We start from the raw sequence: 71,667 nt of genomic DNA on the forward strand, positions 1-71,667 counted from the left end.
TCTTAAATATTTGCCAAAATATAAAGGGGTTATCCAAAATTATGGGGAGGACAAGAAGGTCAAAGAAATATGTCATTAGTTATATAATTTAGGGGTATCTCAAATATTTACCAACACTTAGAGGGGATGTCTAAATACACTAAAAAGTTTAGGGGGCCAAAAGAACTGAAAAATAAGTGGGGGCAACACTTTAGACAAAGGGAAAGGGGGCAAAAGAAATTGCATGTATTTTAAAACATGGAGGTAGGGGTGTCAATGGATAGTTGAAAATTCGAATTTGATTTGAATTCGAATTCCAAAAATAGGATATTATCCAAAAAATTTAGATATCGGATTTGAATTCAGATAGTTTTATATATTCAAATCCTTATCAGATATGAATTTAGATATTAACATATTAAATCTGATAATATCCAATTCAAAATAATATATAATAGGTTTTTTCTAAAAATGAAAAATCAGTTGGACAAAGAAAATTTGGTTATATATATATATATACAAATTATTCGAATTCTAATCGGATATTTTCATATTTGAATTCAGGTAGAGTTTTAGAACATCCATCGGATACAAATTCGAATTCAGATATTAGATAAAAAATTTGAATTTGAATTTGGATTCGGATATTGTTGTATCTAAACTGATAAGTAGTTGTTAACAACCTTACAGGGAGACAATACAAATAAGCTACAAGTACAGAGTATTAAAATGAGTTGATAAAGTTCGAGGGGGGGGGGGGGATGGGGCAACTACCCCTGGCTCCGCTCCTAATGTCCAACGATCTTCGATCATTTATGATGATCTTTGATTATGAATGACAAATGGATAATGATATTATCTTAATTTTGAACATTTAGACTTTTTTTTTTCCAATGTTTTATTAAAAAATAATGAAAAACGAAGTTGAGATTCTAATTTATTTATGACTACATTGTAACTTTTGATTTGCAACAATGATTATATGCAATTTGGGTATTTCGAGGAGATTTAACAAGTATCAAACCGGAATAAATGAAAGAAAAAAAAAAACGAAAAAAAAAAAAAAACTATTTCACATTATAGTGTAAAATTCACCACTTAGTGTTGAGTTCACCACTTTTTATTGTCTAGATCAACGTTTAATAATTATTGAGTTTGAAGTTTTTTCTTTTAATGAACTTACTGTCAAACTTGACAATAATTAAATGTTGAACTAGACAATAAAAAGTGGTGAACTCGACATTAAGTTGTAAGTTCGACAATAAAAAGTGGTGAACTTGACACCGTAAATGAGATCGAGATTTTTATTTTTTATTTTTAAATAAATTTGATACCTACCAAATCCTCTCGAAATACTCAATATGCATAAATAATACTTGCAAATAAAAAAATTATAACATAATTATAAATAAATAAAATAGAATCTCAACTTCGTTTCTCGTTTTTTTATAAATCATCGAAATAAATATAAAAAATACATCTAAATGTTCAAAATTAAGAGAATATCATTCTCCATTCGTCATTCATGACCAATGATCATTGAAAATGATCACAATTGCCATTGAAAAACCTAACTATGTGAAGAAGATGAGAAAGGGATATTTCTAAGACACTATAAACGTGAGCTTAGGTCTAAGAAAATAAAATTTTACTAAATGGACTATTGAGAGTCCGCCAAAAACTTAGGGATTATTTTGAAAAAAGTTCATCCACCAAGGTCTTATAAGTAATTTTCCCAACAAAATTATCCATTTCTTGTGCCTTGTAAAAATGAACTTTTACATTTAAATCAAGAATAATGATTTTTTGATGCCCCTTCTCATACACCCCTTGGCGTGGCATGTGCTAGAACCATATATTTCCTTAGGATACATAACTACACAAATCTATGGAGATGTATAGTTATGAATCCCGAGGGAAATATGTGGTTCTAGCCCATACCACATCAAGGGGCATATGGGGGTGTCAGAAAATCACAACTCTTAAAAAGTGTTTTAAAAATCGGACCAGACTAATAATTAGACTAGGGTCAATATGTATATTTAAGTATTTTGGTTCAATTTGCAAAGAACTGATATATGATTTAGAATTGTCAATTTTTTTTATTATGAACCGAAATTACTTATTGACTTTTTACTAAGCGCTATTGAGCTAAAATGGATTACCGCAATGGCAATCCAACACCACAACCCTTTAGATTTCATGAAAAATTTAAGATATAAAATGAAATTTCAAAATTTTTTTTTCTTTTGGGATTGCTTCGGACAATTATAGAACTTTCAAATTAACATTAAAATTCAACACTATAAAATTACCATTTTTTTTAATTCATAGAATTTTGTCCTCTACAACCTTTCAGATCAATGATCCGTAGTAAGAGTTGAAATCTTACTAAAGTAGTAAGACTAGTCAAACTCCCCTTCTCTTGCCCTTCCATAATCTTTGATCTTAAAGAGGCAAACTAGGCAAGCCAAAGTCCCCTAAAACCCTAACCTTCAACTAACCTGTTGATTACTTCAATACCATTTTGGTTACTTGGTTTGAGTTTCAAGGTTTGAAAACTCTTGTAAGAGCCAATTTAAAAGTTATAAGAAAAGTTACAAGAGTAGAGAATCAGAATTGATGGGTGTAGAAGTAAATAACAAAGAATTTGACTTTCCTAAATCTTATATTTTAATTAATTAATTAATTAATTTTTCATATTATATATAAAGAGAGAAATTGATTCGACTGAATTATACCCCGATTGAGTCTTGACCCAACTAGTCGAGTAAAATTTCAATCCAATTTTTAAAACATTGCTCTTAAATCAAGTTAAAGATATCAATAAACAAATACTGATATTTTGACACACGCCCCTGACATGGCACATGTTAAAATCATAACTTATTTTTCTCGAGATATACAATTGCACATATTTATGGGGATGTACAGTTGTGTATTTATAAGGAAAAATCTACGTCTCTAACCCATGTCACGTCAACGAGCATGGGCTAGAGAGGGCGTTAGAAGATCACTGGCTCATCAATAGAGGGTCAAAATCACATAATGGATAGGTTTTAAAATGAATAATATCAAAATTATTTTAAAAACATATATACTTATAAATAAATAAAAATTCATGTACTTATTAATAAAATTTGAATAAAAAAAATTAAACAAATTCCAATTTTGATTTCTCCATTAGTAAAATTAATATAAAATGAGAACTAACGGTCTTTCTCAAACTGAAACTGTAGTCAAATCCCAACCACACAGTTATTAAAAAAAAAAGTAAAAATAAATAAATCATTTGGTGTGTAATAAAAAAAAATGGAATGCCAATAGAAGTTTTATATTTTTAATATTCCGGAAATCTCTGGAAAGAATCTGTCTCTCATCTTTCAGAAGTATGTTTGACGAAAAGCGTCCAACATTGTTTGAAATAGCTAGTGTAGCTAGAAGAGTGGCGAAGTCTCTAGGTGGGGTGGGGGGGTCAACTCTTCCACTCTCGAAATTTCTCGCTCTGCTTTCTCGTCCAAACCAAACCATCCACGCCATGTCCGAATCTATTTTCCCACTTTAGTTCCTTCTATCAACCTCTCGAACGTTCGAATTAATCCTCTCAACACAACTATAAATCTCACCTCTCCAACCAACACAACCCATCTCATAACAATCAAACACAGTTCAAGCAATCTAACTTTCCAAATTCTCTCAAATCTCATTCTGCTCTGTTTTAATCTCAAATCCAAGCTTTCATCAATGGCTGCCAAGACAGAAGGAAAAGCAATCGGTATCGATTTGGGCACAACTTACAGTTGTGTTGGCGTTTGGCAGAACGATCGTGTCGAAATCATCGCTAACGATCAAGGCAATCGAACCACTCCATCTTATGTAGCGTTCACAGATACAGAGAGACTAATAGGTGACGCAGCGAAGAACCAAGTCGCCATGAATCCAGCCAACACTGTTTTCGACGCAAAACGTCTAATTGGTCGAAGATTCTCAGACCCATCTGTTCAAAGCGACATGAAGCTCTGGCCTTTCAAGGTTGTTGCAGGCCCTGGCGACAAACCCATGATCGTTGTTACATATAAAGGAGAACAGAAGCAATTCTCAGCTGAAGAGATCTCTTCAATGGTGTTAACGAAGATGAAAGAGATTGCAGAAGCTTATTTAGGCCAAACTGTGAAGAATGCCGTTATTACTGTTCCAGCTTACTTCAATGATTCGCAACGACAAGCGACGAAGGATGCTGGAGTGATTTCTGGGCTTAATGTGATGAGAATGATTAATGAACCTACTGCAGCTGCAATCGCTTACGGGTTGGATAAGAAGGCGTCGAGATCGGGCGAACAAAATGTTCTGATCTTCGATCTCGGTGGAGGAACTTTTGATGTTTCTTTGTTGACGATCGAAGAAGGGATCTTTGAAGTTAAAGCCACGGCGGGAGACACACATCTTGGTGGAGAGGATTTCGATAATCGACTCGTGAATCATTTTGTTGCAGAGTTCAAGAGAAAGCATAAGAAAGATATTAGTGGGAATGCGAGAGCTTTGAGGCGATTAAGGACGGCTTGCGAGCGGGCGAAGAGGACTCTGTCTTCTACAACTCAGACTACAATCGAAATCGATTCTCTTTATGAAGGAATCGATTTCTATTCGACAATTACTCGAGCCCGTTTCGAAGAAATGAACATGGATTTGTTCAGGAAGTGTATGGAGCCAGTGGAGAAGTGTCTTCGAGATTCGAAAATCGATAAAAGTAGAGTTCATGAAGTGGTTCTTGTTGGTGGGTCTACAAGAATCCCAAAAGTTCAGCAACTTTTGCAAGATTTCTTCAATGGGAAGGAGCTTTGTAAGAGTATAAACCCCGATGAGGCCGTCGCGTATGGTGCAGCAGTTCAAGCTGCAATTCTAAGTGGAGAAGGTAACCAGAAGGTTCAAGATCTGTTATTGCTCGACGTAACGCCTCTGAGTCTTGGACTTGAAACTGCTGGTGGTGTGATGACCACTTTGATTCCAAGAAACACAACAATCCCAACTAAAAAAGAGCAAATTTTCTCTACTTATGCCGACAACCAACCTGGGGTTTTGATTCAAGTTTACGAAGGCGAGAGGGCTCAAACCAAAGATAATAATCTTTTGGGCAAATTCGAGCTCGCTGGAATTCCTCCGGCACCAAGGGGTGTGCCTCAAATCAATGTGTGTTTCGACATTGATGCTAATGGAATTTTGAATGTGTCGGCTGAAGATAAGACCGCGGGTGTGAAGAATAAGATAACAATAACGAACGACAAGGGAAGATTGACGAAAGAAGATATTGAGAAGATGGTGAAAGATGCCGAGAAGTATAAGGCAGAGGATGAGGAGGTGAAGAAGAAGGTGGAAGCCAAGAATTCCTTGGAGAATTACGCATATAGTATGAGAAATACAGTGAGGGATGACAAGTTTTCGGGAAAATTGGATCCGAATGACAAGCAAAAGATTGAGAAGGCCGTCGATGATGCAATTAATTGGTTGGAAGGGAATCAATTGGCTGAAGTGGATGAACTTGAAGATAAGTTGAAGGAATTGGAGGGGTTGTGTAATCCGATTATCGCGAAAATGTATCAAGGGAGTGATGGTGGAATGGGTGGTGGTGGTGGTGCTGAGATGCCAGGAAGTGGGTTTGGTAGGGCTAGCCAAGGTGGGGCTGGTGGTGCAGGAGCTGGGCCTAAGATTGAAGAAGTTGATTAAGGAAATTAAGTTTAGGTTTCTTGTTAATTGGGTGATTTTTCTGTGTATGGGGTGGGTCTGTGTGGCTTGTGGATCTTGGTCTTGTGTAGTCTTGGCCTTTTACCCATTTTATGGGCTCTCAGCTGTGTAATATGTCCTGTTAAGTTTGTACTATCGTTTCTTCTTTTAGTAATAAATAAAAAAAATATATAGCTTTTAAGTTTTATATTAGATGTTTATGTCATACATCTTTGTTTATTTTGAGCAATGAGATTGAAGATGAGTTGGATCTCATTAAAAATTTGGTAGGCTCCGATATCGATAATGTATTTTTTATAAGCCATGGTACTCATGTGGACCTAATTTTTCGTAAGACTCTTCACGCTCATTTACTAAAATTCTTAAAAGCCATCGATCGAATTTCAATAGGTACCTGTGGAACATTACAAACCTAATTCGATATGTATTGACATATTAAACACAAGGATTTACACAATTTTTTTTGTCTAGTAAGTATATATCGAATAAAATTTTTTCATGTAAAATTTTAATTTGGTATATTAGTATTGAATTTTTGTGTATAGGATCGATGTGTGCCTATCAAATCTTATAATAATCATTTAATAATGGTGTATCAATCCAAAGCTTTCCCACACATTTTTACTCATATGGATGATTTCAACTCGATCCATACTTGAGTGTTAAGATAAAAATTAAATATAAGATATAAGATTAAAGAAGGAGAAGACCATTATTGAAACTTATTTTTTTTTAGATTCAAAGAAGAATGAGAGAGAGAGAGAGAGAATTGGTTAGGATCTCATTCAAAGATGGACAAGACGGTGGGTGTAAAGATGAATATGATAAGCGTGTAGGTGTAGTGTTTTTTACTTTTCCTCTCCTTCGAAGATTTCACTTAAGTGGGTGCCGAAAGCGTATAAGGTGGGCGCCAAACTCACTGCGTGTAGTCATGATAGATGGGACTAGGGAAGTCATTTAACTCGTAGGAGTACAGGATCCTGACTCAAATGTGGGGTGGATAAGATCTTTTAGACAAGAAAATAAGCACTGAAACAATCTTTTGAAGAGTACAGAGAGACTCATCTCATCTCCCATGAACTCATCTGTAAACACTTCTACGCTCTTCTCTATCGTACGCCTTAGTTATATTATCTGAAGCTGAGCTAAAAACAAAGGGTTTGTTGAGCGCTTAACCTGCGCACCCCTCCATGGCTGGGATTACCAGTAATTTTCCCTTCAAACCAATCTTATCTCGAAGAACAATACCACAATCACCTTCTCCTCTCCATCTGTTCTCACTTGAATCTGATTTCAGCGGAGTTCGTCTCAGTAACCCTAATTTACTCAAAATCGACTCCAGCCACTCAGCTTCCGCTACTTCGCTGAGTTCCATTACAGCTCGGTTCGGTGGATATCGTCCGAGTCCTGGCAAGTCGAGGAAGCCGAGAGAAACTCGGAAGATCGAAGTCGAAGCCGATCCGGCTCTCGATATTTCGAGCATTAGGTATTGGAATTTTCCTTGAAATTTATGAGTTACTGATTCAAGTTCAACTAATTTTGATTGAAATATTTGAATCAAATAATTGCTATTTTACTGATTTGAATTAGGTCAACTTCTGTGAGACTTATAGATGCACAACAAAATATGGTTAGTTTCATTTTTCAACTTTTCTGCTTAATTTATATATATGTCTCGATCTGGCAGTTTGAAATTGACATTTTTTTCATGTAAAAATATCATTTTTCTTTGAGCAATAATGGTGATTGAGAGGTCCTCACCGATCATTGGTAACTGATTTTGTAAACTTATGCAGATTGGGGTGGTGTCTAAGAGTGAAGCTATTCAAAAGGCAGAAGACGCTGGACTTGATCTTGTATGTTTTATTTAGTTATTTATGGAGTCTTTAAACTGTAAGAAAGCAGTTTAATGTAATAGATTTGCATATTTAGTGAATGCTTGGCTTTGATTTAATTCAACAACTTATTTTACATTTTGTAATTTCTGTGTACTTGGTTCTGACCTCCAAACAAACTACATTTGTAAGATTTTTGTAGTGGTTAGGGTAAATCTGCCCTTTTTCGAAGAATGGGTTCTCTTGTGATGACATGCCTAGCTATTATTGCATAGACAAAGGGAATTTGGTTGTGATGACATATCTAATTTTAGTCTTTTTTTTTATAAACTTATTTAGTCTAATTTGCAAACATACGGCCTTTCAATTACAATATTCTATAAATAATGCATGTGACACAACAAAGGTTGGGTAACCTTGCACCAACATGAATTAATATGCAAATTGAAATCTTTAAATGGTGAGGGAAGACTAAAAAAACATGGATCAAGGGAGTAAGGAAAGATGTGAAGGCACATCTTTTAAAGGATAATAAAGTTCTAGAAAGAATTTAATGAAGAAACAAGATTTGCACTGCAGATCCCAAATAGCTCAGATAAGGCAATGATGATGGTGATTTTCTTTGTCAGGAAAAATATCCTTGGCTTTGCAATTTTAGTCTTTAGGGATAAAACTTGATTTTTTGGTCTGGAATACTCATTTCTAATAATTGGCTACACCTTATTCTGCAGGTGATATTATCTCCAGACGCAGACCCTCCAGTTGTCAAGATAATAGATTACAAGTATGATATTTTCTTTTTCTTATAGCAGCATGGCTATGCTTCTTGTTCTGAAAATGCTGATTTAACTTTAAAATGCACATTTATTTCATGTCACGTTTCAAACAAACAAATAAACAACATACAGTTCCAAGTGTTTTTCAGTTTTAAATAGATTACTGAAGTGATAAACGTAGTTGATGACAGTCCAAAAAGTCATCTTTTATAATTTGCTGTCGCATTAAGTCTCCTGTTTGTCATTTACAAGTGTTTTTTTAAATCAATAATGGGAAAAATAATTAAGGTAAAAAGAAAGAAGATACCTGGCTGAAGGTGTTTGCTTGCTAAGTTGGTTAAACAAATCCTTCCTAGAGGTGTACCCCCTTTGGCGAGATCTTTTTTATTTTTACGAACAAGCGATTTAGTGGTAAATAATTAGTAGGTGAAAGTGGGTTTTCAACCCAGGTTGTGGTATCAACACTCACAAACTTTAACTAACTTAGCTTTAGGGGGTGGGGAGGGCAACAATATCCATACACCTGGCCAACTGCGGCTTGTTTGAATACGTGCAAAAGTCCTTTGGAACCTTTCTTTTTATCCAATGTTCATTATTTGGGATTACGAGATCAACCCCAACAAACAAAGCTTATAAATTCAAGGTTTCAGAAGTTCTGGGGTTTTGAAGAAGAGATAAGGTTTTGGATTTTTTTGAGTCTCTCCCCAAGCGGATCGAAGTACGTGTGGAATAATCTCCCCTCATTGACTTGAAAGATGCTCCCCGTCCCTGATGGGATCAGATTACAAATGAATAATTTTTTATGATTGCTGTGCACTAGATGGCTAAATTTGGGAAAGCTCTAGGTAATACATTTTGCGTAGGCTTTTCTTGTTTCTAAAAATTTATCATCACCTAAATTAGTCTATCGTCTAAGAATATCAATTTGTTATCACCTTGGTTCCTGCTAGTATGTTCATAAATCCAAGAGAATTTACACCATTCACAGGGTGAATGGCTCATAGGGCTTATTGGATGGTTTACATTTAATGCACGTCAGTTGTTTCTTGTACTTTTGAATATTTATAAATTATTAATATCAATGGGATCAATAATATGTTTGTCCTTGGGACTTGTATTTTGAATTCATATCCACTGAAGGAGTGAAGTATTTGATGTCTAGTTCTCCTACTCTTGCAGCAAATACAAGTATGAGCAGCAAAAGAAGAAGAGAGAACAGCAGAAGAAAAGTGCTGGTGAATGTCTCTTCCCTTTGATATTTTTGGTATATGCAATTGCACTTGTTTGGGTGTTTAAGTTTTATCTGTGCCATGAGCATGGCTTATATGTGCTTTCGGTTATGCAGCCAATCGTGTGGATATGAAGGAGCTCAAAATGGGGTATGATTTTGTGCTGTTCTGGTCCTAAATACATTTGACTTCTTATATTATTCTGTTCCTGTACCATTTTCCTAGATTTCCTCACTTTATCATTGGCTTTGGTGGTCAGACTCAAGTTCAAATCTTAAATGTCATATATTATATTTTGGAAAAGCTCGAGCACCTCCTTTAATAATATTATTTTTAAATTGGAAGAACATTACTAAGTGACATGAGTACTTGAATAAGGTGTTATTTGACATGGAATGGGTAGCTAAAGGACATTCATGTTCATACTTGTTCAAGCTAGTATGAACAATGTGATTCTCTTGAATAAAAGTTACACTTCAACAAACTTCATCCGTTGCACTTCAACTCACTTCATCTGTGACCGGCCAACACCATTAAGACTGACTTTTCTCCTGTTAGTATTTTCATTCTTTACATCTACACCAGATCGGTTATTGTATACCTTGTCGATGGCATGATCCTCTTTAAAACAGATACGTGTTAGATATCCAAAATCTGACCTGATCCATTTCAGACCTAGTTTTGTAATCGAAATTACTCCGTTTTCACCCTGGCACATGTTCAACTATGATATATAAGAGCATTCTTATCGAATAAAAAAATATATATAAGAACATTCTTATAATCTTGAAACTGTTTTAAATATTGTCCATCCCCCCCCCATTTGATTATATTTGAAATACTAGCTCTTTAGGTAGTGGGAGCCAGTATGATAAGCTACAGATTTTTTTATCGCAACAGACTCTTTTTGGCCCTGGATAGGTGATTGATTCATTGTATTGGAAGAAGTCATGGTTTTGGTTTCTAAGCTCTAGGTTACCTCGAGAAGAATCGAGGTCTTACATGTTACACTGGACTAAAGTAACTCACTCGTGTGCTACTATCAAGATGTCATTCACCTAGGCTGATCAACTAATTTTAATCTCTGCACTCCAATTTGTGTCTTATCATTCAATTTTTTCAGTACTAGAAATTTTTTTTCTTTAATGATTTCTGTTCATTACTTTGATAGGTACAACATCGATTCACATGATTATACTGTGCGGTTAAAAGCTGCCCAGAAGTTCCTGAAAGATGGAGACAAGGTTGCTTTACGCTATAAATTTATGTATGGTCCTATTTTACTTTGATTGTTACCAGATTGAGACCTTCAAGTCAAATTATGCAGGTGAAGGTAGTAGTGCAGTTGAAAGGCCGAGAAAATGAGTTCAGGAATATTGCTATTGAGCTCATCAAACGATTTCAGAATGACATAGGGGAGGTACAGATAGATTGCTTTTCTCATGAGTCAAATATAGGCATCATGTTATAAGGTTTGATCATTAGAATTGTTGTTTCTATCATCACATGTATTTATGGGGGTATATATTGGAAGTTATATCCGTCATATAGATTCCAAGTTCCCAAGTATGTGGATGCTGAGATGGATGAGTGGAAAGACAAGGAAATATAAAATTTGAAACGAACACGTTCAAGAAAATGTAGTGGTAGTAGTTCTAATAGGTGATAAAGCAAGAAAAGTCAATTGATGAGATACTAGGCTTTTTTGCAAAATTTGTTTCTCGATCACAATCCACATTCTTCATTTCTTTTATAGTTTCAGTCCTCTATGTACATTCTCTTCCAGATTCTTGCATCCTCTTGTCATATACTAAGGCCATCTGAACTCTTTTAATTCATGATGATGAGATAAATGAGGTTTTGGTTCCCTTGGTGAATCCCTGGAAAATATTGAATAGAAACAAATCATGAGCATTTGAGTTACAACAGATGATTCCCCTAGAGATACACATACACTCTTGTATACTACTTATAGTTTTATGTTTCATATAGCCAACCAAAGAAATTGGCATCAAGTGTAGACCATTGTGGTAACTTTCTTATTGATTTCTCGTTGTCTTTTTCCAGCTCGGAACAGAGGAGAACAAAAATTTCAGAGAAAGGAACATTTTCATTGTTATGAATCCAAACAAAGCAGTTCTGCAAAAAGCTCAAGAACCGCCAAAGAAAATGGAGAAGGCAGAGGTTAACACTGAAGTCTCAGCTGGTATCTGATGAGAGCATAATAGTTGTTACTTAAATATAGTGACATTTTTGAGATCAAACACTGAGTGGGTAGTCGTCGATGATATTCAAGTCGGATTGAGATCAAGTAATGTGTATAGTTTGTATTGTAAACCATTTGCCTCTTGATTACAATGTACTTCATAATATTGTTGTAGTTAGTATCGGCAGAATGCTTCTCCCATTTGTTAGGTTACTCTTTTGCCTAGTTATAGTTTATTTATTTTTTAAATATTTATCTGCTTTCAAAGAATGATCTAATTGCTTGCTTTTGAGGGGGCATTCGACAAGGTTGCTTTTGCAGATTCTCCTTATCGTGGCTGAGGTCTTTCCCACTCATTTTCGACTGGGGAGGGATTGGACTTCATCACACAATAGATTGTGGGAATATGTTTATCTCGTCGCAAGTCCCAACCTTGAGGCAATATGTTTACTTACAAATCTCTCTCCACATGAGGGCGGGGATAAATTACCATTAATATAATATTCATTGGTGGTAACTCAATATAGTAATCAATTGAAATTAAGACCCTGGCATTGACATTCATCTTGTTTTTCTGTAATTTTTTTTTTTAGCCAACTTTCAACGAGATTCTATCAAGGGCCAGAGATTGGCTCAAATTCCACATCAATTGCTACTTTGATCTTTTAACAAAGATTCCTTCTAGATCAACAATCTCAACTTGTAAACGTGGTAATTTTTACTCACGTATAATATTTGACTATAAAAATTGATGAAATACCAGGGATTGGTCCCCCTATTTCTCAGTCATACACGACCTTTAAAGGGAGAGGAAGAGGTTCTATGATAAATGACATCATGGATGGATCCGACCATTGAAATCATCTACATGCATCATCTCAAAAACCAAACCAAACCAAACTCAGTCCCTACTTCACATCTAAAGCAAGTTAAAGGGGTGAGGCCAAAGAGTGCTTTGATAATATGGACAACGCTTGAAATGGAGCCACTCCTGCCTTTCGCTGTATAGCAATACTGTAAAGCTTCTCTTGAAAGCCGAGCAGGTTGCCATTCGCTGCTCCTAATTGTGATTCTCACACACATGCACGCACGACACTGATCCTCTTCTCAACTGGATGGCTGCACTGCATATCATCCCTTTCATCTAAATTGGTCCTTGCAATGTCCAGTCAATATCAAGCTTTCCAGTACCCCTTACCTTGTTAGATACCCATTTTTACTGTTAATTTGCATTACAGTAAAAGGTAAATTTTTAGTGAATAAAACCATCCCTTGATTATCAAAAAGATCATCCATCACTCTTTTAGGTAATATCAATAAGAACAGTAATCATCCTGGAAAAATAGCATCGCATAAATATTCAGTTGCTGTATTTCATCAATAAAAACTTCTTCTGTGTCAGACACAAAATACTGAATACTAATATGTTACTATCTTGCCTTGTCATCAAATATGTTTGAATTTCTTTTTTTTCTTCTTTTGTTTTCCATCACTATTCCTTCAAATTTATGTATCAATGAAACATATTGGTTCAGCATCACTAGATAATGAACTGCGAGGTCCATCCATGCTTCTGCTGGACAATGAGATAGCACTTATCACCTCAGTTTCATCGAGGCAAATGATGTTGCCACGTCCATGGCCTCCTTTACATGTGATGCATCTGTTCCCTGAAATTAAATATGATGTGGCTCAAATTTAATCATTTTGATTTCTTTTCAATTATCTTTCAAACATCTGTATTGGTAACCATGTTAAACTTCTACTAACCTGGCCTTGGGCGAGACCACCTTTTCCTCTACCACACTTCCCTTTCAGAGGCCCCAGAGCTGCTGTCAACCACTCTGACACCTCTAAGTCCTTGCCCTTATCTCCTTTCTGGGGTACCCCAGCATACACCACGGCCTTGTTTGTGGTTTCATCAGTGCTGAATACCATAATTGATATTCCCTGTCCAATCCATCAGGAAAGTCAGCTTAGTGTGTATACCCATGTGCTTGGGCGTAAACAAGCTTTGTTTTGTGTGCGTATTATGCAGACATAACTCATGCATGGTTGCACCCACGTGGAGGAGTGCACAAATCAATTGTTTGTGTTGGGAGGTGGTTATGGTTCTCATAAACACTCTTGTTGTTGAGATTTATTTGTACTCCCTATGTTTTTTGGGGATTTAGTTCTGATTTATAGGGCGGGCTACTAGTCCATAGTAGCTAGCTTTTTGTAATAAGTGGACAAAGCACTCCAAATTTTATCCACGATCACCTTTGAAAGGAAAATTACAGTCAGATAAGGGGAAAACCAGAAGCTGTTACCAACCTTTTGTTCCACGACTTTCAGGACTGCTTCACGAACTGCTGTTGTGTCCAGACCAACATCAACACGAGAGATGCAAAAGGCTTTTCCATCTGAAGTAGAAATTTCTGCCATCTCAGTTGCAGCCTTGATAGCTTTCTGAATATTTTCTTCAGCTATCTTCTTTTGCGCCTTTCTAACTTGATCCTGATAAATAAAATAAATTCTTTTAACCCATGGGTTGACTAGAGAATTTGGCCAACAAAAGGAGAAATAAGTCCCATATGGCTTGTTGGATCAAGAAACACTACCTGAAGTTGGGAGATCCTTCCTCTCAAATCTGCTTTCATAGCTGCTGGAATAGTTGCCGAGTCCACACGACTTCTCAGAGAAGCTACTTTCTGACGTGGAGAAATAATATAATTCAAAATTTGATTCTCAGATTCGGAGAAAGCATAATTAAGTGTGCAAAAAGCAAACAATCAAATGTTGGGCGTGCTGTGACTTGAATCAAGCCAAATGGACTAGAGGCAGAGAAATGAGATAATCTGGACTCCAGAGTATATACATAACTTTAACACTCAAAACACCTAAATAATAGCCAGGCAATGCATTGGTTCTTGATTAACCTTTCTATTACAGGTCACCTCAAGGTAGGGCTTGGGTCCCAACTTGCATTTTTGTTTTTTTGTTTTTTTGATAAGTATAATATATTGAAATAGAAATAAAAAAGATACAAGGAGGCCAAGAAAGCCTCGCAAAGAGCAACAAAAAGAAAACTACAATGTCAATGATTACATAAAGAGTTCCATCTAAACACAAAATCATCAAAAGTAATTCCCATGAATTCTATGTTCTGCTTGGACCAAAGATATAAAAGACCTAAGATCTCTAAGAAACTTGCATGAGAGCTAGTAGTCTTACTGTTGAACACCCTGTTATTTCTCTCGTTCCAAATCCCCCAAGCAATAGCCGCTGGAAGCATATCCCACAAGAACCGTTTTCTGGTGTGAAAAACATTACTAGTTCATTCTTCTAAGAACAAAGAGAACTTCTAAGGGAAGACCCAATTAATACGGAAAAGCCCAAGGAAGATTGACCAAATATTGTAAGAAAAGGAACAATGAATTAAAATATGATCCACCGACTCCCCTTCCCTCATACAAAGAGGGTAACAATTAGGAGTGATCCAGCCCCAAACAATCAAATTATCCAACGTAAGAATCCTACCACGAGACGCTAACTAAAGAAAAAAAGAAATTTTAGAGGGAATTGACCTGGACCAAATGATGGGTCCCGAGAGGGAACGCTCAGCAAGAGGAGTGAGCCACTTATGAAAGACCTGACAGAGAATTTCTTATCCTTAGCCTTCATCCATTCCCACTTATCCTGTTCACTATCGTTAAGATGGAATGTATTCAGGAGATCAAGGAAAGATGCCACCTCGGTTAGCTCCCAATCATAAAAGTTTCTCCTGAACCCCAAATCCCAAGTAGGACTGAACTCACTGCGAATCAAACATTACTAAATTGAGCAGTTCTTCTTCATAGAATAGGCGTACAAAGATGGGAATTGAGTAGCCAGAGGCAAAGAGTCGCACCATCTATCTTCCCAAAATTTGATTTTGTCCCCTAAGCCCGCTTTGTACCTAATCCCTTTCTCAAAATCCTCGCTCACTTTAAGCACCCCTTTCCATACACTACACCCATACTCATATTTAGCCTCTCCGCTATACCAGCCTAGCCTCCTCTCACTGTACTTAGCCTTAATAATCTTCCTCCACAAATTGCCCCTCTCCTCGCCAAACCTTCAAAGCCATTTGCCTAGGAGTGCTCTATTAGCTAATCTAAGCCCCCTTATGCCCAACCCCCCGTCCTTCTTAGGCTTGCAAATCACTTTGCATTTTCTTCTACCTAGACTGGGCAGCACAATTTCTTTGTTAAATCTAGGCATAATTTTCACCGTGGAATGGTCAATAGAATCTTTGGCTTGTCAATGTCACAAAAAAAATACCAATAACTTGTGCCCTTGATGCACATTCACAATTCTCCTTCACTAACCCCACAAATTTTCACAGGAATCCCCATAGATTTGCTCCACTGCTTAGCATATAGCAACTATTTAAAAAACACACTAATGACATAATAACTGAAACTTGCAGTAATTGAAATCTGAACATTGTGTAAGTAGTATGCAAACAAGTCGTATAGAATAAAAAAATTGACTTGCCGGACTAGGTTACCCAAGAACAAGTAGAAAAAAAAAAGTTTCAGTAGTTACCTTCTCCAAAAGGCTTCCTTCAGCTGTGGATGCATCACTGATTTCCTTATCAAGTGAGCATGCCAATTCCATTGCCTGAAAAGCGAAATCAGTTGTAACAGCAGTTATTCTCCGAATTCCCTTGGCAATTCCCTCTTCAGATAAAAGAGCGAAGGCTTTAGCTTCTCGTGTATTTGATATATGGGTCCCTGGATAATTACACAAGATCAACTCTCAAAATAAATTAACAGGAAGGCTCTAAAAACAGGCACACAAAAGTTTGACAATGAAATCAACCTCCACAAAGTTCTGTTGAGATTGAAAACCATTCTTTATTGCCTGGATCAGCCAGGAGATCCTCCACTTTCCTACCAATTGCCACAACCCTAACTGGGTCAGGGTAGACCTACATCAGCACACACACATAAATAAATGGAGATATCTCACTATTAATCAAATAGTGCATGATAAAGAGTGGCATGAAAAATCTGACTTTAAAATTTGGATGTAAGAAGAAAGCAGCTTACTTCTCCAAAGACAGCTCGTAAACCAACTATCCGCTTGGCATCAGCAAGGGTTGCCTCTCTTCCAAATACATCTAGTTCATCTTTGATCTGCTTGTTTACGATGGTCTCAATTTTCCTCAAGTCATCAGGATGAATGGGCTTGCCTGTTGAAATTACAAAGGGATTTCAAAAAAGGATAGTGTTCAATTGAATTAACTCATAAGAATAAATATTACCATGAGAGAAATCAAATCGTAATTTTTCAGGAAGAACAATGGAGCCCTTCTGGTCAACGTGATCACCAAGTACATCCTGCATTCAGGTTACATGATATTTAAGAGAGCCAGATGCATAGATATGTTATCATGTAAATCTGTGTTAACAACTAAAGCATGCGGCATACCCTGAGAGCATAGTTTAGCATGTGGGTGCAAGTATGGTTTGGAGCAATGAGAGTACGCCTGTCATAGTCAACCTGCTCATGTCATCAATGATAAACAACAGTGAACAAACAATACAAGAGTGAAAAAGACAAAAAGGGGCAGAGGAGAATCATTTGTCATACTTTGCAAATTGCTTTGTCACCCACACAGATTCTGCCACCCTCTCCAATGATAGAACCAACATGAAGAACAAACCCTCCATAAATTTGAACGTTACAAACTTGAAATGATCCAAAGGAGCCTTCAAGTGATCCAGTATCAAATATCTGAGAACAAATGAACTTAGTCAAACAAAGAGAAAGTGCATGTATTCTATCAAGAAGGCACCAATGTGAAATCTGTTTGGATGATGTAGAATTAGATGGATAAATATGCAAATTAAACAAAAATCCACCACATGGTTTATTGGAGCTCTCTATCACATGCTAGCAGAAGACACCTATGTAGATGCTGTTTATTGCTTGCCAATATTCCACTCCATAAAGCATACATAGCCGACATCATTGCCATCTTATAAAAATTTCCCACGACTAGTGATTGTATATTGCAAATTACATGCACCGTCTCTTGGAAAAATTATGTGAACATAGTCAAGAAGCGCAATGCACAATGCTTTCACAAATAATCTACTAGGTAACACAATATTACTAGTTCATGATGAAATAAAAAAACAAATGATTGTCCACCCATTACCATCATTGATTGTAAGACAACGGATGACCTCACTTGGAATGCCTAGAGCCAGTTCAAACCCAACATAAGCCTGGACAGACTAGGTCAGGTAGTCTAAAATATGGACAATCCAATCTGTTGGTTTGTCCAATGATCTCAACTCTCCACTTAATTGTTGATTATATTAAAGAATTTAATCTGAAGGATTTTGTTTATAATTGAAGAGTTCCCATCCATGGTAAAGAAGTTTATAGTTTAATCATTCCCTTCCCCCACCCACGACAACTATTTATTTATTTATTTTTATTTTTTGGGATTTATTTTCCCATACAGGTAACAATTCCTTTTCCCATATGTATATATATATATATATATGAGATTTAAGTGGTGCATCACAGACTTCGAGTTTACACAAATAACTTGGCATCTCGAGCTCTGACAGAGAAATTAAGTATGCATAAAGCTCAAGTGAGATTGATTTTAATGGTTTACCATATTTGAACGTAAGTCTCCAGGGCACAAGCTTCTTTCTACAAAAGATCATTTGAATCCAGAAAAATCATCACAGTAACCAAGTAAATCATTTGCTTTGAATACAGTACCTGACCACCTTGTTCGGCATAGAAGCTTGTGGTTTCCAGAACAATACCAACTTCGTCATCACCAGCAGCAGCACTTTCCAAGAACTCAGTTCCAGTGTAGATGGCTTTTATTACACTTTCATGATCCTGGAACAATAAAAAATTGAAGAATATGACAAATAAATCTTACCATGAAGATTAGAAACAAATTATGCAAGTCAAAGAAAACTACTTAATCGCACAAAGGAAACAATATCGTGGCAACGGAAAAATAATCAACGATATAGGATTATTATAATTTATCTATAAAAAAAAGGGTCATAATTTACAACTACTTTTGTTGTTTAGGGAAGAAAAACTTATTATCCATTCAGCTAAGTTTTCTTCATAGATTTTAGTACTAATTCTATCACACATCAAAGATCAACCCCATTTAGTATTTCTAGCACATAATTCTGCAAATACAATCTATTAATCTTTATCTCTACTAACCTGGAACCATATAAACTTGCTGCTATCATCTGTTGCAGCCACTCCCTTCTTGTGCAGTTCTGAGGTGGCATCAGCATCCATGACAATAGCACCACCACCTTGCTGCAAGAAATAATATAAGCAGAAAAGCGCCAGAAAGATGCTTGGACATAACAACTTAAGAATGGAAAGGGAATCAGTTGTGTATCTCATGCTTATCGAACGTGATATTGAACCCTATTTAAAATCAGACCATAAAACTACAAACCAGAAATTCTAATTATAGGAACTCAATGTTTCACCACTGAGTGCACAACTACACAGCAACTAATCATCAAAATACAAATGATATATTATTGAATATAAATGGCATGCAGGCTCTATTTTCCTTTCCTTTATTCCTTTTTTTCTTTTTCTTTAATCCTTCCCCCCTTCTCAAGGCATGCGCAGCAGCCTGATTAGGTAATACAAGGTTTGTCTTCAACATTTCTATTGGTACGATGAATACGAACAAAAAGAGAATAAACGAACAAAGCAGGTCATTAAAATTTGAATACCTTATTCTGAGCATTTCTAGATCTTTTCCTTGCTTCATCCATGGCAATATTGAAACCCTCCACATCAACTGTAAGTCCTCTTTCTTCTGCCATCAGCTGCAAGAAATAAAAAAGATACAACGGTTAGACTTACATCCTAACCAGTCACAGATAGGAAAATATGGAAAGGATAAAACCATAAACCACTCTACAAACCTGAGTGAGATCCAATGGAAACCCATAAGTGTCCCACAAGACAAATGCATCCTGCAAGCAAAGATATTCATACAGTCAAGCGCGAGACCCAAGACCTAATGCTAATTAGTTAGAAAGCTCCAAACTAAGCTACCCAAAAAGCTGGGAATTTGACTCTGAAAAATAAAGGCCTCGTTCTAAAATGAGTACATACACTTAATAGTTTTAAGTCTCAATCTCCAGGTATGTCTCAGTCAAAATGTCTACATCAAGACATTATGATACAAACTGTGATGATGATGATAAAAGTGATGAAACTCCAACGTACTTGACTTGATGACATACCTCCCATTGTATGGTTAAAGGACAGGTCATGGACAACTCAGAATTCACATGTGATCCAGTCCTCACAACAGATTGCCCAAATCAGAAATGGAATAATATGCATAGGATTGATTGGACAGTCCGATCAATCAGGTCGACTAAGCAACCCCTAACTGTACATAATCATATGGTGATTGATTCAATTGTAGTCAACCTAGAATTTGAATCAAACTAGTCCAAGTTCAATTATCTTAATGAAAACTAATAGATATTTTTTTTTTTGAAAAGTAACATCGAGTATTTTATAAATTAAAAGAAAAGTGAAGTGCGATGCTTGAGGAGATCATTGCAAAACACTACAGAAAGTTAGCTCTCAGGCTTACACACTAAACCTCTCCGAAATAGGAAGTCTTCAAAGAAGAAGCCTTTGAATCCTACAAATAAATTGCACCAAAGATATATAAAACCCGTAATGATAAGAGTAATATCATGCAATGCTTGCTCCTTCCCATCGAAAGTACGAGAGTTTCTCTCCTTCAAAAGGCTCAGGACACTGCAAAATGAAGTAAATGACATAGAATCCTAGCTTTCCCTTGAAAAGCCTGACATTGCCAACTTACGAAACATGAAAGGATTGAGAAGGGAAAATAGTGTGAAATATGGAATAGGGATATGAAATGTGTTCACACAGCATATGCGATACCACGATGAATTAAGGTATGGAAGACAGACTCTCCGGCTGATTTACACGTGAAGCAGGGTTTTACTAATAACATACCCCAAACAATAAGGTTGTCGACAGTTAATAATTTTAGCTGCTGCCACCCAAATGAGAAACCGAACCTTGGAAGGTATTTTCTGTTTCCCTTATTACTGTTTTTTTATAGGTATAGGGTTAGCAGTTAGCAAATGAAGTTGGATTCAAGGGGGTTTGAACTTAGGATGCGGGAAAAAAACTCGACAAATCTTACCACTTAGCTAAGTTGGTTCTTCTTCTCTTATTTTACTGTAATCCACAAATCAGACGTAATTCAGAATTAATCTAAGTTTTCCTTTATTTTATAATTTTGATAGCCAAAATTTTATTGAGAAGGGGACACGGAGTTCACAAAAGAGAATACAAGAGAAGAAAACAAAACAGAGAACAAGAAACCAAACGAAATCCCCATCTAAACAAAAAGTCCTAAAACCGAAACCCCCTAAACTCTTAAAATGCTTACACCAATAAAATAACAAACCCACAATGCTAAAGATGATTTCATGGGTAATAAGCTTGATCCCTTAAAAAATACGCACATTCCTTTCTTTCCACAATCCCCAGAAAATAGCTGGAGGAACAAAATTCCAAAGAATCCTCTTTAATGACAAAGTGTGTGGACCTCCTTCTATCAAAAAGCAAAAGAACAGAGCGAGGGGAACACCAGGAGACATTAAATAAGGATAAAAAATGAGACCAAACCTGATGAACCACTAAGCAATGAATAAAGGGATGGTTAACGGATTCGCCATTAGAATAAATAGATATGATAATAATACCTATCAAAAAGAAAGTTTTCCTTTAATCACAAGGCATAGAATAAATAGATATGATAATAATGTTTTCATAAGAATATTAGCTTTTTATTATCCTTGCAGCCTGTTATGGTTCTATAAGACATGAATGCTTTGGATTGGAAGTATAAAAACATGTCTTTGGAGTTTATACAGGTTTCTTCCAGGGATTCCACCACTTGAGAGCTTAGACCCGGCCTTCTTTAATGGTGCTTTGGAATCTGTTGTAAATTGAAGCCCAGAGTCTGGGATTTCCCTTCGCTTTCTTATACATTTCAGCTGAAGTTCTATCTCCTTTCAGCTACAAATTCTCAAATGACAGCCAAATCTAAATTTCATAATGTTCTGTTGTTCATCTTAGGTTTTTCTGTTTCTCTAATAATTTGGTTATAGGGTATTGAATGAGAGGAAGACATATCATGTGGGGAAGAAACAGGGATCTAAAGCAGTTTATTTCTGTGAGACACAGAATCTGAGAAGGAAAACAGGGAACAGCTAATGGGTTTGGTTCTTTCATATAGGATCACACGACTAAGCCAAGGCAGCTTGGGATCATTTGACTCAGGATCGTCATTCCTGAGCCAATCCAGGAAACCAATACTTTAAACCATGCCTCCCACACTCAAACTGACACCAACCTGCTACAGTAACAGCAATAAAATTAATCCCTACCAATAATGAAAGCAGACCCTTTGTGACATTAACATTTTGGATTTTTCCAAAATGCCCCTATACTATAAGTTAATGATAATACTATTATCTAAGGTACTGTTGTAATATATGGAGGGCAACTTCATAACAATCCCTGAAGTTCCCCATAATTTACAATACTGTCAAGCAACTTTATTGCAACCTATTATATAATCTGTGTGTCTCTTCTTTCCTATCTCTTAAAAAATGGTAGTTTTTTCTATGTTCGGATTTTTCAAAATGCCACAACTTCCAATCACTGTGGATAAAAAATAAAACCCCTGCTGGGGAAAATAAAATGAAAGGAAGCTACAGAAAAGTAAAAGAGAAAAACGAGATAAAGAAAAAGAATGAAGCTGTCAGTCAAGTAATCTCTGGACTATATTATTTAAATAAATTGTGAGTGAAAATAAACACCCCTTACAAGACATATTTGCCTCTACACTCTTAGTAGAGTGGGTTTCATACACGTGGCAGGCAGTCTCAACAATCAAAGGGGCCGCATTTTTTACACATGCACTCATCCCATGCGTTGAATTTCATCCTAATAGCCCTCCATCACGCAGTAAAAAGAGGTAAAGTGTTCTCACACGTTTGATAAGGAGAAATATATACGGTTTTGTAATATGCAAGGCACATATAGCATTTACTTTATATGTCTAGCCCAGGAGAATGTCGAAATGCCGAGCACCTTAGCGTTTAGGCAAAGCACAGTTCTTTTCCTAGAGTCTGCTTAGTTCCTATTTAGGTGATAAGAGTCCCAGCTAGGTGAAACACATGCATAGGCAAGGCTTGGAGTTTATTATGTGGAAGTCAGGACTGTACAACAACTTCACACGTAGTTCCTGACACGAACATGAGAGCGTAGCATTGCTTCATAGCGAATCCATATCGCAACTAAACCTAACTATGAAATAATTGAAAAACTAAGAAAAGCTAGAGAAAATAAAGGCAACATCAAGGCATATGGTTACAATTAGAAAAAAAAAATACATTAAAAATGCACTTGCCTGACCACTCAATATTTTCCCCTTAAGATCCTGAGCAGCCTTCTTAAACTTCTCAATTCCCTGGAAACAGATAAATGGTCAGTCAAGTTTCATTCATTCTCAAAAGCTATGTTACCTTGAAATGCCAAGGATACAACATAGACAAAGCATTTACATCACACTGCCATGACACTCATTACGAAACATCTGGGTAAAATAGTTCTATAAAACAAAAAATGATATAAAATAGGTTTTTAGACAGAAAGAAACACGAGAAAAAGGGATGTTAAAAAATTGAAGATGCAACCACCTTAAGTAATGTCTTTCCAAAACTCGTTTCTTCTGCTGCAATGGTGTCTCTGATTTTCACTTCATGTTGCTTCAGTTCTGGAAAGACATCTCCCATCACTTTCACCACAACACTTACAAGCCTAGACAACAATCATTAGATATAAATTATGTAAGAAAATAAAGAACAATAGCCATAAGTATGACCATTAGAATGTTCGTCTTTCCTCAATAATTCTATAAACCAAGAATTAAATCCATATTGATACACTTTCACCATATAAGCATGAGGAAAATCGTTCAAGGTTTCAACTAATAGGGATGATACAGTATTGAATTCTTTCCTTATCAATAGGCTTCTACAGAAAATATTTGGGGGGGGGGGGGGGGGGGTAACAGATCAAAATGTTATAGGTTATGTAGATACTGTACCAGCTGAGAAATGCATTTAAGTAGTAATGAATATGCATAAGTGCACGACATAACTGAGAGACTAAGAGTCGGGATTACAACTTTCATAAAGCTAGCAAAGATGCATGCATACTTATTCACCATCAGAGTTATACAAACAGTAGATGCACATGCGTGAAAAAGAAGAAGTTAGAAGTATATCTACTCATCCCTCATATTGGCCAATACATAATACAATATGGTTATGATGGAAAATAAAACACAATTCTAATATCAACGAAACTCTGTTTGGTCAAGACAAACACAGTTTTAACTTCTAACTCCTATTATCCAAGTTACGTTAGTGTAGTTACTAGACTATGACTCCAGAGTACACTTCAATGCTAGTTTTAACATATTTTTGGTCTTTTTTTTTTGGAAAAGTTATTCTTGGTCCTCTATGTACCAACTTTCCAAAAAATTGATGTGTTTCCATGCATTTCCATTGGTGTTTCCACCCTATGTATCATTTCGTCAAAGACCAATACAATGCTCAATACCAATGCTTTAAGTATAAACCTTACAGGCATACTTATACAATTAGCAACGACTTAAAGGAAACGTAAATCAAATCAAGGAAAAGCAGAACCACCATCCAATTCCCATGGATTACATATAAACACAGTTATCATGCCTACCCATTGAAGAAACCCTCTTCAGCTTTTAGGACTTCACTTCCATAACGAATAGCTCGCCTAAGAATACGCCGTAGAACATATTCTCGACCCTCGTTGCCTACATATCAAATTGGACATAGTCAAGAGTTCAAATTGAATGACAATTTCAACGAGGCAATGCAGTAGAACGGAGGTAGTAAAGATATACAAAAGCAAAAGATGAATACTAATGCCTTCATTGTAGTAAGAAAATCATACATGTAGCAAATTTTTTATATAAACTTATAAATGGCAAAATCATGTTACCTGTGAATGCATTCTTAAAACAACTTATCAAGATGACTAGGCATGCTAGTTTTGCTTGGCATATTTAGGGGGACAGTTTCATGAAGGCCAGAAGATATGGGACCAACTACAATTTGGGCCAGATGAAAGCCCGTCAATTTATTTGACCCAGCTCTGGACCAATTACAACTTGATCTTCAATGTACCACACGAAAATCCTACAATTTTGCAATTCTTTCAAGTGATCTTCCCCCCCCCCCCCCCCCCCAAAAAAAATCAAAATTTCTAATTATTCCATCCAATGAGTGAGATTGCGCTTGTTTCCTCTTCTTGGTGGCATGAGTTCTGCTGATCAAATCTTAACTTCCAAGAAAGGGAATGATTTCTGATATTAAATAATGCCAGCAGAAACTATAAACCACAAGAACTCACAATCAGAAAGAAGATGAAGATCTTAGGTAGAAAATACCCAGATTATTAGAACCAAGGAAGAGAGACAAGTTCTATCTCCAAGAAGTCGAGATGCATTCATAAGGAAAAACTTATTATTCCTTTTAATACAAAAAAATAAAATAAAATAAAATATTAGTTTTAATGCCTCAGTCCTATGGCTATGTAGGCATGCGCCTAAATCAATGCTGTTCCAAGGAGTTGCCAATAAAAAATGTTGAAGGCTCTCACAAAATATTTAATATATTGAAACATAATAACAAAACAACAAAGCCCATCAAAAAGTCTGGTCACCCAATGGACTACATACAAAAAATCTCCCTAGTTAAGTGGCTTCCCAAGAGCAAGTTGAAGAACTTATAAATCCCCAATGGAGCACAAATGCAAACCTCCACCTCATTAGTTGAGGTCACAGACCTCAAATAGAGAAAAAACACACAAGAAAGCAATTGAACAAGCTATAAGACATTTTCAATCCTAAAAAAGTTTACCTGGACAAGACCCATCAGCAATGGCAAATGAAAGAGTTCTTATATGATCAGCCACAACCCTATAGGCCATGTCAACTTTGTCAACATCATCAGCTCCAACCTTTCCTGAGTATGGTTGAGCTCCTGTAGCCTACAAACAAATTGAGAAACAAAATTTTAGAAGACTGTCCTACCAAAACTTAATTGGTCCATTGTTAATTGAATAAATAAGCATTTCACACACCATGCATTATTGCCATTATAGTTCATAACCTTGTAACCTTCACTAGAAAAAAGACTCATAAATCATTGACCCTATAATGAAAACCATTAGCTACCTCAAATCCAAATGTCTTCATTTTGAACTTCAACGCAAGATATACTATGAGACTCCAAAAGATCCATCTTTGATAACTTCGTATACAATTTTATCAATTGATAAAGAAGTTGGAAGATGGTCTTCAATCCCTTGAGATTTCAGAGGATCTGTCTGACAACTTTGTATTCAAATGGGATGCTATTGTTAGTAGGTCCTCCTTCATCCTATTATTTTCACCTTTGGGTTTGGATTAAGGAGACACTATGACACTGGCTCTTTGTTGTATTATTTGGCTTTTTTGTCCCCATTGCAATAATATCTTGTTTTACCAATGAAAAGGGAGAAATCACAAAATCAACCAATCCATATAACAATCATATCATAAAATAATCGTTTGAAATATGAAAAATGTCCACTCAGAAATTTTACACATAAGGCAAGTTTGTATCCTTGGAACTTGGAAGCCAATCTTTATCCAACAGTATGCCCATTTTTATATTTAGTGTAACTGAAAAGGTCTAGGAGTGAGTACCAGCTGATTCAGACATTAGTAAGACTAAAACAGTATAGAAACAAGTTTACTGCATTATGACCGTACTTGTTGGATAGCATGAAAAATGGGCATGAACACATCGGTATCATAGTTGCTCATTTTGTTCTGAAGAATTGAAGTCAAGCGTTCAAAACCCATCCCAGTGTCAACATGTTTTGCAGGAAGAGATTTCAGAGAGCCATCACTATCCCTATTGAACTGCAGAAGAGAAGCCAGATATACGTTAATGATAATAAAAATAGTGAGATTCCATGACAAACCAGGAAAAAGAGGGGACGATAAAATAAACTATCAATAAAGAACCAAGATAAAACTTGTGATGTTATACCTGAATAAATACAAGATTCCATATCTCAATGCATGTGGGATCATCGTTGTTGACCAACAAAGAGGCATCCCGACCACCAATTCTATCAAAATGTATTTCAGTGCAAGGCCCACAAGGACCAGTATCACCCATCTCCCAAAAGTTGTCCTACTCAATAGTTCAAAGCACAAGAAATAGGACATGCATTATTCGTTTATCAAATCAAGTAAATTTATTAATAACGGGATAATAGAGGTTGAAACTACAACAGGCAAACAAATAAATGAAGACAATATATTGTACCATGACAAGAGAACAACTAATAGTATTGTATGAAATGAGAAAATTATGAAGTAGAAACAACCAGGCAGTATTCGGTATTGGGGTATAGTATTGTGTAGATATGGGTATGCTGGTCATATTGAAATATCTAGGTGTCATAGATTACACAGAGATGGGGTAAATAAATGTCAAATATTCAACCACAAGAAGTACTCATACATTAAAAGTTCTGTAATGCCCAATTTAAAAAACTATAAAATAAAAATACTAGGAAAAATTACTTTACAGCCAAACGGTAGTACACGCCCAGGAGGCAAAAAATTTAGCCATATATCCCTAGCTTCATTATCTGCAGCAAGGCCCAATCTCTCGTCGCCACCAAAATAAGTAGCATAAATCCGGTCTGCTGGTAGTTTATACACCTGTAAACCAATAAGCACAAGCACAAATTCAATAATTAAATGATCAGTTCATCAGGAAAGCAAATTCATAAAAGCTCAAGAATAATAAAGATGGGTAAGCTCTAAAATAAAACACAAACTGAAGCTCAAGCAGTAAATTTTGTACAATCAGGTCAATGTATTATATTTCAGCAAAGATACTGATAAAACATAAACTAGCAAACAGAAAGTGAAAAAGAAATTCCATCATATAATTCCCGTTCTTATTTATGAGTAGTTCTCTTTTACCAAAAAATAAAAATGAAACAGGAAATTTTGAACTTAAAGCCTCAATTAGGTGGCATCTACAAACCTGTGTGAGAAGCTCCCATCCCCATGTGATGGCTTCCTTTTTGAAATAATCTCCAAATGACCAGTTTCCAAGCATCTCAAAGAAGGTATGATGGTAGGTATCTTTCCCCACATCATCAAGATCATTGTGTTTCCCACCAGCTCGAATGCACTTTTGAGTGTTGCAGGCACGAGTTAGTTTACTTAAGGGAGTGCTAGGATCAGCAGTTCCTAAAAAAATGGGCTTGAACTGGTTCATGCCTGTGTACATAGAACATGTCATTCTGAATTTCGGCCATATAATGATATAGCAAGGCATTCAATAGAAAGGAGATTATGAAGCCGTGGATGATCAAGCTGCATACACAAGAATAAGAATAGTGCATATATATTTTTTGATAGGTAAATGCAGATTTCATTTATAGTGGTCGAGGTGACCAAGGACAATGAAGGCTATGTTTTTGTTGAGGTATGGCCACCATTGCATTCAACATTAAGGTATTTGGAAGCTAGAGAACTAGGGTGTTTCGCAAAGTGGTCTCATGGTAAATTTCTTAGACAAGTGTAAGGGCCAAGACAATTTCAAAACTAAAAAAAAAAAAAAAAAACCAAGAAGAAGAAGAACAGGATTTATGTAAAATTGTGAATAGCTATTTTATTTTATTTTTTTGTGTGCAAGAGGGTCTTCTTTGGAACAGGAAAAGAAGATGGTCTTCCCAAAAGAAAGGTCATCCATTTTCCCCCATTTCAAAGTACTCAGCCAGTGTATAGCTTGCCAGTACCAGTTTGAAGCTTGGACAAGAAAGGAAGACTTCATGAAACTTTTGTCAAATCCTTTCACATGAGTGGTAATTTGCTTTGTCCAATCTCACACTAGTGTGGTCGTGGAAGCAAAGTGCATTGGCTTGGGGTCCCTTCCATGCAATGACACCAGTTGGGTGAGAAGTAGATGAGGGTCTAGAACTTGGCTGGATGATTACATTTAAGAGGCTAGTCTAGAAAGTGTTTGTTTTAACCTCTAAAAATACAGGGACTTTGTCAATCAGGGAGATATAGTTGGTGGGATACAATGAGAAAAAGGGAGATAAAATAGCATCACAATGCAAATGAAAGAAACCACACAAAAAATTGGTGCTATCTAATGAGAGTCTGACAACGCAAACCAGGTCAATGGTTTGGGATGTTTGCATTAAAAGATAGATAAGGACCACAAATAAAAGATGCCCAAGGATAAGGAGGAGGAATCTAGAAAGGAAAAAATATCAATATCTTTCAAATTTAGATCAATAAAGGAATATGAAAATTTAAAAGCATTGAATACGATGATATAAGATAAATGGCCTACTTTGTTAAAAGAGAACCAAAAGAGGTTGGAGATAGAAGGGGAAGGTAATTCAAATCAGGAAACTTGGTAGGAATATGATGACATTCAGAATTGCATCAAGGAAAAGGGGATCTAGCACAAGTTATTGCATTCGTATGGATATGTGTGTTAGAAACTAACATGGGTACGTCTGATATGGTGAACCCTAAAATAGGATACATGGATTCATAGAGAAATTAGAAAAATCAGAACAGATTTTTTTTTTTTTTTTTGAAGGCATTGTCATAAAAGCTTTTATAAAGATTTTTTTTTCATGATAAAATCTTTTCAAAATAATGACAATCCAAGATAGCCTACATAATGTTTCCTCTAAATTTGCAGTTATCTTTATAATGGAAATTTTAAAGGAAAATACAAAAAAAGTACTATGCTTACGAACTCCTCGATTCTAGCAAAAAAATAATAAAAGGGACGAAAAGCTATTCAAGTGTTTAAGTTACACACCATGGTTCAAGCTTCAAACAATTAGACTTGTACATAAGGTACACCTAAATATACTATTTTTAAATATTTCCAGATTTTCCTTGAAGAATTTCAATGTAGATCTCCCAAATATTGACAAATTAAGGAATTTCTTTGTCAAAACCAAGCTGGATACAGATTAAAGCTAATGAAATTGAGACTGATAAAAAATATATCAAAGTTTGAAATCTTAAGCTATTGTTCCTCTAGTTTTTAGACACATTTTCAAAATTTTCAAGAAATAAAACAATAGTTGATCAAGATGAAACACAAAAACGAAATGGAAACAAGTAACCTCCAGAAACAAAAAGTAAGATTCAATCAAATTTTTTTTTTTTTTTGAAAAGTGAGATTCAACCAAAATTACTCAAAAAAATCAAAACTTACACATTATAACATAACATTTAAGAAGAATACAGATGCAACAGCACATCAAAATAACCAAATTCACCAAATAAAATTAATAGCACGAGATCACTCAGATTCAAACCGATTACAAAACAAAATCAGAATCTAGACTGAATAACGAGAGAGAGTGAGAGAGAATCAAACCAGCATTGGCGAAGAGAAGAGTTGGATCGTTGACTGGGACAACAGGACTGGAAATCCAGTTGATATGATTCTTCCCCTCAAAGAAACTGAAGAAAGTGTCCCTAACTCTCTTCGCAGGCCACTCCATCTGAGATTCGATTACAGTCATGGTGGCTGAAGTGGTGGCGGCAGCAACGGTAGTTGTGAGGGTGCGAGAAGATGTAGCAGAAGAAAGAGAAAATAGACTTTTATGGGAACAAACCCTAACCCTAGCCCTAGAGAGAAGATCGTTGGAGAGCAGAACTAGCAAACCAGAAGAGGAACCACTAATGCTACGCCGCCATCTCCAATACCCCATCCATATAACCCCCGCTCTCGTACCCGCTTTTTTATTAAAAAAACCGGTAGGTTTTTATCTCCTCGCCGATTTCTTAGCCGAATTACCAAATCCTCGCCCGTTTTATATTTTTATTGTTATTTTTGTGATTAAATTTCTAAGGACATCGAATTTTCTCATTTTGATGAAGTGTCAGTGCTAAACCACTATGGAGTGTGATCAAATAAATAAAGGAGGTTGTTAAGATGATGTTGGATGAATTCAAAATTGCCATGTGTCCTTGTAATATGAAAAACGCTAATGATTTTCTAATTCAAAACTTTTCACTCGATTTGTACTTGATTGACTTGGCAATGACACATAATCATTGTTCATTTTTCTTGTGTATCCCGAGAAAAAAGATCTACGATTTTGTGCTCGTCGCATACACGATGAGTGAAAATTTTCGAGTCAGAAAATCACAACTCTATGAAAAATTATTTTGAAGAGAAAAAATAAAATAGAAAATGTTGTTGGGGTTGATCAAGTATTAAGGTGTACCGGTTTGGGCTGGGATGGATGAGCCCTAATCCAACATGAAGAGGTGGGTTGTATCGTATACCAACCCTAAAAACCCATATTCCTAATTCTACTTATTCTAGAGTCGGTCCTAACAGGATTAGGTTGGATTTCAATATGATCTTCATATTTTAAATTCATGCACCTTTTGAAATTATTTGGGATAATTTAATGCTACTTGCTATTAAAATAGGGTTCTAACCTTCATCATAATTGAAAAATATTAATTAGTTATTTTATGATGTACAAATTCATAAATCTAACTATATATAACATAAATACATGCAATATATTAGCAGTTGTGATAGGCATTATTAGGCTTATCTTTGCCTGGATTTAATAGGTTGAATATTTTTTTAGTGCAGTCTTACTTTTGTAGGTTAAAAATTAAGGTCATAAATCTTATTTTTTGGGAGTAAATTGGGCTAGGTTTAGTGGGCTAGTGGACCAACACGACAATCCTAAGTCAAGTATCATGAATTTTACAAAAGAAAAAGAAAAAAAAAAAAACAACAACAATAGAGCTCAAAATCGTCACTATCATTATCTGTGCATTATTTCAAATTTTAGGCTTAGCGAGGGTTAAGCATAGGGTTCCAAACCCTACTTTTAAAAAGCTGTACTGGCTCTTAAAATGGTTCAGCAACCCCAACCTCTCAAATAAGTTAGATATGATTTAGAAAGGATGCTTAAAATTTATATGAGTACCATTCATAAATTAATAAGTTAATATAGTTTAGATAATATATTTATTATGAGTGGATAACAAAGGACTATTTTTTAAAAGGATAATGATGGAATAACATTAAAATATATATCAATTGTACATTTTGATGCAGTGGTGCACATATAACCATAAATGCTTTTCGTTGAGATACGATTGAAAAGCATTTGTGGTTATGTGTGCATCACTACATCAAAATATCATAATTGATGTGTATTTCAATGTTATTCCAATACGATTTTTTTTAAAAAAGCACAACTTGATAACTTGTTTAATATATATTATTATAAATGTGGGTACAAATTAAAGATATCTACTCAACTTAGACTACACATGTGCCACTTCAAATTATATACACAAGTCATGGGAAGGATCTTGCATAATCCAAAAATAGCTCTGTTTTTGTTTTTTTTTGGAGAAGATTTTATCAATCACATAAACACAGGATTACAAAAAATGGACAGTCCACGATTTTTCAACTCATAAATAAGGGATTATAAATTTTGGAATGGGCTGATTTTTGTGAGGATGATCTCATCATTGTAGAGACCATCTTCACCAAAAATCAGTCCATTCTAAAACTTCTAATCCATGTGGGATGAAACATGTTGGGTCAATAGTTGGCACCTGGATGGAACCCTATCTATATTTTGACATAATTTTTTTTATTGAAAAACACTTTCCCTGGTTGGTAAGGAAAATTTCCATACCACACCACATTGTGGCATCCGAAAATATGATCCGAGGCCACAAGGAGCTCTACAAGACAAAAGTTTAAGAAAGATTAAATTTTAATCTTAAAATTTTAATTTTAAAATTGAGAGTTCGGCAGCCTTCATTTTAAACACTTGGATGAAGCCCAAAAAGATTTTTTTCTTTTTCTTGTTTTGAACATTTTTTATTTTATTTAATCTGAGTTTTTCGATGAAATCTAGACTCTAGAAGGCTGTGTTGACTTGCCAATTTGTAAGATTAAAAATGTTACCAAATTAGTAAGGATAGTGTTTTTCATTTTATAATGATGATTCCAACTATGTTACGTGGATCGCACGCACACAGTTTCATTCGGCGATTTCTAAAAGAATAAACGTACAAAAAAGAGCCTTTCCGAGAACCCAGGAATAAAACATTTTGATTCCTCAAGGGTTACATTCTAGTGTGACATCACAGACCACATCCCCTGCTAAGAAGCAGATTTAAACCCATAGTAGCTGAGGTGGCAAGACTTCATTCCCATGTGCCACATGACAATTAGGTGTGAGGTTGACAATGCGTAGACAACATCTTCTATTATTCAAGGGTCCATATTCACCACATCAGCATTGACATGGCAAAAAACCCCCACCTTAACAGGAAATGAAGTCTGGGCCTCCAGAAGCTTTCTTCAAGATCATCCCTGGAAGGGAACCGCATTAGTTGACCATAAAGCAAACAAAATTCATAGGTGGAAAGAACAAAGCTTGACTAAGATTAAGCTCATTCATACTAAGATTGAATCAGTCCAAGTCAGGTCAACGAAACAATTAAACTAAGCTAAACCGTTCTCGATCATAAAAATGTTGGAATCAATATTTAAAATGAAATACCTTTCAAGTAGAAGCTGTTAACCCATTCAAACAAATAATTTTTTTTCTTCTTTATTTAATATAATATTTTCTTGCTTCGATGACCAATCAAGGTCTCAAAAAATTGTTGCCCATCATCATATTTACCTTCCAATTGTAATGGGGTTTCTCCTATTGAATTTCAAACTGTATAATTCTAAAGGTCGAGGGCCTGTCACAAGATAGTCCCAATCAAATAGGGGTGGGGCAGCAATTTAGCTCACCAATAGTCCCCGCAAGAACAAACGCCATCTTTAAAATGATGGAACCTATTAGCATCCCTAACAACAATCACTCTCTTCGTAATCTTGGATATAAATTTTGTTGCATTATGGCAATCCAAACAAACTCTAAGATTCTTAATGATCCTGATCTCGGTCCCTGGCTCGGAGCTAATAAGACCAAATGCAATTGCCAACTTCTCACTATGAACCTTCACCATTTGTTCCTTTTCTTCCTCCTCCACGTCGTGCAGTGCCATATCTGTCTCCGTCTGAAATCCCGCTTCCCTCATCTTCGATGTCAGTTTCTCCAACATTGCGTAGATGGCAATTGATTGAGAGTGGGAACTATCGCCCGACGTAAACACATGTAGGATCTCACCAATCTCAATTAGGGTGCACCCGGGTGTCTTTACTAACTTTTTCTTCTTAACCGCTTGTCGTATTACTGCCGCTTTAGGGTAGTTTTGATCGGCAGAGTATATATTCGAGAGTAAGACATGGTACCCAACATTCTCTGGGTCTAACTTGAACAGGTTATCGGAAGCCAATGCTGCCATGTTTGTGTTTTTGTAGATCATACAAGCACCGAGCAATGTACCCCACACAGCAGGACCCGGCTCGACAGGCATTGTCTTTATAAACTCCAAGGCCTTCTCGAGGTTCCCCGATCGACCAAGAAGGTCGACCATGCAGGCGTAATGCTCGGGTCCTGGATCAATCCCATGATCACGAGTCATCGATTGAAAAATCTCATTTCCCTCATTTACCAAGCCCGCGTGGCTACAAGCATACAAGACTGAAAGAAATGTAACCCAGTGGGGGTAATCCTGGCATTTAACATCTCGATAAAAAGCCTCAGCGCTTCTTGCCCCAGGCCATGGAGACCGTAACCAGAAATCATGGCATTCCAAGAGACCACATTCTTCTCTTGCATACTATCAAATAAGTGTTTCGCTTCCTCGATATTCCCACATTTCGCATACATGTCAATCAGAGCTGTTGAGACGTAAATATTAGATTGGAAACTCTCTCGGATTACCAACTCGTGAACCCATTTTCCAAGAGTGAGAGCTCCAAGTTGAGCACAAGCCGAAAGAATGCTTGTTATTGTGACAGGATTTGGTAACACTTCCAACTTCTGCATTTGTTGGAAAAGAGAGATCGCCATTTCGGTTAACCCATTTTGAGCATAGCCAGAGATCATGGCGTTCCAAGATGCCAAGCTTTTCTCTGGAGCTTCATCAAAAAGTTGTCTAGCAGACCTGATCTCATTTAATCGACCATAAACAGTAGTGAGAGCAGTAGAAACCGAAGAATTTAAATCAATCCCGGATTTTATCGCAAACCCATGAATGGAACGAGAGAGGTACATATGTCCAAAGGGAGAAAACACGGGAATCAAACCTACAATCGTGCTCGAATTAACTTCACCACCCGAAGCAACCAAATCCCTAAAAAGGCTCACTGAGCATTCAGTCTCGCCATTGAACGAATACCCAGAGATCATGGCGTTCCAAGAAATCAAATCAGGTCTACGGATCTCTCCAAAAAGGAATCTTGCAGTAGAGACATCATTGCATTTAGAATACAAAGAAACCAAACCAGTGAGGACAAACCCATGAACATGGAAACCAGTCTTAATTGCAAGACAATGTATCTTCATCCCGGTTGTCAATTCTTGTAACTCGGCCACCGCCGGAAGAACCGCAGCCAATGTAGTTGAATCAAATCGTGTTCCCTTCATACCCATATCCTCAAAAGCTCGTATCGATTCACCAAAACAAGAATTCCTAAGTAACCCAGATATCATGGTGTTCCAAGAAACCGTATCCGGGTCAGGAAGTTTTTCGAACACCTTACATGCAATCTGAACTTGCGAAAATTTGAGGTAGAAATCAACAACAGCAGAACCCACGAACAAATCGGATTCGAAACCATCGATGATTGAATGGGCGTGGAGGAGACGACCGGGTTTGATGGAATCAAGCGAAGAAGACGAAGAAATTGCGAAGGCGAAGGTGAAGTTATCGGGTTTAAGAGAGGTGTTGCGGCGGAGATGAGAGTAGAGAGAGATGGCAGAAGAAGGGGAATTGTTGAGAGAGAGACCTCGGATGAAGACATTGAAGAGGAAGAGATCGGGTTTGGAGATTGTGGAGAAGAGGAGACGAGCTTGGTTGATGGAACCAAAATCAAAGAGTTTGTGAGTGAGTTTAGTGACAGTTATGAGATCGTTATGGAGACCGTTGAGGATGATTTGAGTGTGGGTTTGGTAGAGTTGGTGAGGAGTAGTGGAGTTGGAGATGAGGTTGAGGAAGAGAGAACGATTTGATTGTGACAATGAAGAAGAAGAACATAGGTTTCTGCAGATCATCTGTTAATGGAAGGAGAGGTTCAGTGAAATAAATGGCTGCAACTGCAACTATGGTTCCAGAGATATCGAATTTAACGAATAAGGCGTGGAGATTGAAAATGATACGGTGGTTCCGCCGTTCCATAAAAATTATCAGACAGAACATTTGTAAAAAAAAAAAAAAAACACATTACTAAGTAAGATTTTAAATCTTAATAAGTGTTTTTGAGTTGAAATGGATTACTACATGGGCAATCCAACACCACAGCAACCCTCTAGATTTCAAGATTTCATGGAAAACCCTGATTCAAATAAATAAATAAATAAAAACAGATTTTTTGATTTGGATCAAAGGTTTTGAAAGAACTTTCAAGCAACTCTTGGAATTAAAATTAAAATTCAATGGTGAAAAATAACATTTTTCTACTATTTATTTTTTCTAAGTTCTAGAATTGTATCATCTACAGCCCTATGGCCAAAGATCATGTTTTTCGATGCTACACAGTGAGATCAACGTTCCTTAGTAAGATTTAAATTTTTTTACAAAGTTAGTAAGATTAACTCCCGAATTTAAAATTAAAATTTGATGGTGAAAAGTAATATTTTTTATTATTTATTTTTTCAAAGTTCTTAGAATTGTATCCTCTACAACCCTATGGCAAAGTATCATGTTTTTCGATGCTACACAGTGAGATCAATGACCCTTAGTAAGATTTAATTTTTTTACTAAGTTAGTAAGATTAACTTCCAAATTTCAGATTAAAATACAACAGGTGAAAAGTAACATTTTTTAAGATTCATAGAATTGTATCCTTACAACCCTATGGCAAAGTATCATGTTTTTCGATGTTACAAGGTGAGAAAAACGATCTTTAGTAAGATTTAAATTTTTTACTAAGTTAATAAGATTAACAACTATATTGATTTAAAATTTTTACTAAGTTAGTAAGATAAACGACTATATTGTAGAAATTAAGGAAATGCACGATTGCATGGATTTCGTTTTCTCTTTGGAGGGGAAAATTATTTTTCTACATCGAAAATTTCTTTGAAAGTAGATAATCTGTGAAAATACCTTCTGGAATCATTAACCTTATGGGCCACGGCCCAGTTCAAGTCGCCAAGTAAGTTCTGTTTAGTAATTTTTTGAAAATAATTATCTACATTTCTTAATTTTTTTTTCTTTCATACCTCTCTCTCTCTTAATTCTTTTATGTTTTTAAAAAGATTCACCCCTTCTATTTTGTTGGTGAATCTTAAACCATAGCACCTTTTCTCTTAGAGTCCACCAAACCTCATCATTCCATCCTAGTAATTATTTTTTTTTTTCCTTAGATATTTCAGAATGTCTGTTACAACACACATAACCAAAACATAATGTGGATTTGACCTAATCTTATAAAAATTTAGCCAGATAGTGAGAAATTTTTCCTTGGAAATATGAAAAATTCGTGGACATTCTAATAATGCTCGGGGCACGTTTTGAACTTGAATTTTTTTAAACTTGCTCCCAGATGCATGTTTTCAAGCAAACAGTGGATGCAATGTTGGCATTAGCAAAACACACAAGAGCACACATTCTGCACATTTGATTTCTGCTTCCATTTTCCACCTTTTTTGCATTTTCTTTTCAATCGAGTGATACAAAAAATTACATGGGAAAAGGATAGAGCTCAAAACTCTTCTCCAAAAGAAAGAAAGAAAAAAATATATAAAATAGAATGAAATTGAATTTAAAAAAAAAAAAGAAGAGAAAAACTGCCTACCACAGTTAAAAAATTAACACTTACTGGAGCCAAGTAGGCATGTAATTTTCTCTGCCAAAGGTGAGGGAAGTAAGTTGTTAGCCGAGCGACACACCAGTTGTTCAATTGCTGAGATTGGTTGCCCCCACTATCTTGAAGTTTGTTTCAGTTGTATTAGATGTGTTCTAAGGCTGTTTTCCTCTACCTGTTAACACCAAAATCAATCCAGGTTAACAAGTACTTAAAACACGTGTGCTTGTGTATGTGAGCAGGGAAATATGTATTCTTAAATTCCAAGCATTTATTGTAATATTTAAATTGAATTAAAATGAAAAAAGATAATGTAAAAGATGCATTGGAAACAAGTCTCTGTAATGAAGCTATATTTTAGAACATTGGTCATATCAGAAGATTAAAATAGTTGTATAATAATAATAATTTCTTATTTATCATTGTTCAATGTTCAACATCGATTGGTTTTTCAAGAGTAAAGCTCAGTGGAAGAAAAGATGAACTTGGTTGTAGTCTACTTCGTAGGAGGCATGACTTTCACTAAAGAAGCATCTATTTGATTGATTAGGAACACATCTTACGTACCTGAATATGGGATGGGATGCAGGACAACCTAGATTCATTCGATTGTAAGGCTGTTCTACGTTGGCATGGGTGGTGGAAAGATTGGGATTTCAGAAACCTGTTTTCTCATATATATATATATATATATATATATAAAGACCCAAATAATTACAAAATTTTCGTTGGAACCCTTGACTGTTGGCTTGATTTGTGTTCAGCATTAATATGGTTACATGGAGCTAGACATTCTTCCACTAAAAAAGGCTCTCTCTAAATACTAATGTATTTCGTGTCATAGTCTCAACAATGGCATATTAATGTTAACTTTTCCTTTTAGTTCAACTACTGGGTGTCCCTAAATCTGAAAAGTGATGGCTGAATTGGATCCATATTTGTAAGTTTTTGTGCACAAACAAGTGTCCAAGTATCTATTGTTTTTTACCCGCATCGCAGATGTTGAAGCCAACAGATCCCTACACTCGTCAAGCAATGCTCTCTCTTGTGCTGTTACTTCAGCAAGTCCAGATACCAGACAATTCATCACTTCTACCTGTGATAATAAAAGGTTGACTTTCTATGTTAGAAATCCAGAGTATTACTCGTCAAGACAAAATTGCTGCAATATTCAAATAAGCTCATTCAAACTACCTATCAGATCAAATCATCAAGTCTTAGCTTGCAGTTTGGAGTGTGTGCGAGCAAGGGGGCATCACAAGTACCAATAATTGGTATTGTACGGCAGATACATTAAATCAGCAAATGCGGTAATACTCTCTAAGCCTTGCGAAAGAAAATGAACATAGCATGCATGATTCTCCCTCCTTTATCAGTACTTTAAAAGCTAACAGCAAAGTTACTAGACGATGCATAGATTATAAATCCTAAATTTTCACTAAAATTATAAATGTTGCGCACTCATACTTATTTGTTTGTCAGTAACCATGTAGCAGATCAATTTGTAGCTAAAGCAAAGGTCATTCTATTTCTAATGTGGGATTTTACAAAATATTTCAAAAGGAGAGCCAAAACATGTTTTCTCATAAAACAAACTCCAACCCAGTAGGATTGCTCCATTCCACATTTATCTCCTATTCTAATAATGCCCCCTACCCCCCCACCCCTTTTCTCTATAATACTTCTCCAACTTTACTATCTTATCTCTTTTACCCCTTTAACCTCAATGAGGATTGAGGGTGCCAGTGCTGTAGACACGGTCAAACTCTAGTTATACAACAAAATAGCTCACCTAGTAACATTTTTTTTCCATTTTAAAATTTAGGCCTCAGGGGGAACCTGAGTGACAGGGAGATGGATTCAATTACTTCATTGACAGATTGCATTTTGGTGGTTCATATTTCTCCAGGTAAGAGGAAACGTGTATTTGGAGGAATTGAGATGGAAGTTTACTCTTAAAGCTTTATATCCTTCACTATCTTCAGCTCAGCTTGTACCTGGTGAGCAAAAATCCCATCCAAAGTAGCTATTTTCACTTGGACAACTGCCCTTGAGAAATACTAACCCTCGATCAGTTAATCAAGTGAGGGAAGATCATTGTCAACTTTTGCATTGTGTAAAGAAAACAGTGAGAACAGTAATCATATGCTTCTTCATTGCCCAAGGCAAGTGCATTTGGTCCCATTTGTTTTCGCTATTTAGTTTTCTTTTTATGGATGTTTCTCTGTTTCTTCCTCTTTTAGTCTTGGTCCTCTTATGCTCCTAATGCTAAAGGTGGAATACTATGGAGTTTATTACCTTTTGAAAACGCCTTTGAAGGTAAGGAAAAAGATGTGCATGATGTCATCTCGGTTTTCAACAGGTCCTCTCAATCTCCGTTATGAGACAGTGCTTGTTTTGGTGTTTCTATTATTAATGAAATCTTTTATCTGTAAAAAAATTCAATAGGATTGAAGGAAAAAACCACACAAAACCCGCCAACATACTGGCGACACAGTTAGCTGTTCATTTGAGGTTATATTGTACAAACATGTCAGCATTGTTCAAGACAAAATCCAAGGATTTCATCTTGACTTCAAGAGATCTTAATCTTTCAAACTTATAATTAAAATACGGGTCTTGTCAACATGTGCCCTAAGGGCACATGTTAAGGTGCAATACATACACCTTGGAAATAAGCATTGGGGGGTATTTCTGGTATAAAAAAAATCTTTTGAGGGCATTTTTGGTAGGAAATTCAATTTCCAATGTGCACTTATAGCACTCAAATGTGTGCCCTTAGAACACATGTTAACTAAACCCTTAAAATATTAATCCGTAATTATAATTTTGTGAAGATTCATGGTGTATCAATCAAATTCCTCTGAAACATCAAACTGATTGCTTCTCTTTCTCTTTATTTATTCCTACAAATCCTTTGTGCTGACATATTCATAATGTTATTTTGTACGCTTAGCAAAAAAATACTGTTATTTCATACATATAAAAAGAATGTAGTTGGATATTCTTACAATACTTTACTTTTTGTTAATTATATATAATTGAATACATTTGTATCATATAAATGATATATTAATAATTGCTGAAATCAGATTAAATTAGGTTTTTGTTTGGAAAAAAGAGTGCCAGCTTGTGTAGGACACGCGAGGGTGAAACGGTGTTTGAAACTTTCAGAAAATGATGTATCCTTGGTTCAGAACAAGAAACACATTTTCTGAAGTGAATCCTAGAACATGATGAAGACATGCAGAAATAATAGTTTTGACAATCAAATATATGTCATATTGCAAATCTGCCAATTGTACCAATAAAAAAAAACATCTGACATAACTCTTACCCTTAACTGTTAAAAAGTATGAACAGTGTGAGAGTACATTTTTGTTTTGATTGGTAAGACACATAATATAATATAGCAAAGCTTAAAATATCACTCTTACATGCAAGGACACTTACAACAAAATACCTAAGAAAGTAGGAACAGGAACTTTGTGAATAATAAACATTGTTAATAACAAAATTAACCCTCGCTATCCAAAGGTGAAAGTCTAAATATATAAGCATTCTAAATCAAATGAGAACCATGGGCAAGTACAGAAGATTCTGTATAAATTACTAGAACAAGCAAGAACACATAAAACAGAAAGAACTAAATATTGGGAACCAAAATCAATTAAGCGACAACAATGTAAATCACAACATTAATCTTTAATATCCAAGGCTAACGTCTATATTATACACAAGTAAACAAGCTCAAAATGGAACCAGAAGCAGAAAGAAACACTATATACTTTTAACACTTCATAATGGCTACATGAAAGTTGGGTAAACAACAAAATACCGTCTATCTCACCTTTGATAGTAAAGAACGTATGGAGGAACCTATTGCTTGCATCACATAAACGGCTGAACAAACGGCATTCTTCAATGTGTGGGTATCTGCCTGTAAAAGTGTAGATCTAATAATTGGTGCCAAATATTTCTCAATAGAAAATTAATGTTTGACGAATTTATCAGAACACAAGCTTACCCTTGCCCCTGCACTAACCGGAACACGGAGAGTGCAAGCCTCCAAAGCTTCAGTAGCCCCAGATAAGGAACTAGAATGCTCTCTTTCCAGTAAAGCCCAGTCATCAAGGTAGGCCATCTGAATAATCATTATAATATGCAAGTATTTAGAATATAACATCATATAATTTAAAACTAGTTCTAAAGATAATGACACATGAGGGCAACATTGAAAGATAATGACAAGCAAGTAAAACTAGTTCTAAAGATAATGACACATGAGGGCAACATTGAAACACAAGACCTAAGATCCCATACATGTATTTTTTCACGACATTAAACTTATTAAACTGATTTATGCGAGAAATTTGGGGCTTCCAAAGCTCACACTTTTAGGAAGGTCAGATATGTTTTCACATGAATTTACGTATTCCATTATGTATTTGAAGGGGAGATTCTCCAAATCTGAAGAGTTATGCTAAACATGTTTCTTCTCCACTGTGGTGGCTCAGTCAAATAATTTCTGAAATGTTTGATCTACTTTGTATGAGAATGAACATAAAATTTATCATGTGCATATAGAGATAAGTCCAGTAGGCAACATGGTTTAGGCAGGAGAAGTTTTTATATTGGTGATGTTTTGTCATAACCAGTTATTGAGGGGAACTTCCTTTTTTCTCTTTTCTGTTTCTTTTTGTCTCTTTAAGAATTCTGATCTAAAATCATAAGTTAGAAGCAACCAAATAGATACAAGTATAGAAGAAAGGAGGTTACACAATAACTAGGCCCTCATAAGTTGAAACTTTTAGAAACTACCTTTGACAAGAAATTCTTTTGTGGACATTGAAATTATCATTGTGAAGGAAAGACCTTACTTGTTCATTCAGAACTGAGTTCAACTTCATCTCTTCCCTCACTTGTCGGAGGTTGATCCTTTTCATGATGATAGAATCCCGCAGTTTAGAAGTAGTGTTCCACACATTGCACAAAATTCTCTGCTTCATGAAATCAAAGTTCGAAATAATTAGTGTTGAGTGATGTTATTGTGGGAACTGTCAGCAGATTCTAAATCCTTGACCACTACAAATAATAAAGGATATCTATGTAACATGAATTACAGACTAAGAAAAGCGATTTGACTTCAAGAGACATTTGTATATATATCTTATTAACAGCACAATAGAAAAGGCATTTTCAAATCTCTGTCATGACATGTAATTAACTAGTAAATGGATGTTGTATTTCTAATTTCAAGAAATCTGAAGCATATATAAACCTAGGAAGTAAATTGACCTTGTAACAAGAGAAGGATGATTAGAAATGTGCATTTTTTTTCTTTAAGCATTCTAAATACGAGAAATGACAATCATAATGTGTTAGTCCTTACAAGAACAAACTTATCTATCACACTAAAGGTTCCAAGTAAGTTTCTCGCAAAGATAAAAAAGAAGTCAATTCATCCAACCTTAGGCTAATACTTTTTAGTTGAAGAAATTGAAAAAAAAAATAAATCCACTACAAATGTCAGTAGGAAGTATAATTAATTTACTACAAAGAGAACAAATTACTGACAACTAAAAATTAAGAGAGTGAGAAATTTACTTAATTTGCATCCTTGGGGATCATATACAAACTAGACAACTTTGAGAGACAGGTTTTTTGGCAGTCAATAGTTTCCAGTCTTTTAAGAAACCTAGATAATCTGTTTGCAACCCAATACCTCCATCACACTTTTCATTTAAGGTGATTTTGGTACGTAAAAATGCAATCCTAGATGCTCCATTTTCTGTTAAAGAAAACCAGATACTCTGTTTACAACCCAATACCGACATCACAACTTTCATTTATGGTGACCTTGGTCCGTGAAAATGCAACCCTAGATGCTCCATTTTATGTTAAGGCCAAACCTAAATCTGTACTCAAGGTATATTTTGTCCCTACATTGATAAGGGATGTAGAGATTCTGGAGAAGAACAGAGCTTCAGTGGTCCATACCAACCTGAATATGTGGAGATAACTTTATATGTAATAGGTTTACAAAAATTAATACCTATCATTGTGTGACACTCATTTATGTTCTCAACAACTAAACTTGTAGAATTTCCTTCAGTGACATCATAGAGAACATTGAGACCTCTTTGTAATTGACTGAATAGGAAATGGTTGCTTAATGCAGAATAAGCGTTCTAACTTACCACCATAAAAACAAAGGCAAAGGAAGCATTGACAGCAATTAGGTGACCAATGATCCTCAGGATGAGTTTGTTAAATGGAAGATGCATTGTATCACTAAAATAGTTGCCTTACAGGAAAGAAAATGATTAGGAGATAAGTGCAACTGAATTGATGCATAGAACCACAAAGGATAACCTGAAGTTTGATGCAAATAACCCTACCTCTGCTGTAATTTTCTGGATGGATAATGCAGTTTCTGAACGGGCATTAGTATAGCGCCATTGCAAGTATCTATTGTAGAGTAGCCGCAACTGATGAGCATCTTCTATGTGGTTTGCACCCTTCTTTCCTTTTCTAACATCCGTAATAAAGTTAAGAACGGAAGATGAACCGTTTGATCGACTTGTCATGGAGCTTACTGAGGGAAAAGGATTGGATTGCCTTGTCCGGGACGGACTGAGCATACCTCGAGGAGGAGTGGGCGCTATCAATGGGGCTTTGCTTGGTGATGGAGGACGAGGAGACCCAGGGATAGGCAAAGACTGAAATTTATTCGTGCGAATTGTTGATGAAGTTTTTTCTGATGAATTTAAAGAAATGCCAGCACTAGATGATACAGGCTTGTTTGATCTAGATGAAATCTCGTACTCCACCATTCGGTTTGCTACCTCACTATGAGATTTTCGTAGGCCTCCTCTACCCATTCCATCAGATATGGGTAGTCTTCTTGAAGGAGAAACACCTCTAGCCTTCTCTGTAAGATCTATGCTCGTTGTTAAAGAATCGACCGACAATTTCCCACCTGTTCTACTGGGCCATCGATGCTGATCCACCACCCGGGCATGTGAATTGTCGATAGGTTTGGAATTCTCCAACTGATCAGAACCATTCCTTCCTCTAAGTGGAGTCCTCTTTCTCTCTGGTGTCACTTTTCTCTGAACAATAGGCGTTTCCGCCTGCCTGAGTGCTACATTGGCTGAAGGCTTCAAGGCATAATCAGATGAGGAATGGGTAACTGGTTTTTCCTTTTTACTAATAGGAAGTGAGTAGGTATCAGACTGGAAAGAAACACAGAGACTCCGCATCGTCGTGGGCCACAAACCCTCCGATGTCCGGTTACCCAATAACCGTCTCGAAGAGATTTGCATCTCTGCTGATGTATCGTGAACGGGTGTCGAAGGTCTTGCCGGGGAAGGTGGCGTAGAGGGTTGTCTCCTCTCGGCGGATTGGGATCTTTTAGGGAACAAAAGCGAGGATGTTGAAGGTCTTGTGACATTCGGAGATGTGGACCGTCTAGAGACGGTAGGTGTGGCTAGAGAAGGGGATGGGATTGGAGCCTTATACCTTGATGGAACTTCTCTTATTGTTCGAGGCCTGCGAGCGACTGCGTTGTTCTTCTCAGATGGAACCAGTGCATGTCTCATTCTCACAGTCTCCTCTGCAGCCCACTTCATTGGTGTCTGGTCTGCTCCACACATATCCATCTTCACCATCCAAATCAAACCACATTGAGAGGTTCTTCACATAATTCAATACCAATGACAGGCTTTCATGTACCCCATCTAAGGGAATCACAATAAATCTGTCACAAAAGCAGAATCAAAAGTGAGTAATTTACAGAGAGGAGAAAAAAAAAAAAAAGGTAAAAGAAGAAACCATAAAGAATATAACAGAAAAAAAAAATTAAAAAAAAAATTTCCCATTTTTACAGACACCCAGATCTGTTAAAGACTGGCATTCATCTATACAACCCACCACTGAAAAACGGTTTTCTTCATTAATCACCAGGAACCCAAATACAAGCAGATCCGGCCATGGAGATGAGCCTAGTGAATTGGAACACACGGCGCAGGATAACATCTGGCGTCTTGGATTATAGAAATAAGTAGAGAGAGGAACAATGTGCATTAAACAGTCATCCTTGGTTGATAGTGAGAGAGAGAGAGAGGTCGTTGTGTGTGAGTGAGTGTGTAGGGGTGGGGATGGGGTGTAGGATAAGAGATGGGTAGGATGCGTAGGATAAGATGTTCTTTCTTCCCCTTTTTCTTTACTCACCTTTTGTCCCTCTCACGGGAGTGCCATGGTCGGCCGGGCTGGAAATGCTTACTCTCGCCCTCTTGTCTACGTTTACTCTCCTTTTTAAGGAAAGAGAATTGAATGAAAGTGAAATCAAGAACACAGTTACACTGCTCCCTCCCTCTCTCTCTCTCTCTCTAACAATGAGGGGGTAAACTGTTATAAAATCTGAGAACAAACCAACGGTTTTTCTTCAGATCGACCTTGGCTGAAGAAGATGAATTTAACTGTTTTTCGAGTGCGGTTAAATGCCTAATGCAGTTTATTATTTCTTGTTTTTTCGACTGGAAGTGTGTGTGAAATGATGTCACTGTCGATGTCACTTCAGCATTTTCCTTATTTTAATATATTGATTGCACTTCAAAACAGAACCTTAGAGGGTTTAAAGCCTACTCATCTTCCTATAGCTTTAGCTTTGTATTTTTCACTCAGTGCTCTACTTTTTTCATGTTTTCTCATTGATTTTGTCAGTGTTGGGTCCAATTTGAGATAAAGATACTGAGTCTCTAATCTCCTTTTCTATTTTCTTTAGAAATTAATATGAACATGTGTTTGGACCATTGCAATTATCTATGTCGGCTCAAAATGTTGACATGGATTTTAATGAGCTATTAAACTTGGGTTAGGATCCGAAGACAACATTCTAGGTAATGTGTTTTGTCTTTATATGGGTAAAAAATTTCAGAATGGACTGATTTTTTTGTGAGAATGATTTTTTGGAGAGGGGATAATATTTGCAAAAAATCAATCCATTCTGAAATTGTTAATCCTAATTTACAAGTTAAATGAATCGTGAATCGTTCATTTTAATCATTAGTTTGTGACCACTTTTCATAGGATCAGAAGTTTTAGAATCAACTAATTTTTTGTGAGGATGAGTTTTAAAATCAACTCATTCCAATGAGTCTAGATGTTGTCTATGGATCCCGACCCATTAAACCTTACACTAGCTTTAAAATCACTAACAACAATTCTTCCTCAAAGGTTGTTTGGTGAACCGCAACTAGGCCTTATGGATAACTCTTTGGGGACAGTTCGTTTGATTTCAACCTTTTTACCCTTCAATTCATGAAAGGTTTTGAGCAACGTAGTTTTTTAATTATTTTTGGAGTACAATTATCCAAATGGAGTGCAAAAAAAAAATAATTTAAATGATGGAGTGCAATTGATAATGGGTGGTGTGCAACTAGTTGGTCCCAAAATTTATAATCATAGCTTGTATAATTTTAAGTGATTTAGACATGACCCTCGACCTGTTGGTGAATAATTGAATTAACCCCATATTGACCTTGGTTGTCTTTAATAAAGTAATGATAAATGACCTAAGTGCCATTGTCAAAAACCCCCAAATTTTCATCCCAAAATTAGTCATCTTCAACGTTGAGATTAATCTACTTCAAAAAATATCTATCAATTCTCTTTAGCCTTGAGATTATTACACTTCAACTTTCAAACCTTAAGAAATTGACCCACAAAAGACCTAAATCATGGAGTATGTTTTTATATTTTGCATTGAAAACTATTGTAATACATATATGATCAAATGCATGAAATAGAATTTTTAAAATAAAAGATAAATAGGATTTTGAATCGAGAAAATCAATGGCTTTTTCCAAAGGATTAACTTGAGGTTTAAAATAATGGATAGACGATGTGGTTAAGTTGATTAAAAGTAATTTTTCATGGAACTTGAAAAGCTTGACTGATTTAATGGGGAAAAAAATCAAAGGTATTTAGGTCATTTTTGTTAATAAATAAGAGAAGACCAAAGTCAAAGGAGTACAATACATCTTATTTTCAAGGTCTTTAAAGAGAGAGAGAACCGTGCTACACTGACTTTCTACAATTAAAATTAAACAGAAAAACAAGTATTTTCGATGTACGATTTCATAGATCACTGAAGCTTATGCTACCTTCCTAAACCGCCACGTGTCGTACCTGATTTTACTGGCTCCACTGAACCTAAAAGCTAGGCCCACCTCTGCATGCAAAACAAACAAAAAAATCAGCGCAATCCGTGATCTGTCGCCATGATCATAATTTCTGATTATATTATATTTGGATTTGGAAAATTAAATAAAAAGATTTTTCAAACTGCAAAAAAAAGTTGGCACGGATTTCCAGAGATCAGACCTAAATTTTAGGATCAGTACTGATCTTCTAGGGATTCGTTTTGTTTAGAATCACCAATCAGACATTTCCTTTGGTGTGTAGGTCCACAATAGTATATCACGCAAGAAAAGGTTTTTGCGCCTTAAATTTGGACTCTGATTTCGTGAATAGAATCCTAATATTAGTTTGCATTTAATATATAATTTATGATCGATTAACAAACACAGATTTTAAGTAAAAAAAATATTGAATTTAGTTGACGAGCTAATTTCGGATATTTCTCTCATAAATCATTGAAATTTAAAGTTCAAATTCAAATAAACAATCCATCCCAGAAAATTCAAAATAAATCAGGATCAGATCAACTCACCACATAGTCACAAATTCCGTATAAAATCAAACCTCTTCGATCGCAAAACACATCTAGAATTCTTTTGTCTCAAGTAGGGACGGAGCCTGGATATTCTTGTAGTGAGAGGCAAATTATGATTAGCTGTATAGTTGAAGAACTCGAAGATGAATGGTTTAGGGAGAAATTCAGAGGTTTTTGGTTAGAAGTTTAAGAAAATTATGTTTAGGTCATTTCCAATTTGTATATGAGAAGACCCGATCAAGAGGAATGTCATCGAAAGGAAATTGAGGGGGTGGGGAGAATATTGGGAGAGGTGAGAGTGTGGGGACAATGGGGCATGTAATTAGTTGAAAATTTTTGGGGTGTCTCAAAGTTCTGTGAACAATTGCCCCTACCAACTCTGCCTCTGGTCTCAAGTTTCAAAACGATCAATCTATCAAACTCTAATCACAAAATTAAATTGCCATATACCAAACTCTTTAGTTATTTTTAAGCTTCTACATTACCATCGTTTCAAATGACAAAGTTGCCCCCATACAAATTTCATTAACAATAATTGTAACCTCTTATCTTAATTTTACGTTTGGGTAGGTTTGAGTGGTTGTTCTCCTTGATTAAGTATAAATGTGGTAATTGATTTAGGTATAAATAAATTAAAGGCTATGATTACACGGTGTCAGTTGCTCTATAATATGGTGGCATCCACCAGATGCACTACCAATCATATCTTTCCTGTTTGATGTGATGAAATGGTTGGTGGTCTTTAGGTCAAGTCTAAGTAGGTTAAAGTATGTGAGCATTGATACCACAATTTAGATTTGAAACCCGCCTTCACCTACTAATTATTGACAACTAATCTTGTCCCCTTAGCAAAAAAAGAGGTTACTAATGCTGTCATATCTTATAAATATGAAAGTTAGCTCATCATTCTATTCTTCCTCGAAACATATCTTCACTGGACCACATGATTTTTTTTCTTGAAGTCTAATGTGTGTGTTTTTTTTTCACATTCATCATATATTTCTTATATCACATTGTCTAAAAAAATTTAAAGACCATTTATAGAGATGATAATGTTGAGATGGATCCGTGAAATTTTTTCTTAAAATCATAAGTTTTTACTGTTGCTCATTTTGTTACTTGTAAAGAGAATTTTAAAAAAATAAAAATATTATTTAATTTCATATTATTTTAAATGTATTAATGAATCAATCTAATAAATGTTTTATAATTTAAAATTAATTAAATGATTTTGCGAACAATACTTCACCCTTATTTGTTATTATAGTAAAATCATACAAAGTCGTCTAGAGGAATTTTTAACAAAAGTTGTACATCTAAAATATGTGTTAATGGTAAAAGGAGTCGATACTTATCCTGGCTCTCCCTTCTTATTTATTCTCTCTTTTGTGGGGCTTAGATGAATATCATGTTGAATGATTCAATCATATAAGGAATTTGCCTGATTGTTAAATTCTAATTTTCCCTCATTGTCGACTTCAAATGATTTTCAATTCTAATTATATGAAAATTACTTTTATAATAAGAGCCAAATGTAATAATGGATTTTAAAATCCGATTATGAGTAATAATCATATTATAGAATACAATTTGAACAAGTAACAACCCCTTCGGAGAGAAGTTCCTCAAGATTCAAAATAAAAAAAAAAAATCTCAAAGAACATCAAGTGATCTATACCTAAGGAGGATGGTCGTGGTGTATCATTAGGTTTTATCGGTGTTGTTAAGGTCGCTTTTATGTGGTACATTTTTTCTTAATTTTATATAATTTAATAAAAATAATTACATTAATCCAACCAATTTGACAAACTTTGGGTCCAATTGTATTAATTGAATTCTTAAAACATTTCTTGGACTTTTTTCAATATTGACTTGCTCATACTTCAACATTGCTTAGTCTTGAGTCTTGCTTGCATTGACTAGTGTACCAATCGTTGGAGTCTACTTGGTCATGGTCTTGCGTTGACTAGCAAGCTGTCATATTATTTAGATTCCGTATACACTTATTATGTATTTCCTTAAACAATGTAAGATGGCCAAAAAATTTAGAAAATACAAATTTGAACAGTTTTTTTGGGACCACCCATATTTTCTATCTATTGTATTTTGAAAAAAGGCATTTTTTAAAAATAAAAAATAATTTTTCTATATGTTAATTTTAATTTTAAAATAGTTTTGGTAAATTTTGAAATGATCAACAAATCTAAACTACATTCGAAATGATTTCCCTACCAAATATTTTTCATTGGATGTCCAAAGCTTTACTCATCATCACTTAGCGATTTAAGTTGACCATTTTTCATTTATTTATAAGGATTCTACATGATTGTGCGGATAAAAGAAATTGTTTTCTCATTGAAAAACTATTCTCTCACCCGACCCCCTTTTAGGAAAGAGTCAGGCTGGAGTGACCTTAAGATTGTACTTCGTATCACACATCCTAATGTGAAAGTGTGTAGGAACGATATATGCTTTTGGTCGAGTCAGAAGCATATATGATTCCTACACACTTTCATGTCAGGATGTGCGATATGAGATATAATCTTTGGGGTCACTTTAGCGTTATTACTATTAAAGGAAACCCTAATATAATTTTCTAGGTGCAATTAAACATCGTTGAATAATTACTTGAGAAAATTTATTTTCATTATTTTTTTTTCATATAATTCATTTTTTTCTTAAAAAATATTTTTTCTACTCAACCCATATACTACATAATGGACTAAATGGTGCCAAGAGTTGTGCTTTTACATGCTATGAAGTACACCAAGAGGAGACAAAGGTAGAGTAATGTTAAGGAGAAAGTTAATTTTTGTAATTTAGTCCCTCTTTTTCTTTGTTTTTAGTTAAAAGGATAAAAACTGCCAACCCATCGGCGTTGGTCCTTAATTGTCCATGTATCTTAGGTTTTACTGGTTGAAGTAGAACAAAATGAACGTTATAGAACATCCCACGTGGCATGTTTTAACTAAGTCTAAACATGTGGGGCCTTCGCCCAAGAGATTGTCAAAATCAATAGTTCGATATGTGTGATGATCACAGCCGTACGATCTCTTGCTTTCTCTTAGATGTACAAAGCTTACCAAAATAAAAATTAAATGACATAATGTTCTTTTAGAAGAAAAATGAAATATATTTCATGGACACATCCAAATGGACTCTTAGGGTCATTGAGTTGACTTGACTCAGTTTTGACTTAGTTATATATTTACTCATTAGAACTCTCTCTCTCTCTCTCCTGTAAATCAAAAGAAAGTGATATTGATTTTCAAAAACTCAAAACATCAATTCTTTTTAATTTTATATTATTAGGAGAAGAATAATGATTTTTTGACGCTCCACTCACCTTTGCCCTCGTCACAGAATCGTAAATCATTTGCCTTGGGATACGCAAATCATAAATCCTTTTCTTGTGTATCCTAAGGTAAATAATCTACATTTCTATGATGGGGGGCATATGTCAAAGAAGGGGGGTGGGGGTCAAGAAATCACAACTCTTAGGAGAATTGCTCTCTCCGCATGTTTATTATTATTATTATTATAAGAAAAATGAAGGTTTAGTTCTTAAATCTTTGTTGTCTGAAGGGGACAAAAAAGAATTGTGACAAACTGACGCTCTTTGACATAGCAGTACATGGAATCATAGCTCTTTTTCTTCGAGATACACAAGGAAAAGATTTATGGTTCTGTTTACGGTCACACTAGAGAGTGTCAATTTATCATTAGTAAAAAAAATTTGCTTAATACTCACATAACTTGGGATCCACCAATCACATGAGCCCACGTGTATTGAATGCATCTCAAATTTATAGATTTACCCTTGTTAATTACAAAATTACCCTTGTTATCCTTAACATGGCACACACTTGAGAGCTTGTGAGCAAAAATTCTGTGAACCAAAAATAACTTCTATCTAAGAAATTGAGTCCCAAAACCAAATACAAGAGAAACTATCAAGACATCTCAAACAAATTAATTATTTGATTTTTAAAAGATTTGTGTGTTATAAATAATGATTGGTGTGGGAATATAACCTCACTAACTAAAATTTTATAGTGGTGATAGTAACTGACAATAATCTTGTAGACAATGTGAATAAAAATCATAAAAACTCTTATACAACCAATTTATCAATTTTGGTAATATTCTCCCGTCTCATTCACAATGTCATTTACTTTTCGAAGACACATGCCCTTCATTTTCAACTGATCGAATCACTTGCCCACTTGCTCTCAAATAAGGGTACTTCTAGGGTCCAACGACTTCATGTCCAACAACTAAGGAGATAGCTATCTGTGGAAAGAGAAAGACCTTGTAGAGAGAAAAATAAAATAAAAGAGAGAGAAGATAATCACTTTTTAGATTCTTGGGGTTCTTTTTGACACATTACGCAAATTTATTGGCTCTTAGGTGATTGCTTGGCTACTGCTGTTGGCGGGTACTCTTAAGGGGGAAAAAAAATCACTTTCATTGGGATTAGTACATTTACTAAATCAAAGTATTGGGATCTTGGTCACCCCAATTCAACCAATATCAATGCGGGTCGGGTCAAGTATTTAATGGGTAAGCCCCAAGGATGAACCCTCAATCCAATGCATGCATACTAGGTGGATCGGCCACTTGGCCAACCCATCAATCCAAAGTGCTTATACTAGGTGGTTTAGCGACCTTGGCCGAACCTTCAATCCGACAAACCCATCCTAGGTGGTTCGGCCTCCTTGGCCAACCCCTTTATCCAACATGCTCACCACTAGGTGGTTTGGCCACTTTGGCCAACACCTCAAGCCAATGAGTCCATTCATTACTTGGTTTGATCAATGAATCCCTTCATTACATGATTTGCCCAATGTGTCCCTTTACACTACATGGTTCAGCAACTAAAGTCAAAGAACAATCCACACAATAACTAAAGAGGTAATCTTATGCTAAAATATCCAAGTGACACAAATTACAAATGGTGTTTAAATGAACCATGACTACATAACTTGATTGATTCAACTCGAGAATTGAGTAGTTATTGAGTCAAGATGATTACACATTTAAGAGTACTCCTCATGTAAGTTATAAGAATCATGAGGAGTGGATCTTCATTGTCATCAATACATTATGAACATTAACTTCAATGAGTCCAACTTATAAATAATGAGACTTTTTGCACTCAAGGCACAGGATACACAAAATTCTTTTATACTCATGATCTTCTTCTTTTTGCTCTGTAATTTAACTAAGATTTAACTTGATTGTTGGATACTCCTTAGTTGGCACCCTACCAATTTCTTTTTAGGTTAAAGTGATGCAAGATTGCAACCGGAGACTTAGAAGCTTTATTGGAGAAGACAACAAAAACTCAGAAACTTCATCGGAGAAGATGACCAAAGTTATTCATCTATTGTAATTCGTATCCCGATGATGAGTTAATCATTTTTTATAACATGTATCTTATTTATTGTAACAAGTATCTCAATGGAGAGTTGATCATCTATTGTAACATGTATCTCGAGGAGTAAGAGATCCAAAAAATGCCCCATAGTACTAATGGGCCTTTTTGTCAATCTGGCACTTCAAAATCTTCAATGCAATCAATCCAAAGTGTCTCAAAGCATCAACATGCATAGTACTTGTCAAATAAACTCTGATGCTTAAGTTAGATTTAATACTAAGAATTTCTCTTGATTGGAATCACTAAAATTAAGCAAATAAAATTTACCTCCTTTTCATAGTTTGATCGTCCTTCTCAATCTATTTCTTTCCTTACAGTCACAACCACAATGCTTCCATAGGTCTTAGAAATTGTGTTCATTATCTTCCAAGAATCACACCATCAATTATGTGCTGACACTTAACTCCTAATTGATACTCTTCATTTCCGACGCTAGGATATTTCCTTTAGCAATTTTAAATCTTATTTCAGGTTCTTGATTTGTTTATCCCATCACATGTCCTTGGGATTTAGCATTTTCGAACTTCTTCCCCATATGTAATGTAACTGATACAAATTTCGAGACGAAAAACACATTGCTAGGATGAACGTCATTACTTTCCCATACACGTATAATAATCAATTAATAGATGAAATTGAATATTTTTGCATGCCATATGGTACTCTCGGTGGTATCGATAGATTTTTGGGCCATATGGTAGATCAACACAGTAAAGCCCACTATCCAACATACAAAAATTTCTTCACTCAACATCATCGAACACCATAATTAACTCAATACATTATATATAACTGAAGGGTATTAGAATCTTTCAAAAATAAATAATACTGGAGGTCCAATGTAATATTACCGAATTGGTTTGAGAACATTATCCTTTTAGCCATTATTCAAGATCCTGACACAGCATGGGAAGGGGATAACAAGACAAAGCCAAATACATTGTATGCCTTTAGAGAAAACTACTTGTCTTGTTTGTCTCTATGAGTAGTTCCATATCCAAGCAATAATGAATCTAACTATATGAATACAAATTGACCAATAATACCCGCACCGATTTCGACCCAATAAAACAAAATAGACATTGATTCTTCGAAGATATCTTCTCTTAATTATGGCATGTGGCACGATGAAGAACCGATTGGGTCAATTTCGGTGCAACCCCGTTATTTATTGTTGTTGTTGGTGGTGTGTTTATTGGGGCGTCGATGTTGATCACAGAACTGGTTAATTGCACACAACAAGGAATTTCCCTTATTGCGATTTCTGAGTTTAAGTCCTATGATATTATCAGCCAGTATTGCAATAAAAGTTTACGCAAACCATATCCAAGTTTCTATCTTAAGAGTGATTGAGATGTTTTTTTAGAGCATTTGCCATATATCCTAGGAATCTAAGGTGGGAAAAATACATATGATGACTACCTCCACAATGACATAAACAAATATTTGATCTTTCTAAATTTCGATGATTGACAAAGATGGGATGCAACTTTTGCTCAATCTTTTGTTGCCCATATATAGATTAATTAATAACATCATTCCACTCATCACAAGCAATATTAAGAACTATTATCAAAGAATGTGTTCCATAATAAAATAAATAAATTGAAAGTTTCAACTTAAATAATGAAAATAACCATTATTATTTTCAAAATAATTAAACTGTTACTACTGAAAATATAATGGTTCAATAAAGTTTTCTTCTTCATTTTTATTTTTATTTTTAAATAACACCTCTAGAACAATGTTTATCAATGAATTCCTTTGCTTCCTACTAGGCCAGGTGGGTTGTAATGAGTTAGATTGTGAGTTGCTCTCTAGCAATCTTGTCTCTGTTTTATTTCAAGATGCTTGTCATGTCCCTTTTCTTCGGTTGTAGTTGGTCTGGGTCTGCCTTTACCCAGTTGATCTTTCAAAAAAAAAAAAAAATTAATTAATTCCTTTGAGAATTTTAATTAGACATTAAATTTTATTTTTATTTTCTTTTGAAATATAAATAAATGTACATGCAAGACATTATGAAAGGATGTTACTTATCACTTTTTAAGGGTTTGTAGGATAACACGAGGAAGTTCATTGGAAGATTGATTGTGCATATTCACACACAGAAAAAACATTTTTTCAGGAAAATAATTGGCCCACTTAGCACAGGAGCACATTCTTTAGCTTAGTCCCTTCGAAAATGATTTTCTCAACCGGGGAAGCATTCTAATTTTATTCACTCACGTACCGTCCACCTAAACTAAAACCCACTCTCATTTGGACTTTTTTCTAGGTGCTAAACATTTTCTATATTCTACGAATTATGTTCTTTGGAAATTGATTTTCTCATAAAACTTTTCACAAAGATGATGCACACCTTATGGAAAGCATCTAGGCTTTGTATAATTTGTACATAGAAAATAGGCGAGAAAATGATTTTTCTCAAAAAATATGATTTTTAAGTATATGATTGCGTATTTTCTATGAAATTCTATTTCAACCCAACGTAATTTTTCATTTTGGGCGGGAAAATATTTTTCCACCCGAATCCCCAAGAAAATGATTTTCCCACATCTAAATGTTATTCTTTCATCCTTACCTCACCCTAAAACTAAAATAGATCTCTTTCCAACATTTTCTTAGGTGCATTCAAACAATGGATTTTATTTTCCTAGAGAATTCATTCTCCCTTGAAAACGAGTTCTTTCTAGTGATACATATCCTTATTAGTTTCACTTAAATAACAAAGTTCGGATTTGATAATTATTTAGTGGGGATTTAATCCGGTTAATTTGGGAAATGTCCAAAAAAAATGAATTTTTTTTGAGAATATACAAAATATGTTCACACTTTTTGGCAAAACTAGTGATTTTCAACCTCTGTAACAACCCTATCTTCTTCTTGACGTTTAACTAATGAAATAATAATATAATATAGAGTGTAAAGACATGACCCTTTTCCACAATCAATTGATGAATCATTGTTTAATTAGTTGAATTTGGAAAATTTTACCAATTTTTTGAAAAATTTGGAGAATTTTGTGACCATGTTTTCAATGACTGAACGTTTGATTTGCAGAAGAAAAGAGTGTTAAAAATTCAATTCTTGTGTCGATTTTATCATATAGAAGATTGGAAAGAAAAAATTAAGGGAATAGGAGCAAGATCGATTTATTAAAGGGACTTCCAAGGTTTCATATCATCAACTTAGAAAAGAGCAATTTTGACATTTCACACGCTGATAATGAAGGGAATGAGGTCCATAGATTATTTAGAAAATAAAAGTATACTAATACTATGTTTGAATTGAGAGAAATTGAGATAAGAGAAGAGAAAATAAAAGAGTTTCTCTCCATTTCTTTTGTTTGGATTGTTAAGTGGGGAGAGAAGAAGAGAGAAAAAAACTTTAGTTTTCTTTCCTTTCAAAAGTTGAAAGAAGGGGAGAGAAACCCTTTTAAAGTATTTTACAATTCCAACTCTACCTTAAGATCTCTTTTAAGATATTTTAAAATTTCAAAATTGTCCCAAGTTCTCTTCTGTCAATCTAAGCATGGTGGAGAGAAATTCTAATTACTCTTCTCTTAATGAGTTTCTCTTCTTTCCGTTTCCCTCAATCCAAACATAATTAAATGTCCTGCCAAACTATCGTCAAAATCTTAGGGACTATAAAAATAAAACCCTTGCACGAGGGTCTTTAAGTAATTTTCCCTTATTGTAATCCACATTGGATGCCATGGCACCGTAAAAACGAGTACGGGACAAGGGCTTTGAAGGGATCGTATCTTGTGAGCGTTCAGAAATTCCAATCTTCTGCTCCACGAACTAGGTTAGTATCCAACTCCAGATCTGATTTCTTCATTATGAGACACTCTTTTAGGCCCATTGAGGCATTGACCCATAAATGTTACATTCAGTTGGATAGCTAACAAACACTCGGGAGCACAAAATCTCCCTTTGGGAACTGAGGTACACCGTATATGTCGCTAGTGACACTAATTCCACTTCGCACCTCTGAGTTTGTTCCCTAAGTGGGACCCGATTCAGTCTCTAAACGTATCCACTGCTTTGTCTCTCTTCTCTTGCATTTGATTTTCCAAGATTTCTATCGATGCTCTCTGACATTTTGATTTCCTTTGTTTGCCTTTAAAAAAAAAAAAAAACAAATACAAATGAAAAACATGAGCCCATTTAGAAGGTTTAGTATAAAATAGGACAATATGCTGCCATGACCCATATGCCCCACTAATAATATAAAAAAAAAAATGTTCTCTGCCAGATTCTTCTCCATCCACTGTTCCACAAATGTTTTGTCATCTCTGATGGATCTACACAACAAAAAATCAGTTTGATTGGCGATCTCTAGGTGGGCCCTATGATTAAAAAAACTGCAAAATCCAACAGCAATAACTCATATCAATCCATATATAAAATACAATAAATAAGTTTTTTGTTTTGTTTTTTGCATTGATTTGTGGTTGATTTTAGTTGTACATGATCAAATCTTCTCAATTGATTTCAATTTATTTAATTATCAACTAGGACTGATATGAGAATGCCAATTTGATGTGGTCGTAAACAATTATATTGATGAAGAAGGTGATATAGAACTTAGTTACACTCACTCATGGAATGTTATTTGATTTACAGTCAATTGATTGGTCAAAAATAGGTTGTATGAAACTCAATGGTCTTTACTTAACGGATATCAATTATTGGTGAGAATGTCAAGTTGATCTCATGCCAATTTTGGAAACTTAGGTGAACTCTACAAACTAATCTCCTAAGTACAGGGCCATAAGCAATACTATTTTATTCTTAGATTGACAAATTTTCAATAAGGTTGTTGATTTAATGATAGGATAACTTATCTTATAGGGCGTATGTATACCCGTTTCTTAGCATGAATCACTTAGACATATTCAAACTATGAATAATTTCATAATTTTGATGTCCACATGCCCGATCTGATTGACATGTAAGAAATTGGTTATTTGATAAGAGTGACTCTCCAATGGTCCCATCACCGAGGATTTTTTTAAGAGTCACGATTTCGGACGCCCCCTCTTGACACGCACCCCTGGCATGGGCTGGAAGCATAATTATGTGCAGAAGTGCGGTGTGTATCCCAAGAAAAATAATCTATGATTCTACCCCATGCCGTGTCAGGGGTCGTGTGTAAGAGATTATTCTTCATTTTTCATGGTGGGCTGGTTCCATGGAGAAAGACATTGGGCTTCAAGAGACTAAAATCCAATAACAAGAAGAGTCAGCCCACCATAGGGTGGGCAAACATTGATAAAATAATGGGCCCAAAATAGTCTGCTAGGTGGCATTTTGTGGGGCTGTTGTTTTAGATATCTGTCCTTAGATATAAAGATAAGCGACAGGTGTAAAGGTTTGGAGCCTTGGGGGGAGTGTGCCACTGCTGAGGATATTCTCTCTCCCTCTCTCCCTCGTACTGGTGAGTGTTCATTAACCAAACCCATTTCTTCTCTGCTCTTCAGCTTTTGATATTTGTTTTTTATTTAATTGGAGCTGTTGTGTCCCCCCTTCAAGTTGGTGTTTCATGTTTCATATTTCACATTTCATTTAAAAATTTAGATAAAAGGAAATAGAAATGAAGGTTGCATGTGCTTGATAAGTTATGGACTCAGACTCAGAATAGATATACTGAGATTAATTACAAACTTACAATTATTTTTGTTTGATTTTCTTTTCTTTCTTTCATAGTATTTTAACAATTAGTAGTTGTTGATCCAATATCTTAGATACCCATATATCCAAATCCCTTACTAAGGTCTTCACAATATGGGATCATCAATTAGTTCATTAAGTGTCATGACATGGTTTTGCCGTACCCTGTCTTTTGTTTGTGTGAAAGGGGGAGACCTAGAATGATGTAATGAGTTATAATGGTGCTTAAACCAATTGGTCTGGAATTTCTCAAAGAAAAAAGAAACAGTTAGGGTTGGTATGATTGCAGGGAATTCGTTTTCAAGGGAATATGAATTTCTCGGGAAAATGATTATAGAAAAATGAATTCTTCAGGAAAATGAATGTTCCACCAATAATTTACAGTTGGAAATTGTCAAAAGAAGAGTTGATTTTTTAGTTTTGGGGGCAGGGGTAATTGTGAGAATAACATTATAGGTAGTGGGAAAATCATTTTCCCGAGGGTTGGGGTGAGAAAACATTTTCCTGCCTTGGGGGATATTGCTTTGAGTGGAAAATGCACAATCATACATTTGAAAAGCGCCTTATCTAGGGATGACCATTTTCCATGTGCATTCACGCAAGATTAGTGGTCCATAATTAGTAGTTGAAGGTTGGTTTTGAATCTATGTTGTCGTATCAATAGTGACAGAATTTTAATGATTGGGAGCTAACTGAGGTGACATCTTTCATTGATCTCTTGCATTCGTTTCATCTCAACGAGAGCGAACAGACAGGTGGGAATGGACGAGGGCTAAGGATTTGAGATTCTCTGTTAGATCCTTTCATAGGTCACTCATTTATTCGGATGAACGATCATCCTTGAGGTCTCTCATTTGGTCCAAATTAGTTCCCTCGAAAATCTGCTTCTTTGTTTGGTTGGTATCCCTTGGGAGGATTCTTACGATGGACAACTTGATTGCTCGGGGTTGGATCACTCCAAATTATTGCCCTCTTTGTCTTAGAGATGGGGAATCTATTGATCATATTTTCATTGTTCATATTCTTATAATATTTGGTCGTTGTTCCTTGATCTTTTTCAAATTAATTGGGTCTTTCCTTGTAAGTTCTCCTCGTTGTTAGCAAATGGGACAGTAAAGTCTTCTCCTTCAGAAAAAGATTCCTTTGGGTGATGCTTCCATCGGCTATTGCTTGGGGGGTTTGGATGGAGAGAAATAACAGGGTCTTCAATAGTAAGAGCAGAAGTTCTCACGAAGGTTTCTTGGAGATATTGGGCTTATTGTACCTTTGGTCTAAACAAAATTCAGACTTTGCAGGAATCACTTTTGAAGATTTCGTTTTTAGATGGAGCTCTTTTTGTGATCATTGACTTGTTCCTTTCTTTGTTTTGTTTTTTTAGAGGCCATCTCGGCCTCCTTGTATTTCGTCTTCCTTTTATTAATATATTACACTTATCAAATTTTTTTTTTTTTTTGAAACATAATCGGAGGTTAAGGCAGACCCCCAGACCAGATTTATTAAAATGACACAGTTACGACCTCAAGTAAATGAGCCCTTGGGCATCCTCTCTAACAATGCTACAAAATTCTTGAGAGAGATCATCCACAGACAAGGACACCTCTTGAGGTGAGGTTAATAGTGAAGCCAACCTATCCGCTGCTCTATTACTTTGCCTAAAGACAAAGTTAAAAACAACTATCTGAAATTGGGCACACACGGTCCTAATCCTTCTGACCAAAGAAATGCAAATAGCACGCCATTCAATTAGACTTGAAATTCTGGTGAGCAACGCTTAGTTATCATTTAACGTATAAGGATACATGCTTGTGTTTCCAATAAATCCTTGATTGGTTGTTGATGTTAAAACAAGATTGCATACTCATTGGCCCTTTATTTATACTTGGTGCATAAAAGGGAAACTAGTGGGAAAAGTTAAGGGAAATGTAAGGGTAATTGATTTTGAAGCATGAGAAATAGATGGGAAACACGTTTTATATGACATTCTAATATTATGGATTTAGTCATTTTAGTTCGTCTAAGTTGTTGTTAATCTTGAAAAATTAGAAGTGCCCCATATTAAATGGTCTGAAAACTACGAAGGTTGGCTACTAAGTTGGTTAAAGTCTATTACATGATGATTCCCGTGGAAGGTCATCCACCAAATTATGTTATGCTAGACTCCCTTTGCACATTATCAAACTATATGGTATCCTAATTAATGTTCCACTTCCATTGATTTTTAGTGTGAATGGTCTATAATTTCTTTTCGCAAAGAATGATTCATATCCACCTTAGATTATGAGTTCCACTCCATTTAATAAGATCTTTTTTTCATTCTGAATTATGGAATTGTTATATGTTATTGTCATTATCACTAAATTTGTGATAGAATCCGTGTTAAATAATTCATTCTAACCTTACATATACAGATAAGAATATGATTTCATTAAAACCAAAAGGAAACCAAGAAAAACAACAATGAGGTTGAGGAAACTGTCCTAAAACAATTTCTTAAGTGTTGTTTTGCAGCTTCTCGTGGAGTGCTTGGATCTTATAGCTTGAAGGACCACTCCCTAAATTACGAACTTGCTGATCTCTTACTCGAGTAATCTGCATGAGCATAAAAAAGAGAGAGGAGGATTTGCTTGAATGCCCCGTATGTTGGGAATCCTTCAACCTAGTAGAGAATGCACCGTACATCCTCTGGTGTGGACACACTCTATGCAAGACATGTATCCTCTCTCTTCATTGGGCCGATGTCAAATTCCCCACCTTGCCCATCCAACTTCCATTCTTTGTATCATGCCCATGGTGTCAACTGTTGTCCTTTCGCCTCGTCTGGAGAGGTAACCTCCGGTTTCCTAGAAAGAACTTTTTTCTTCTTTGGTTGGTGGAAAGTGCAAATGGGAATCGAATTAAAAACTGCCCGAATTCTTCTTGTTGTGATATGAAATCTGTTCAACCATCAAGTTGCATGTTAGTTAGCCAAAACGGGTCAACTGAGCACCAAAATGAACCTACTCGAAGCTTGCCCAGAGCCAGAAGAATGACGGACCATCTTTTTCGTGGATGGGGAGTTTGTGCAATGTTGCGTAAGTTGTTGGCATTGTTGTTGCATTTAACAGCTAAGTTTCCCGTGGTGGTCATATTTATGTTTATTGTTTTGTTTGTGATTCCAGCTAGTGCTACTATACTGGTTGTGTACTTCTTGATCACCTTTTTGTTTGCTTTGCCATCGTTTCTTGTACTGTATTTCTCTTATCCCATTTTAGACTGGTTGGTGAAAGAGATTATTGCTTGAGAATAAATATTGCTTTAGATTTTTTTTTTTCTCAACATGAATACTTGAATATTGCTTTGGTAATGAAATAAATTTAACATATAAGGGATCTGCCGTTCTTGTATTTATTTAAATTTACTTTTATAATCTTATTTTCAATTTCAAATTATAAGATTATAAAAGTAAATTTAAAAACGCATATGGCACTATAATTTTGGTTTCTCGCGCATTGTTTTTGATTAAACACCTATAATTTAAACTTAGTTTCTTCCATCATATCTAGGCATCATGTATGATCAAAACACTGGTTAAAAATTGAATAACCTTGAAAAACACTTCAGATTAAGTGAATAACCAGATAGATTTTTCTCTTGTGGGATTCTTATTAAATAGAAAAATAGGTAAGTTAAAAACTTTGAATACCAACCTAACACTTTGAAGTTTGATCTAATCTTAAACACTCTAAATGGTAATTTGAGCCGTCACTGCAGACTATCTAGATGGCATCTAAAAATAAGAGACCTCATTTTCATGAGAATTGACATTAAAAAAAAAAAAAAAAAATCAGCCTTTTGTGACATTACCGACCATATAAAATTTTGAGGTGTGGAACATCAAATAATTCGATTTTAGCCATTCTTATACATGAAGTGTACATTCGTAAGAACTCAATTTACAAGAAAACAAAGGAAGGGAAATTATTCCTGAATTCATAATCCACTTCTTGACCCGATGATTTACTGGAGCTTCGAACTGAATGCAAGTCCGGTTCTTCTCTTCTTACTTTTTCTAATTTGATTCAAATTTCGTCGTTTTTTTATGTACTCATATTTGAAATCTATCTTGACCAAGAAGAACTTGTTTTCTTGTCTTCTGCTTGAACACCCAGATAGATGGCTCTTAATATGGACATCCTACATGGTATCCAGATCTGAAACCAAGATGTGTGGACAAAATGAGGCTGTCGATTGAGCTCAGCCAATCAACCACAAGCCAATTTTGCTATATTCACATCTTCGCTGCATCGAACATTGGTAAAATTTGGTCAGCGGTGCAGATGAAATATTATCTCTAGGAATAAAATAGTGATAGCATTTTATAATTAATAACTATAAAATACTTTTAATAAGATAAATTATAAATATTTTAATTTATTTTATAGGTGACAATGGTAAAATATTTTAGTTGAATAAGAAGATTTAGAATGTTTAAAATCTTCATTGAAATGAAGAGTTTGAAGAACTTTTAGTGTATATGAAACCAGATTCTGAAAGAATCTTCTTACCATTACATAACATGCTCAAAATGATTTAATTTAAATTAGAAAACGTTATGAACCGTTAGAACACTACCACTAAAAAAAAAAAAAAATCATCATTTGAAAAGAAAAAGTTTACACAACAATTATAAGATGCTTATTTCCTCAGATTTAATAGTTAGGGAATTATTAGCTAAAATTCCCGTACTACCATTAGAAAATTGTTGGAGCGATGGGATCCACGACTTATGTTATGAAAAAGAGTTGTGATTATTTGACACTTTTTTCATACGCCCCCATCACAAAAGCATAGATCTTTTGCTTCTGAAAACACAAGAAAAAGATTTATGCTTCTGTAACTACTAGGCTAGGGAATGTATGGGGCCGTCTGAAAAAAGTAGCGTCAAACTATCATTAATGTAAGAAAAATGATGTAACATGCTTAAAACAATTGAATTTGAATTTAAATTTAAATTTACCCCTTTTTTTAACGTGGTCTGACCTTGTGTTGAAATGCCAAGAACAACGACCTCTCTTGAATCTTGGATTCGATTATTAGCATCAACCATCAATAATAAACATAACAACAAGAATAACATCAGTAACAAGAAGAAGGCTTCATCTCTTTAGATATGTCGAAATGGGTTCCATGGATTGAATTTATATAGAGCTAGAGAGACTGAAAGGCTTAACAAAACCCACATTAGGTTTCTTTATGAGGAAAGATTTATAAATATTTGCTTATTAATATTAGAAGATTTTCACATCTTATTAGGTACATTGGAGTTTGACTTTGAAGCGGCCTGGCCGCTTCAAAATTTTGGAGGAACCCTCCTCGTAATTGACACGTAACTTTTTCTATTTATTTCATACGCCTATTTCTTCGTTAATATTTGGAATACCTCTGGAGACACCATGTGTAGTCTAGAGGAGTGGATTCTACCAAAATTTTGAAGCGGCATGGATGCTTCAAAGTTTTTTTCCTGTTCATTGTATTAGGGCATGCTTCTTAACTTCATTAATGTTCTTCCATTTCTGCATATATAATTTCCTCATTAGATATACACTAGATGGTGGCATGCGCAAGCGCACGTGTTAGGAGGGTTTATTTGTAATTTAAAATATCAATTAGAGGGTTTTTGAATATTATACCATTAAAAAAGGATATTTTTATGTTTTTAAAACTAAGTAACATTATTATACGGTCCAAGGATGAAATTTTTTTTTGGCTTTTTTACTTAATGACTTTTATTATATTACATTTAAAAATAAAAGTAAGAGCATTTATGGTCACTCAGATTTTGTTGTCAAAACACTGCTACTTCATAATCTCTTATTGTAATAGTAAAGATAAATGGTTATTTGAATTGTCATTTTAGACAACATGGACTCCTCCCTGTGCGGATTGACATAAAATATATTGGTGATTTAGACATGCCCCACTACATTTTTGTCAATTTTAGGGAAGCTCCTGTGTTTCAATCTAATGACAAGCTGTCAAGCCCCCCTTGACTTAGGTTTTGTTTGAGAGACAAAGCAAAATAACCTAAATGCCCTTGTCTTCAACCACAATGTGAAAAAACGCAAATTTGACGGACTAAAGGGTTGAATCAGCGTCAAATTTTATACTGTCAATTTTTTGAAGTGTCGAAACCGGCAAATTAATGAAGGATGGGAGAAATTCGATGGCTCTAAGCTATCAAATCTGGGAATATCAAGAATTTCAACATCCCTAGACCGTCAAAATTTGTGGGTGTTGGCCTGTCGTATATTTCTGTCGATTTTTCCAATTTTCACGTAATGAACCTCAAGCCAAATCTCCAAAAAAGCACATGTATTGTCAAGCTATGAATCTACTGGGTAAACTATTTTTAATGTATTCAACCTCATCTTCAAGTAGTTGGATTAATAAAGATTGAAAATCAGAGAAATATTAAGAGCTTCTAATCACATAATGAAAAGAGGGTCCTTATGTACAAAATGTGAACCTTGATCATCAGCTGTGAAAGAAGGAATTCAGACGTCTATCCCCATGACCAAGATTACAATTACTATGCCATAGCTGTGTTTTAAATTACTATACATAAGAAAGGAACTAATTTGAAATATTCATTTGATTTTCCTCGCATTGATTTAGATAATGGACTATGCATTGTCTAACTTTATTGACGAAGGTTCTTTAGGATGTATCCTATCGAAGAAGAATTTGAGTTGGTGAGGTGACTGCGAAGGGTTTGACACCGAGGGGCAAGATTCATTCAGTTGATCCCAATTTTTTTTTAGAAAAGACTTTTGATTATGATGATGGCGATAGGATACTAGCTTGGGGTTACAAAACCAGATCAATGGAGGCTTACACAATTGTTATGGGGGCAATTACCTCCTTTTCCAACACGCTATTCATTTTTATTTTGAAAGCAGTAAATTTTTTAATTAAATATTTGTTTTCCAAGTAGGAAAAACCGTTTTAAATTACTAATGTTTAGGGTTACACTTTCCAAGGGTGAGGACAATCTCAGATGGATTACCAAATTGGAAATCCAACACCACAGCCCTCTAGATTTCAGATCCAAGAAGAGAAATTCAAAAAACAAAAAAACAAAAAAATTTGGGGGGCTTGACAAAGTTAAAATTTAACGGTGAAAAATAACATATTTTTATTTTTTAAGTTTTATCCTGTACATTCCTGTGGCATTGGATCATGTTTTGGATGTCACAAGGTGTGTTCAACTAGCCTTAGTAAGATCTGAAATCTTACTAACTCTAGGGTTAGACTAATGTTAATTATTAAGCAAAAAACTTCCCTTACTAAAATCAGTAAGATTTTAAGCCTTAATATGGGTCTTATTGTTCAAATGGATTACCAAATCAGAAATCCAACACCATAGCTCTCTAAATTTATCAAAAAACTCAGATCCAAAAATAAAAAAAAAAAAATAAAAAATAAAAAGAAAATTGGAAAACGATTTCTTTTGCATTTGATCAAGGTTTTACAAATGGATGGCTACTGAACTTCCACCTTACCCCCAAACTTAAAATTAAAATTTAACAGTGAAAAATAACATTTTCTAGAATTTTTTTTTCAAAGTTCAAAGAATTTTGTCCGCTACAACGTTGAAGCAACACAGCTTTTTCTATTTGTGCAACAAGGTGAACCCAAGGACCCTTAAAAAGGGTGAAATGCTTACTAACTTAGCAAGGATAGTTGGACTATTTTATTAAACATCACATTTTCAGAAGGATATTTTTAACTTGATTTTCATATTTGATTAAAAAAAATCTTAATTTTAAAATTGGTAATTTACCATTTTTTGGAATTGAAATAAATAATGCACTGGATAAAAAATTTCACAATTTTCAGGGAAGGTTTTGGCAATTCAGCCATTTTTATTAGTCTACAAAATACAAATAAAAGAAGTCCTCTCACTACACTCGGTTCAATATGGTTTTGATATCAACAAGTTGATACAAGAAAAGGAAAAAATATCCCATCCCTTGCCTTCCTCCAGCAATGCTCGTGACTGCACCAAAATCATGTACCATAGTAACCCACATTAACCCATTAAAGGCTAAATCTGCCAACCATGAGAGAATTTTTCTTTTTCCTTCTGATTGACTAAATTCCTCGTGGATTTCTTGACTTGATGATTTGCTAGGTCTTCGAACTAATGATTTAAGTCAGTTCACGGTGTTCTCATCTTTGCTGCATAGAGCATGATAAAATTTGGTCAAGTGATGCAAGTGAAATTCAAATATTTTTGTACTTGTTCTTTCTTAATACAAATAAGTAGCATGTATTACAAAAAATAATTTTAAAATTTTGATACAAATAATCTAATTTTATTTTTCAATGTAAGGACCTTTTTGTAATTTAAATATCAATTAAGATAATTATATATATATATATATATAGGGAATGCTAATGTCCAATACTTCATGAGGACGTTAGCATTGTCCAACACTTTTTTTTTCAATAATACCCTACCTCGTTTTGTCTTTTAATGAGAAAGACAATGATGTATTGACTTTTACATAATAAATGCTTATTTATATAATAAATGCTATGAGCATTTAAGTACTTTGAATTAAATGTTTTTTGTTGTGAACATGAGTTTTTTCATAAAATCTAGAAAGGTGTTGTTTTTTATTGTCAATTTGATAATCTATGTGAGCTCATCGACTCTTAGTAAGATTTGAAATGTTACCAAGTTAATAACGAAAGTATCTTTATGTTTTTATATTATTTCTTTTAATAATAACAAGCCAAAACAACTTGTTAGATGTAGTGAGTATTTGTCTTAATTTCCATGTTCTTTACGAGTCTGTTGGACACAATTTTTATTGTTTGGCTCTTTATAATAGAGAGGATGTCAGGTTTAAAGAGACTGTTGGAGCCTTGTTAGCAATCTTCCATTTAATTCTTGAAAATTTCATGAATTTTTCGTTTTTTCAACGAAAGTACTATATTCCGGATTATTGAACTATTTTGAATAAATCACGAATTTTAAGTTAAAAAAGAATAAAACATGTTTTTTATAAATTTTTAAAAACTCGGTCGAAAAAATGCTACTGTAACTTGTTGTATGTTGCAAAGTGTAAACTTGTAAATTATGACGTGTAACATAAGTTGACTTTGAAGTAACAAAATTTTAGAGGAATCCACCCTTTTAGGTTAGGTTACAAATGTGTCTTTTATCTTTGAAAAAAATAATGACATGGCCCTCTACATTTATTTGAGATTACACCTTAATTTTTCAAATTGATGATTTGTCCCTTAGCTTTGGTCTTCTTTATAAACCAATGGAACAATAATCTCAATGCCTTCATTATCACCACCATCATTATTACCATAGGATTGTCAAAAACCATCACGCCCAATTCGGTCTCTTTATGTTCTTATTATCTGGAAACCAAAATGAGAAAGGAAAGAGGAGAAGGAAGAGAGAGGGGGTAAAACCACTTTCCTTGACCTGAGATGCAGAGAAAAAGATTATCAAACCCACACTTGAAGATTATATATAATAGGGAGAGATGGAAAAAAATCTCTCTTCTTTTTTCAGGATTTCTCTCTTCCATTTGGTTCTAAGTGTATCTTCTTCTTGTCCTTTTTCACAAATTACAGAGAGATCGAGAGAATTATCAAGATAATTCGTTAGACTCAAACCGTGTTAGCTCTATCTCAGCGTAACTACTTCCTAAAAAATAAGGAGAGAAAGAGATTAATTTCTAACGTGGTTTTTCTTGAAACATTAAATCTACGCTTACTATCTTAGTAAGATTTTAAATACTACTAAATTTCATTGAGTGACCTTCTAACATCCAAAAACAAGATCAGAAGTCATAGATAATGATAAACACTCCAAAGTTTTTCTTTTCACAATTTAAATTTAATATTTGAATTTGAGAGTTCCATGAGAGTTCAGTAGCCCTCTAATTTCAAAAACTTAGATCAAGCCAGCCTGACACAGAGACGTGGGATTGTAATTTACTCATGTTGATAAAAATAAACTTGATAATAGTGAGGTTAAATGTAAAAGTGGGGGCATTTTTTTATCTTGTAACGGTGGTGTAAACAAACATCCATTTGGAATTCTCTCACTAATCATTATACATCATTAGAGCCCTACCACTAAAAAAATAAAAATCATAATCGTCATTTTGAAAATAAAAACTTTACACTACAATAATGATTCGTAAGTTTTAATAGCATTGTAAAAGTTTCCATTTTATGTCATGCACTGACCTTTTGTTGAAATGCCAAGAACAGCGACCTCTCTCTTAAATCTTCGATCCAATAATTTGCATTAGTCGTCAACAATAAACTTAACCGCAACAATAAGAACAACAAGAACAATGGTACTATAAGCAGAGGACTCTCATCTCTTTGGATATGCTGAAATGGGTTCCATGAGTTGAGTTATATATAGAGTTGAGAGACCTAAAACTTTATCAAACCCACATTAGCTTTCCATATATGAAAGGATTTATTAAGATTTGATTATTAATATTGATTTTCACAGCTTATTAGACCTTCCTTTTATATGTAAACACACACATGTACATTGTATCAGGACATTCTTCTAGAACAGTCTCAATTTTCTTTCCAGTTTTTTCATAGCAAGTATCCTCACTAGATTTAAATACATGGTAATTTGAGCTGTCATTGCACGCTACCCAGACAGCCATCTTAAAATAAGACACCTTGGGTTGACATAAAATATTTGGGTGAATTAGATATGCCCCTCTAGTACTTTCTGCTTAATATTAGAGATAACCCCTGTGCTTTGTACAGTTGGCATGCCTCCATCTCTTGGGTTTTGTATAAGAGTCTGACCTAAATGCCTTGTCTTCAATCTCAAGTCAAAAACCCTTGATTTTTCTACCAGAAAATTTGTATCTTCAAGTTGTTAATCTTAAGAGTAAACTATTTTTAACTTTTTCAATCTCATCATCAATCAATTGTCTCCAATGTATTGTAGAAAATCCTTGATTTTTGTACCCAAAAATCCATCCTTCTCTTTCTTCAAAGATCCTATCTTGTTCTAGAGAAATATATGATATTTATGGGGTATATCATCCTCCATAAGTTACGAGTTATACTCATATATTTAATTACTAGCCAATAGATCCAAGCAATTCAATAATTCAGTCTCCACTTTGGTTCGATTAATTGTACATCTCTATGGATTCGTTTGTCGTGAATTTATCAATTAATTTTATTGGTTTAAATTTTTAATTTCATCACACTTTTCATTTCGATTCCCTGGATTCCTCATTGATTCATCACTATAGTCCTTTGATTTTAGGCATATCCCTTGGTTGCCAAGAAATATCATTTTTATTTCACATCCAAGGGATATCATATTGTTTTACGTAAAGTTTCACTGTTTTCTTATCGTCCACTGTGTGATTTCAACCTGATTTATTTTCTTTTTTATTGTTCTTGGATTGATTTCTCACAATGTGAAAAAAGCCCAAATTTGATGACCTTGAGCCGTCAAATTTTATTAAATTCAACGGACCAAGATGTCAAATTGACGTCGAATTTTTCATTGTCAATTTTTTTTTTTTTTGACAGGCCAGCCAAAACTATTAAATTAATGAAGGATGAGAGAAATTCAACAGCTCTAAACCGTCAAATCTGGGAACATCAAGAATTTCGACAGTCCTAGACTGTCAAAATTCAGTTACTAAAATTTGTGGGTTTTAAGCCGCCAATTTTTTCTGTCAAATTTTCAAGTTTTCGCGTAGTGTCTCTACATTAAGTGAATTAAAAATAACTTAAGGTAATTGTTGAGTGTGTATTTTCCTCCACTCTCG

At 35.0% G+C, this 71,667-nt stretch overlaps 6 protein-coding genes across 11 annotated transcripts; 3 read left to right on the plus strand and 3 right to left on the minus strand.

Annotated features, from left to right (window-relative positions):
• Positions 1-3,461: 3,461 nt before the first annotated feature.
• Positions 3,462-5,905, plus strand: LOC147397390 (heat shock 70 kDa protein). The gene has a single exon (XM_086452998.1). The coding sequence runs from the start codon at positions 3,724-3,726 to the stop codon at positions 5,698-5,700; it is 1,977 nt and encodes a 658-aa protein (XP_086309124.1). The 5' UTR covers positions 3,462-3,723; the 3' UTR covers positions 5,701-5,905.
• Positions 5,906-6,738: 833 nt separating this feature from the next.
• LOC147397391 (Translation initiation factor 3 protein) lies at positions 6,739-12,003 on the plus strand. Of its 2 annotated transcripts, none has more exons than XM_086453002.1 (9): positions 6,739-7,204; positions 7,309-7,348; positions 7,515-7,574; positions 8,285-8,337; positions 9,509-9,564; positions 9,675-9,708; positions 10,730-10,802; positions 10,886-11,030; positions 11,626-11,756. In XM_086453002.1, exons 1-8 carry the CDS (start codon positions 6,909-6,911, stop codon positions 11,027-11,029), a joined length of 756 nt encoding a protein of 251 aa, XP_086309128.1. In that variant the 5' UTR covers positions 6,739-6,908; the 3' UTR covers position 11,030; positions 11,626-11,756. The 2 variants fall into 2 exon arrangements, with proteins under 2 accessions (XP_086309128.1, XP_086309127.1); XM_086453001.1 differs by having other exon boundaries at positions 6,740-7,204; positions 10,886-10,978; positions 11,626-12,003.
• A 1,109-nt stretch (positions 12,004-13,112) lies between these two features.
• ALATS (Alanyl-tRNA synthetase) lies at positions 13,113-30,809 on the minus strand. Its single transcript, XM_086452999.1, has 23 exons — positions 30,424-30,809; positions 28,048-28,286; positions 27,576-27,716; positions 27,034-27,180; positions 26,751-26,903; positions 25,855-25,984; positions 24,650-24,746; positions 23,584-23,704; positions 23,295-23,354; positions 19,741-19,791; positions 19,546-19,641; positions 19,010-19,111; positions 18,539-18,664; positions 17,387-17,530; positions 17,225-17,296; positions 17,058-17,133; positions 16,843-16,985; positions 16,613-16,721; positions 16,337-16,524; positions 14,368-14,457; positions 14,081-14,263; positions 13,535-13,714; positions 13,113-13,434 (listed from the first exon to the last, which is right to left on the minus strand). Exons 1-23 carry the CDS (start codon positions 30,758-30,760, stop codon positions 13,363-13,365), a joined length of 3,057 nt encoding a protein of 1,018 aa, XP_086309125.1. The 5' UTR covers positions 30,761-30,809; the 3' UTR covers positions 13,113-13,362.
• A 2,267-nt stretch (positions 30,810-33,076) lies between these two features.
• Positions 33,077-46,465, minus strand: LOC147397393 (AUGMIN subunit 8-like). Of its 4 annotated transcripts, XR_015181225.1 has the most exons (8): positions 45,910-46,465; positions 44,376-45,736; positions 42,855-42,977; positions 42,002-42,118; positions 41,825-41,914; positions 38,963-39,070; positions 37,990-38,149; positions 33,077-33,417 (listed from the first exon to the last, which is right to left on the minus strand). XR_015181225.1 is itself a non-coding variant. In XM_086453005.1 (7 exons), exons 2-7 carry the CDS (start codon positions 45,645-45,647, stop codon positions 38,093-38,095), a joined length of 1,767 nt encoding a protein of 588 aa, XP_086309131.1. In that variant the 5' UTR covers positions 45,648-45,736; positions 46,210-46,465; the 3' UTR covers positions 37,778-38,092. The 4 variants fall into 4 exon arrangements, 3 of the variants coding, with proteins under 3 accessions (XP_086309131.1, XP_086309130.1, XP_086309132.1); XM_086453005.1 differs by lacking the exon at positions 33,077-33,417 and having other exon boundaries at positions 37,778-38,149; positions 46,210-46,465; XM_086453004.1 differs by lacking the exon at positions 33,077-33,417 and having other exon boundaries at positions 37,778-38,149.
• MEF29 (Pentatricopeptide repeat (PPR) superfamily protein) lies at positions 33,425-36,994 on the minus strand. Its single transcript, XM_086453003.1, is given in 2 exon segments — positions 33,425-34,663; positions 34,666-36,994. Coding segments are annotated over 2 exon segments (2,373 nt in total). The 5' UTR covers positions 36,221-36,994; the 3' UTR covers positions 33,425-33,845.
• A 13,042-nt stretch (positions 46,466-59,507) lies between the features above and the next one.
• Positions 59,508-63,131, plus strand: LOC147397395 (uncharacterized). 2 transcript variants are annotated; one of them, XM_086453007.1, is made up of 2 exons: positions 59,508-59,597; positions 62,339-63,131. In XM_086453007.1, exon 2 carries the CDS (start codon positions 62,424-62,426, stop codon positions 63,108-63,110), a length of 687 nt encoding a protein of 228 aa, XP_086309133.1. In that variant the 5' UTR covers positions 59,508-59,597; positions 62,339-62,423; the 3' UTR covers positions 63,111-63,131. The 2 variants fall into 2 exon arrangements, with proteins under 2 accessions (XP_086309133.1, XP_086309134.1); XM_086453008.1 differs by lacking the exon at positions 59,508-59,597 and adding an exon at positions 59,658-61,590.
• Positions 63,132-71,667: the final 8,536 nt, after the last annotated feature.

The sequence above is a fragment of the Akebia trifoliata genome, chromosome 8 (genome assembly GCF_017979445.1).
Source record: "Akebia trifoliata isolate Shusen 1 chromosome 8, ASM1797944v1, whole genome shotgun sequence".
In the NCBI taxonomy this organism is placed as follows: Eukaryota; Viridiplantae; Streptophyta; class Magnoliopsida; order Ranunculales; family Lardizabalaceae; genus Akebia; species Akebia trifoliata.

Bases quoted from the DNA above. Each gene is read 5' to 3' on its own strand.
- LOC147397390 (XM_086452998.1), top strand. From the start codon at position 3,724: ATGGCTGCCAAGACAGAAGGAAAAGCAATCGGTATCGATTTGGGCACA.
- LOC147397391 (XM_086453001.1), top strand. From the start codon at position 6,909: ATGGCTGGGATTACCAGTAATTTTCCCTTCAAACCAATCTTATCTCGA. The intron at 9,709-10,729 runs GTATGATTTTGT...TTACTTTGATAG, and splicing joins ATGAAGGAGCTCAAAATGGG to GTACAACATCGATTCACATG. The intron at 10,803-10,885 runs GTTGCTTTACGC...CAAATTATGCAG, and splicing joins TCCTGAAAGATGGAGACAAG to GTGAAGGTAGTAGTGCAGTT.
- ALATS (XM_086452999.1), bottom strand. From the start codon at position 30,760: ATGGGGTATTGGAGATGGCGGCGTAGCATTAGTGGTTCCTCTTCTGGT. The intron at 26,904-27,033 runs GTATAACATCAC...TCTCTTCTGCAG, and splicing joins GGAATCTTGTATTTATTCAG to TTCAATAGGGATAGTGATGG. The intron at 17,297-17,386 runs GTATGACAAATG...TGACATGAGCAG, and splicing joins GTGACAAAGCAATTTGCAAA to GTTGACTATGACAGGCGTAC.
- LOC147397393 (XM_086453005.1), bottom strand. From the start codon at position 45,647: ATGGTGAAGATGGATATGTGTGGAGCAGACCAGACACCAATGAAGTGG. The intron at 41,915-42,001 runs GTAAGCTTGTGT...ACACTTTTACAG, and splicing joins CGGTTAGTGCAGGGGCAAGG to GCAGATACCCACACATTGAA. The intron at 38,150-38,962 runs GTAAAAAACAAT...TGGTGTTAACAG, and splicing joins CTTCAACATCTGCGATGCGG to GTAGAGGAAAACAGCCTTAG.
- LOC147397395 (XM_086453007.1), top strand. From the start codon at position 62,424: ATGAGCATAAAAAAGAGAGAGGAGGATTTGCTTGAATGCCCCGTATGT.